This window comes from Mustelus asterias, chromosome 15 (assembly GCF_964213995.1).
Source record: "Mustelus asterias chromosome 15, sMusAst1.hap1.1, whole genome shotgun sequence".
NCBI lineage: Eukaryota > Metazoa > Chordata > Chondrichthyes > Carcharhiniformes > Triakidae > Mustelus > Mustelus asterias.
The window spans coordinates 100,132,239-100,204,327 of record NC_135815.1 but is presented as its reverse complement, the minus strand read 5'-3'; the positions used below and the strand labels follow the sequence as shown (position 1 = coordinate 100,204,327).

General features: G+C 44.9%; 1 protein-coding gene across 3 annotated transcripts; it reads left to right on the top strand.

Annotated features, from left to right (window-relative positions):
* The first annotated feature begins 22,604 nt into the window (after nt 1-22,604).
* On the top strand, nt 22,605-44,142 carry etaa1a (ETAA1 activator of ATR kinase a). 3 transcript variants are annotated; one of them, XM_078230395.1, is made up of 6 exons: nt 22,605-22,844; nt 29,738-29,875; nt 30,728-30,804; nt 32,381-32,481; nt 35,933-38,229; nt 42,366-44,142. In XM_078230395.1, exons 1-6 carry the CDS (start codon nt 22,679-22,681, stop codon nt 42,482-42,484), a joined length of 2,898 nt encoding a protein of 965 aa, XP_078086521.1. In that variant the 5' UTR covers nt 22,605-22,678; the 3' UTR covers nt 42,485-44,142. The 3 variants fall into 3 exon arrangements, with proteins under 3 accessions (XP_078086521.1, XP_078086522.1, XP_078086523.1); XM_078230396.1 differs by having other exon boundaries at nt 22,628-22,844; nt 29,741-29,875; XM_078230397.1 differs by lacking the exons at nt 22,605-22,844; nt 29,738-29,875; nt 32,381-32,481.
* Nucleotides 44,143-72,089: the final 27,947 nt, after the last annotated feature.

The window sequence follows — 72,089 nt, the reverse complement described above, 5'->3', positions numbered from 1 at the left end:
TACTGCGCTTTGTCTGCCGTCCTTACCTGGTCCGACCCGCATGTGACTCCAGATCCACAGCAATGTGGTTGACTCTCAAATGCCCTCTGAACAAGGGCAACTAGGGATGGGCAATAAATGCTGGCCAGCCAGTGGCGCCCATGTCCCACGAATGAGTTAAAAAAAAACGGACTCAATTTGAATCAATGTTATTTTATTGTTTCATTGACATTTCAATTTAAATAATTCCCCCCCCCCCCTTCACCTGTTGGACTATGGCAGTGTGCGGTTATGAGGGGGGACACAGTCACTCACAGGTGGTGGAGTCACAGATGAATTCTAATAGTCAGCCTCATCAGTGGAATAAAAGGAAGATCTGAATATTCATCATGGCTGTCACCTCTTCATGTGCTTTATCCTCAAGGTGTCGCTTGAGGGAGTGAGCAGTGGTGTTGAAAAGCAACCGCCGCAGACACATTTCAGCTGGTTACAGACAAAAAATAGATGAATGGAATAAATGTACTTCACAAGGAGTAATGCCATGCAATCCCCATTTTTTTAAAATTGATGGTGCATTCATATCTTACAAGATAGAAATATATTGTTTTCTCAAACGGTTTGCATCAGCCTCGCTGTAAGTGAATGATATATTTCCAACGTGAGACCCAATGACTAGATTGAGATTCATGTGCAATTATGGGAGTCAAAGCTAATAAGTAATACAAAACAGGTCCTGTTGTTTGAACTATTTATCTTACTAACCTTTAATGTTTTCCAGAATTATCTTTCCACAAACCATGCTTCTGTTGCTCTTGATTGTTCTCCAGCTACTGAACCAAATCACCCCACCAGTAACAGATGGGTAAATCATGTGAATATTAATAAGTCCCAAGTGTGTTCATCAATCATTTTTGATCTGTTAGTTGCTCTCAGCTACGTGTTTGAATAGTTTGGGGCTAAAATTGCTGGCATTATAATACTCGGCAAACTAGTTAAGGCTGTACATCAGGACATGTTGCTTTTCATTATCGTTGGAATCACCGGCCGACAGGACAATATCAAAATGTAGTTCACCACGGAGGGAATTAAAAAGGAGGTGACGGAAGGTTTCTTTTGCGCAATGTGCAATTCTCCGTCACAAATTGTCGTGCAGACAGAGTCTATCAACACATTGAAAGCAGAATCTGATTGCAATCGCAAAATAGAAATGGGGAGAGAGTCAGAGCCACCAGGTGATCTGCTTGTGTCGGCATCTTTTCATCCGCAAGTGATGATGGACATGCAGCAGGCAATTCGGTTAGGTGGGGCATCTATTCTGATGGCTGTAAAGACAAATCCTTCAGAGGCAAACGCTTCTTCATTATACAGAATATCTACAACAGTCTCCTATCCTGCTATTTTATTTTTATTCATTCGTGGGACATGGGCGTCACTGGCTGGGCCAGCATTTATTGCCCATTCCCTAGTTGCTTTTTTCAGAGGGCAGTTGAGAGTCAACCACATTGCTGTGGCTCTGGAGTCACATGTAGGCCAGACCAGGTAAGGACGGCAGATTTCCTTCCCTAAAGGACATGAGTGAATCAGATGGGTTTTTCCGACAATCGACAATGGTTTCATGGTCATCAGTAGATTCTTAATTCCAGATTTTTTTTATTGATTTCAAATTTCACCATCTGCCGTGGTGGGATTCGAACCCGGGTCTCCGGAGCATTAGCTGAGTTTCTGGATTAATAGTCTAGCGATAATACCACTAGGCCGTCACGTCTCCTCCCTTGCAGTTGTGCCCTAACCACCAAAACCGCCCCTTTTTGATTAGTGCCAACGCATTCTGCCTTTTCAGCACCTGACTGTATGGACAACTTACAGCTACCAGGAAAAGAATCTACCTTCTTTCCACATCCAGCCTGGACTTATGTATTAGAAATTATTTTTCTTAGTTACAAACAACGCAGTATTTTCATGATGCATCCTATTTTTTAAAAATTCATTTACGGGATATGGGCGTCGCTGGCCAACATTTATTGCCCATCCTTAGTTGCCCCTGAGAAGGTGGTGAGTTGCCTTCTTGAACCGCTGCAGTCCCTGTGGTGTAGGTACACCCACAGTGCTGTTGGGGAGGGAATTCCAGGATTTTGACCCAGCGACACTGAACGAATGGCTGACGTACTTCCAAATCAGGATGGTGAGTGTCTTGAAGGGGAATTTGCAGGTGGTGATGTTCCCATGTATCTGTTGCCCGTGTCCCCCGGGTAGTAGCGGTTGTGGGTTTGGAAGGTGCTGCCTAAGGAGCCTTGGTGAGTTCCTGCAGTGCAACTTGTAGATGGTACACACGGCTGCCACTGTACGTCGGTGGTGGAGGGAGTGAATGTTTGTGGTTAGCGTGTCAGCTGTGGGTTAGTGGGCACACTCCCAATGTGTTCATGGTCCCACTCCAGAGACTTGGATATGCAGTCTAGGCTGACACTCCAGTGCAGTACCGCAGGAGTGCCACAACAAGGTCCTGCCTGTCTTCACAAGTGCAAGGAGTTATTCCCTGAAGACCTGGGCAATATTTATTCCCCAACCAACATGTCTAAAACAGGTTATCTGGCGATTCTCACGTTACTATTTATTAGAGTATGCTGTGCACCAATTGACTGCCATATCTCCCATAATACAATGTGTAATGACTTCAGTCAGGCCATTGAGGTTGGCCTATTGGAGTATGAACTCCAATTGAGGATCCAATTGATGGGCCAATCAGGGGGTCTTTGCCTTGTATTTAACCGGGAGTGTCAGTTCCTCTGACGCCCCTGGAGGTAGACTGCTGACTGCGAGCACTCTGTGTACTGCTGTTAGAGTTTGTAAATAAAGGGAGTTTGGTGAAGGGATTTCTGCCTCCGAAGACTTATTACACAATGTTAACCACACTTTGAAACTCCACTTAATTGGCTATGATGAATGTTGGGATAACCACAGGTTGCGAAAGATTCTACATAAATATTTAAAGTTTATTTATTAGTCACAAATAAGGCTTACATTAACACTGCAATGAAGTTACTGTGAAAGTCCCCTAGTCGCCACACTTCGGCGCCTGTTCAGGTACACCGAGAGAGAATTTAGCACGGCCAATGCACCTAACCAGCACGTCTTTCGGAATGTTAAAGTTTATTTATTAGCCACAAGCAAGGCTTACATTAAAAATGAAGTTACTGTGAAATTCCCCTAATCGCCACATTCCAACGCCAGTTCGGGTCAATGCACCTAACCAGCACGTCTTTCAAACTCTGGGAGGAAACCAGAGCACCCGGGGGAAACCCACGGAGACACGGGGAGAACGTGCAAACTCCATACAGACAGTGACACAAACTGGGAATTGAACCTGGGTCCCTGGCGTTGTGAGACAGCAGTGCTAACCATTGTACCACCGTGTTGCCCATGAAATGTAATTCTTCCATGATGGTTGCGTAGTGATCTGTGCCCATTTCAGTTGGTTTATAAATAAACCTTTCAGATGCATGGAATCCAGGCTTTATGTGTTGTTCCAGCAGGCAGTTTTTGGAGTTCAGTGGGGAGCTGTGTGATTGCTTTTAATGTCATGTAGCATGTTTTGCCAATAGGGTTGGATTTTTCAACATATCCAAAATATTTGCATAATTGTACCTTCCCTACTTTAGTTCCTCCAGCGTCTTTCAGCAAGTGCCTCAGGGATACATGTAGGTGCACGAGAGATGCTGTGATCTATGCCATCATTTTTCTTTTTTTAAATTACTTTAGTTTTCACTGCATATTTCTTGAGTGTGCAAAAACAACAAAAGCTACACCAGAAAAAATGCATCTATACTGAAAAGCAAAGGCAAAGAACAAATAAATGGTTTTTCCTTAGGATTTTTCAAAAGGCAATTTGACGTGTATTAATTTGAAGGAGATGAATTTGCAGGAAATGGCAAAAAATCTGACATCTGAGTCTAAATTGTACAGCTCGTTCAAAGGGCTAGCACAGACCCAATGGGCTGAATGCCCTTCTCCTGCACTAAGATAATTGTAGCAAGATGCTACGATTCTTTGTTTCCCTCCTCTTATTACTCTGGCAACAAAAATGTGCAGAATTTGATTTGATTTATTATTGTCACATGCATTAGTATACAGTGAAAAGTATTGTTTCTTGTGCGCTATACGGACAAAGCATACCGTTCATAGAATACATAGGGGAGAAGGAAAGGGGAGGGTGCAGAATGTAGTGTTACAGTCATAGCTAGGGTGTAGAGAAAGGTCAACTTAATGCAAGGTTAAACTTAATGCATCAGGGAAGAAGATGTTCTTGAGTCGGTTGGTACGTGTCCTCAGACTTTTGTATCTTTTTCTCAATGGAAGAATGTGGAACAGAGTATGTCTGGGGTGCATGGAATTATTGATTATGCTGGCTGCTTTTCCAATGCAGTGGGAAGTGTAGACTGAGTCAATGGATGGGAGGCTGGTTTGTGTCATAGACTGGGCTACATTCACAACTCTTTGTAGTTTCTTGCGGTTTTGGACAGAGCAGAAGTAATACCCAAGCTGCGATATATCCAGAAAGGATGCTTTGCAAGGTTGTGCTCCCAGCATACTTAACAATAGCACAGATGGGAAGAATAAGCACAAAGATAAATGCTTTTGCTTCTGTAAGCTGTGCCCTCAATAAGTCAGATGCTACACTGGGAGTGAACCCTTCCATAATTTATCATAATCTTTGTGATCTGAGGATATGCCAGGTGACATTGGACTGCACAGGATTATTTCCTAACTTTAGTCATTGAAGTGAAGGGATTGCTGTTTAAAAAGACAACACATTTATCTTAAACCTTTCACAGGTCATTGCAAAGTGTTTTCTAACCAATGAAGTAGTGCTGGAGTTTAATCATTGTACTAAAGTAGAATATAGAATATAGCAATGTAATATTCAACTCAGTTAAACATGGCATTGGGTGAGAAAGATTGTGTTTGAAATAACTCCTTGATTTCTTTGAAGGCACACATTGAGCAGGGAATAATATCTCTTGCCATTTCAGCTATTGATAAAGTTTCCCATACTTCAATTGAGAGCCATAAGAATGAGAGATTGATCCAAAGTTTAGCCGATGATTAGGGAAGTAAAGGTAGTAATGACAGATGAAACAAAAACAGAGAATGCTAGAAAATCTCAGCTGCTCTGGCAGTATCTGTGATGAGAGAATAGAGCCAACGTTTCCAGTCTGGATGATCCGAAGAGTCAATGTTGGTTCTATTCCATTGGTTCAACCAGACTTGGAGTGCTGTGTACAATTCAAGTGATCATTTTGGAACTTGAGAGTTTCATCATCACTCCTACTGAGACTAGCTTTATATTTCAGTCTTATTTAATAAACTGAATTTAAATTCTCCATAGGACAATCCTAGGTACAAATGTGAACTGCAGGAAATGGAGAGAGTGCAATAATGATTTCAAGGTACAAGGCAATGGCGTACTTACCAAAGGCTGTGGTGCGTTGACAATAATCTCTCCCTCAATGTTAGTAAAACGAAGGAGATAATCATCGGCATCAGGAGGCGTAGTGGAGGACATGCCACTGTCTACATCAACCGGGATGAAGAAGAAATGGTCTACAGCTTCAGGTTTCTCGGTGTCCAGATCACCAACAACCTGTCCTGGTCCCTCCATGCTGATGCTATAGTTAAGAAAGCCCACCAACGCCTCTTCTTTCTCAGGAGGCTTAGGAAATTTGACATGTCCACTACGACTCTCACCAACCTTTACAGATGCACCATAGAGAGCATTCTTTCCGGGTGTATCACAGCTTGGTATGGCTCCTGCTCTGTCCAAGACCACAAGAAACTACAAAGGGTCATGAACAAAGCTCAGTCCATCACGCAAATCAGCCTCCCATCCATTGACTCTGTCTATACTTCGAGCTGCTTCGGCAAAGCAGCCAGCATAATTAAGGACTCCACGCACCCAGGACATGCTCACTTCCACCTTCTTCTGTCGGGAAAAAGATATAATAGTCTGAGGTCACATAGCAACCGACTCAAAAACAGTTTCTTCCCCACTGCTATCAGACTTTTGAATGGACCTACCTTATATTAAGTTGATCTTTCTCTGCACCCTAACTATGACTGTAACACTACATTCTGCACCCTCTCCTTTCCTTCTCCCCTATGTACTCTATGAATGGTATGCTTTGTATAGCGCACAAGAAACAATACTTTTTACTGTGTTCCTATACATGTGACAATAATAAATCAAATCAAGATGGTAAGTGGAAAATCATAACATATTTAATATTAAACATATTAAAAATATTAAATGGCTTAGAAATGATAAATCCTGAATATTTATTTAAATTAGCACGCAGGGCCATAGATATAAATTAGTGAATGTGAACTTGGAACAGATATAAAATGTAACTTCTCCACTTAACAGATTATAATTGTCTGCAATATTCAACTAGACCGGACAGTGATATCTACATTTAAATGATAGTCTGAAAAAGGTGGGATACCAGAGGATGAGCATTGATGGGACAAATGGCCTTTTCCTGCACTTTGCTTGAGTGAATTTCAGGGTGCAGCGAGAAACAATGACTGTCGCCACTCTCACTCCACTCGCTGTCGCGTGTTATGGGAAAATCAAAGAAACTGCAGCAAAGTGAAAACCAGAATTTGCCAGAGCTTTGCAAACAAGACAACAGTCCTGTTTATAAGGTCAAATTCAATAGCTAGATTCCTGAATACACAGGACAGCGTTCCAGGCAGTAATACTGCTTGCGACGGTTCTGTAGGCATTGTAAACAATGCTTGAAGCTTTGCTGCTGCTTCCCTCTGCAAACTGAAAGAAACTTATGGGGGATTTTGAGGTTGATCTCCAGCTTTGCCTAAATGCCAGACGTAAACATAAAGATTAGCCTGAGGTGACTTCTGGAGAGGATGCAATTTCTTTTGATTTGATTTGATTTGATTTATTATTGTCACAGGTATTATATGCAGTGAAAAGTATTGTTTCTTGCGCGCGATACAGACAAAGCATACCGTTCATAGAGAAGGAAAGGAGAGAGTGCAGAATGTAGTGTTACAGTCATAGCTGCACCCTGAAATTCACTTTGAGAAAGGTCAACTTAAGGCGGGGTAGGTTCATTCAATGGTCTGATGGGAACAGGAAAGAAGCTGTTCTTGAGTCAGTTCGTACATGTTCTCAGACTTTTGTATCTTTTTCCTGATGGAAGAAGGTGGAAACGAGTATGTCCAGGGTGTATGGAGTCCTTAATTGTGCTGGTTTTCCAAGGCAGTGGGAAGTATAGACAGAGTCAATGGATGGGAGTCCGGTTTGCGTGATGGATTGGGCTACATTCACGGCCTTTTGTATTTTCTTGCAATCTTGGACAGATCAGGAGCTATGCCAAGCTGTGATACAACTAGGAAGAATGCTTTCTATGGTGCATCTGTAAAAGATGGTGAGAGTCGTAGCTGGCATTCCAAATTTCTGAGTCTTTTGAGAAAGCAGAGACATTGGTGGGCTTTCTTAACTTTAGTGTTGGCATGGGGGGGAACCAGGACAGGTTATTGGTGATCTGTACACCATAAACCTGAAGCTCTTCAGCCAGAGGGTGGTGAATCTGTGGAACTCATTGCCACAGAAGGCTGTGGAGTCCAGGTCATTGAGTGCATTTAAGACAGAGACTGATAGGTTCTTGATTGGTAAGGGGATCAAATGGTTATGGGGAAAAGGCAGGAGAATGGAGTTGAGAAACTTATCAGCCATGATTGAATGGCAGAGCAGACTCGATGAGCCAAATTGTGCTCCTATATCTTGGGGTCTTATGGTCTCCTCCAACTAAATGGGTGTAACAGACTGACTACCCAACAAGTCACTGCAGATTGGTGTGTGCAATCCTTAGTATCGGATAGGACATTCCAACGAAGTTTACTGATAGAAGTTTATAAAATTTTGAGGAGCATAGATAAGGTGAACAGTTGGAAGCTTTTTCCCAGGGCAGAAATGACAATTACAAGGGGGCACAAGTTCAAGGTAAGGGGGGAAAGGTTCAGTGGAGATGTGCGGGGGAAGTGTTTTACACAGAGGGTGGTGGGGCCTGGAATGCACTGCCAAGTGAGGTGGTTGAGGCAGACACCTTAGCGACATTTAAGACTTATCTGGATAGACATATGAACAGGCGGGGAATAGAGGGACACTGGTGGGTGGTAGGACAACGTGATCGGCGCAGGGTTGGTGAGCTGAAGGGCCTGTTCTTGTGCTGTACTGTTCTTTGTTCTCTTCTGATCTCCCTGGCTTTGTGCTAAACCTCTCTTTGTTCTGATTTGATTAGGTTGACCTTGAAGTCTTTAGGTGGATTGGTATGTTTTCTGCTTCCCCCTCACCTGGGACAAGAGTTCACAGAGTCAGGTGAAATAGAGAAATATGAACGGTATGCTTAGTCCGTATGGCGCGCAAGAAACAATACTTTTCACTGTATTTAATAGCTGTGACAATAATAAATCAAATCAAATCAAATCCGTTCAAGGAAGTCCTCAAGCATCTGGACACCTTTAGATGAAGCACATCCCAAACTTGTGACCTCTAATGCCTGGAAGAACAAGAGCAACAGGTGCATGGAAACACGACCAACTGCGAGGTCCCCTCCAAGTCAGACACCAGCCTGAATTGGAAATAAACAATGCTTCTACTTTCTCTGAAGACTAAGGAAGTTCGGCATGGCCACTACAACTCTCACCAACTTTTATAGATGCACCATAGAAAGCATTCTTTCTGGGTGTATCACAGCTTGGTGTGGCTCCTGCTCTGCCCAAGACCGCAAGAAACTACAAAGGGTCATGAACGAAGCCCAGTCCATCACTCAAACCAGCCTCCCATCCATTGACTCTGTCTACACTTCCCGCTGCCTCAGAAAAGCAGCCAGTGTAATCAAGGACCCCACGCACCCCGGACATACTCTCTTCCACCGACCGACTCAAGAACAGCTTCTTCCCTGCTGCCATCAGACTTTTGAATGGACCTACCTCGTACTAAGTTGATCTTTCTCTACTCCCTAGCTATGATTGTAACACTACATTCTGCACGCTCTCCTTGCCTTCTCTATGTACAGAGTGCTTTATCTGTATTGCGTTCAAGAAACAATACTTTTCACTGCATACTAATACATGTGACAGTAATAAATCAAATCAAATCACTGTTCCTTCACTGTGTCTAACTCAGAAAACTGGAACTTCCTCTGCAACAGCCCTGAGGGTGAACCCAGACCACATGGACTGGAGCAATTCACAAAGGAAGCTCACCACCACTTTCTCAAGGGCAACAACAATGGACAATATGTGCTGATCTCACCAGCAATTCTGTGAATGAATAACTCAAACGCTCTGCTGGCGAAGCCAGTAGTTTCTTGGTTAGATGTTTGAAGGGGATGTCATATTTTCTCTGTTTGATCTTCAGTCGGATAGTTGGTTTGCTCCAATGGAATTTGCACTTCCTGACCTCCTATTGGAGTTTATGATGCAATCTTGCTTTCACTGTGGTAATAACCTGATCCTCTTTCTGTGCCATGATATTGTTTGAAGCCAGAGATTAAAAGCAGTTGTTTGCTATAAAATCCATAGACAGTTGGATGTTAATGATTGGATGTTGGAAACTATAGCTTTTTCAACACAGGTCTCCCATTACATCCAAAGAAAGGACAGAACAGGGAACTGTCACTTCAATTATGCTGAGCACTTTTTCTATTTCAACATCTTAGTTTTGATCTAACCACAATACAATGGGGTATTTGATGAAGGAATAGTTTTACTGCACGTCTAATAATATATACATTCAGCACAGAGGTTACACGGCCATTGTAAATACTGGATTCTGCAGAGACTAATCAAGTAGATGATTGCAGAACCTTTAAAAGGTTGCAGCAAGGTTTCACCTTTTTTTGGTCAACTTCTCTTTTCGAATTTAATGTTAAGATCCCTAAATGATGATAAATGTGTTCATTTTAAGTTAATATAACGACATGATATTGAACCTGTTGGACAGGATGGGGAAAGAAACCTTCCGAAAGCTGAATAATCTCCTGTGAATTATAATCAAGAGTTAGTTGCCCCCCTGCATTTTATTGCTTAGGACTTGGATAAAGCACCACCGAACATAGCTCTAAACATTATGGTGTGCTGTGGTTCAGAGTGCTCTTTATAAGGTAAGTGAGTACATTTCCCACTAAATGACACACTGTGAAATGTTTTAGCTCTGAAACACAGAATTGTTACAGTGCTGAAGGAGGCCATTCAGCCCATTGTGTCGGCACTGGCTCTCCAAATGAGCATCATGACTTAGTGCCATTCTCCTGCCTTTCGCCCCCACCCCCATAGCCCAGCATATTGTTTCTGTTCAAATCATCGTCTAATGCCCTCTTGAATGCCTCGATTGAACCTGCCTCCATTGCATCAAGACCACAAGAAACTACAAAAGTTTGTGAATGAAGCTCAGTCCATCACGCAAACTAGCCTCCAATCCATTGATTCTATCTACACTTCCCGCTCCCTCAAAAAAGCAGCCAGCATAATCAAAGACCCCACGCACCCCGGACATTCTCTCTTCCACCTTCTTCCATTGAGAAAAAGATATAAAAGTCTGAGGTCACGTATCAACCAACTCAAGAACAGCTTCTTTCCCGCTGCCATCAGACTTTTGAATAGACTTACCTTAAATTAAGTTGATCTTTCTCTACACCTTAGCTATGACTGTAACACTACATTCTACACTCTCTCCTTTCCTTCTCCCCTATGTACTTTATGAATGGTATGCATTGTCTGCACAGCGTGCAAGGAACAATACTTTTCACTGTATACCAATACATGTGGCAATAATAAATCAAATCAAATCAAAATGGTAAGTGGGAAATCACAACATATATATATATTAAAAACATTAAATGGCTTAGAAATGATAAATCCTGAATATTTCTTTAAATTAGCACTCTGGGCCATAGATATAAATTAGTGAATGTGAATTTGGAACAGATATAAAATGTAACTTCTCCATTTAACAGATTATAATTGTCTGTAATATTCAACTAGACCAGACAGTGATATCGACATTTGAATGATAGTCTGGAAAAGGTGGGATACCAGAGGATGAGCATTGATGGGACAAATGGCCTTTTCCTGCACTTTACTGGAGTTAATTTCAGGGTGCGGGAAAAGGTCATAATTAAGGACCCCACTCACCCCGGACATTCTCTCTTCCACCTTCTTCCGTCAGGAAAAAGATACAAAAGTCTGAGGTCACCTGCCAACCGACTCAAGAACAGCTTCTTCCTTGCTGCCATCAGACTTTTGAATGGACCTAACTTATATTAAGTTGATCTTTCTCCACACCTTAGCTGTGACTAAAACACTACATTCTGCACTCTCTACCTTCCTTCTCCCCTGTGTGCTCTATGAATGGTATGCTCTGTATGCGTGCAAGAAACAATACTTTTCACTGTATCCCAATACATGTGACAATAATAAATCAAATCAAATCACTTCTAGGCAGTGGAATTCAGACCCCAACCACCCGCTGTGTGAAAAAGCTTTTCCTCATGTTAAATTCTTTTGCAAATCACTTTATACCTGTGCCCTCTCGTTCTTGATCCTTTTACGAGTGGGAACAGTTTCTCCCGATCTATTCTGAAGTGTAAATAATTCTGTCACCTATCGTTTTCAGAATCTACTGAAATAAACATTAGTCTTATAGGTAAACAAAGACACTGAGAATGAAGCAACATTCGAATTGTGCCTCTATACAATCTTGTACAGTTTGGATAGTTCTTTCAATGGAGAAAGCTCTGGCTTACAGCAATCAGGAAAGTTGTGTAAGATTTTGGATTCAGGGGAGGGGAAGCAGATACCTAGGAAAGCCAGTTGACTATTTGTATCTAATTTTAAGGTAGCTTGTCAAGTTTGCTATGAAGCAACAGTTTAAGTATAATGGATTAATTAAATGTTTATGACCCATGACAGTTCGGAATGGTTCATCAATTTCGGAGAATGGACAAATGCTTGTGGCTAATCTCTGCAGCTCAAGGTGGTTGGGGTGAGACGGCCTTTCGCTGTCTGCTCACAGCAAGCCTCTTTCATTTGTCTATTCTCTTCTTTCTCGGGTCAGCTGAGATGATAGGAAGCTTTTGGTCTTCGTTCAGGCAGTGTCTTGGCTCCTTCTCCTCATCGACCACACATTGGGCCCGATTTTACCATTTCCATTCTAAGTGCTGAATCTGGGCACAATTCAGATCCGACTTGGAAACCTGTTCTCAGCCTGGAAAAAAAATCGTGAATCTGAATCGCGCTGTGGGCGGGGCTTATCACGCCCGAAACGCTGCAGCTCCGATTGGAGCTCTGAACTGCGCATGCGCAGTGAAAAACAAAATTGACAAACGTTCCCGTCACATGGTTCCCGGGCCGCAAAAAGCGGATAAAGCGGCTGGGAGCATCTGACCCGCCTCCCTCCTCCCCGCCCCACCAGAGAATGATCGGGCCTCCCTCCTCCCTCCCCCACCAGAGAATGACCTGGACCGCCTCCCCACCCCCCCACCACCGATCTGAGTCAGAGAGCAGTTGGAAGCTCTGAACTTACCTCTTCAGAAGCTGGAGCACCCAAAACACCCTTTGCTGAGCATGTCTGTTTTGCGCCGAATCTGGACGCGCGAACGCAATGGCAAAGGGGGAAATGCTGGTAAAGTTGGGCGGGCAGCCAATTAATTCATTTTAAATGCATGAAAATGTATTTAAATCGCCGTTGCGCCCATATCGGGCGCAGTTCGGATTGCAGCCATTTTTGGGCCTTGGTAAAGTGGGCATCTGCATGGACGCGGGCGCGGATCGCACTAATCGCCTCACAACCAATTTTACCAAGTTTTCGCGCCCATTTTCGGACGCGATGCAATGGTAAAATCGGGCCCATTGACATACTATTCCTGGGGACTGGAGGTTCGCCTTATGTCAATCATCCTTTCGAACCCTTCTATCCAATGAGTGTCGAACAGGTCCCCAAGATGTCAGGATAGTCACCTTCCTCTCTATCCATGTCCTAACCTGAGGTTCAGACTTTAGCTTCTGTCATGCTGAGGGTCATTTTTTTCCTGATCCTTTCCAGTTTATTTATCAGTGTCACAAGTAGGTTTACATTAACATTGCAATCCGAATCAGCAATAAGTGCTGGCCTTGCAAATAACGCCCACATCCAATGAGTGAATCAGTAAAACAGTGTTACGATTCTGTAGCAAATATTTGTTCCTCAGCGCGTGGATGTTTTAGGAACTGATATTCAAGACAAAATAACTCATGTTTCATGAGCACTCTCGCAATGGCTAAACCAAACAGCCTTTTCCCCCAAATAAACTTTATTTATTAGTGTCACAAGTAGGCTTACATTAACACTGCAATGAAGTTACTGTGAAAATCCCCTAGTCGCCACACTCCAGCGCCTGCTCGGGAACACTGAGGGAGAATTTAGCATGGCCAATGCACCCTAACCAGCAAGTCTTTTGGACTGTGAGAGGAAACCGGAGCACCTGGAGGAAACCCACACAGACATGGGGAGAAGGTGCAGACTCCGCACAGACAGTGACCCAAGCTGGGAATCGAACCCAAGTCCCTGGCGCTGTGCGGCAGCAGTGCTAACTACTGTGCTGCCATGCTGCCTTAAACACTTACATAGACAAGGTGCCATTCTACTAACTTAGAAATGTCAGCACGGAAGCCTGAACCAGGGATTGTTTAGAATTGATGCCTGTTTAGAAATTGTCTTTCCACAGAGAGAAGATCAATGCTATATTAGCTAATCTCAAAGGGGCGGCACGGTGATACAATGGTTAGCACTGCTCCATCACAGCGCCAGGAACCCGGGTTCAATTCCGGCCTCAGGTCACTGTGTGGAGTTTGCACATTCTCCCCGTGTCTGCGTGGGTTTCCTCCGGGTGCTCCAGTTTCCTCCCACACTCAAAAGATGTGCGGGTTAGGTCGATTGTCCACGCTAAGTTGTCTCCTTAGTGTCAGGGGATTAGCAGGGTAAATATGTTGGATTACGGGGATAGGGCCTGGGTGGGATTGTGATCGGTGCAGTCTCGTTGGGCCAAATGGGCTCCTTCTTGGGGCGAATGGGATCAAAGGTTATGGGGAGAAAGCAGGATTAGGCTATTGAGTTGGATGATCAGCCATGATCGTGATGAATGGCAGAGCAGGCTCGAAGGGCCGAATGGCCTTCTCCTGCTCCTATCTTCTATGTTTCTATAAGATTTCTATACTATGCAGAAAATACCAATTTATTAAGGGTCCTAATTTCTTACAGTTGTGCACTGAATGTCACTGGCATCCATGATGCATTGAAGTGCAGTCGTTAGCCAGGGGAAAAATATCAATTCCTAAGTGTCATGACTAAGATGCCAATGACAACATGCTCTGGTTTCCTGCACCTTGACTTGCTTTGGGTCGTATTTTGGATTCCAGCTGGTTAAAGCATTGATAAAGCAGTGAAATATGCAGGGTACTGGGAGACGTCAGAAACGCCACTCACATTGCTTTCTGTGATCGATTGACACATAGGCTGCACTAAGTTGACGATCTGGGTTTGTTAATATGTGACTGGTCCCACATAATTGCTGGATGAGTTCTACACAGTGGAAATTCTATTGCACAAGGGTTGATCCGAAGTCCCTGCTACATCTTCTATAACTTTATCCAAAGCATCAATAATAAGTGGGATGTGGGTGGGTGGGTGGGTGGGGGGGGAGGGAGGAACCAAAATAATGGGACCAGTATTTTCAAGACTACATTCAAACAAATGTCAGGGGCTAAATGCACCAAGAAAGATGTAGAAATGAGATCTGGTTTTTCTCATGTTTCATTTTACGTACTTGCAGAAGTTTGTACCTTGTTCTGATTGTATGCCAATCATAGTTTAAGTGAATAAATCCCTTAACCTCTCTACCGTCAGAATTAAAAGCATCACCTTCAACGTATTGCTTTTAAATCCCATCGGGATGGACTCAATTTTTAATATTTTTTTCCTTCAAACTTGCAGAGTGTAATGATGAGAGCTATGAGCTTTCGCATGTAGTTGATGTAATCACTGATCCAAGATAGATTCAAAATCATTCCTCATCTCCACAGTCTACAGGCATTATAATCTTCACACCTGAGGTAAGCTTGCTCTCTCCAGTGCTTCTCATCATCAAATCTTCATGTATGGCTTCAAAGTGCCGCAGACAAGGAAAAAACCCCGGGACACAATCAAGCCAATCACTTGTTTTTGCCCACTTGAAATGTATAGAAATGGCATATGTGATCTGATTTATTATTGTCACCTGTATTGGGATACAGCGAAAAGTATTGTTTCTTGCTCTATACAGACAAAGCATACCGTTCATAGACTACAGAGGGGAGAAGGAAAGGAGAGGGGAGAAGGAAAGGAGAGGGTGCAGAATATAACGTTATAGTCAAAGCTAGGGTGAAGAGAAAAAGATCATATATGGTATAAAAGATGATATGTGGTATAAATCACTAAGAGTTACTAATTCAATCCCCATTTGGTTAGCACTGGGTTCGATTCCCGGCTTGGATCACTGTCTGTGCAGAGTCTGCACATTCTCTCCGTGTCTGCGTGGGTTTCCTTCGAGTGCTCCGGTTTCCTCTCACAGTCTGAAAGATGTGCAGGTTAGGTGCATTGGCCATGATAAATTCTCCTTCAGTGTACCCGAACAGGCCCCAGAGTGTGGTGACTTGGGGATTTTCACAGTAACTTCATTGCAATGTTAATGTAAGCCTACTTGTGACAATAATAAATAAACTTATACTTTAATTTCAATTATGTGACCATTCTTGTCTTTCTCATGTCCTCCTTGATGTATTTTTTAAACTTTAATTTGTCCTACTTAATGCTTGAAATATCTCGTCTTACTATTCAAAGTATTTTTCCTCTAAGTGACTGGGGAAGTGTTCTTGCTGCTTCAGTGCAGGGGAGTTGTGTGAGCCGGAATCAGAGAGGAAAGACACAAAGCAACAAACATTGAATTTAATACTGCTTTTTGATGGAAATCACACCGAGTTCCATTCAGCCATCACCCCTGTGCTTACTGTCCTATACCGGATCCCCAACCTACACCGGATCCCCAACCTACACCGGATCCCCAACCAGCAGCACTCCATTTTAAAATTCTCGTGCTTGTTTGCAAATCCCTCCTTGCCCTATCTCTGGACCCTCCTCCAGACCCACAACTCTCTGAGGCTGCTGTGCTCCTTCAATTCTGGCCTCTTTTGCAAGGCCCCTATTTTAATGTCTGCACCATTGGGACACCTGTCTTCGGCTGCCTGAGCATTAAGCTCTGGCTCGATCACCTGCCCTAATATCTCCTTGTGTGGCACGTTATTGAATTTTAGATGTGTAGGTTGGGTGGATTGGCCATGCTAAATTGCTCCTTAATGTCCAACGATGTGTAGGTTGGGTGGATTGGCCATGCTAAATTGCTCCTTAATGTCCAACGATGTGTAGGTTGGGTGGATTGGCCATGCTAAATTGCCCTTTAATGTCCAAAAATGTGCAGGTTAGGTGGATTGGCCGTGCTAAATTGCCCTTTAGTGTCCAAAGATGTGCAGGTTAGGTGGATTGGCCAGTGTTACGATGCAGAGGTTGATCCCCTTTTGAGAAGCCACGCCGAATCCCCCAAAGAGGACTACCTCACTTCATAATCTGTTAAAAGTGTTGGGGAAGGTGTGTGAAGTATTCTTCATTAACGTTTAGAGGTTCATTAACAGAAAGACCTGACACTCGCTTTAAGTGAACAATTAACAAGTGATCTATTTAACCAACCAGGAACTTTAACTAAACAAGGAACACATTGATTAAAGTAAGATACTACTGGAACGCTGTTCAAATAAATACAAGGACCATTCATTACCAAATAAAAACAGAATTTAGTCACTCAAAAAAAATGTACAACCAGATGTTTTGGAAAACCTATGGCGTTCATCTGTCCATTCTGCTGCCTGTAAGCTCTTTCTGATTTGGTACCCTTCATTAGATAAATGGAGATTTCTCTTAAGAGATTAAATCTTGTTGTGACCAACAGAAGGAGTTGAATAAGGAAATGGAGCCAGTTTGTGACAAACCTCAGGACTTACATGGGGAATCCCTGATTGACCTCTCAATAGAATACAAGTTTCCCGGGTGATTGGTAATTACCTTACAAGGTGGAACTTGTATCCTGAGCCCTTTATAAAGCAGGCCCCTGGGTGGGCCCATTGTTGTAACGTCTCGGTTAGGACCTGTATGTGTTCACCACAAGCTTGTTGTTTTCCTTTGCCTTACTTTACTTTGTGCAATAAAGCACTGTTCCTTTACTCCTGAATTATTACACAGTTCAACCCTCCTCATCTGCGATTGGAACAATTTGGGGGTTTCCCAGCCGGACGGTGACAAATAGAGGGGTCTTGCCCCGATCAACAACTCTCAGTGGCACAGTGGTTAGCACTGCTGCCTCACAGCACCAGGAACCTGGGTTCGATTCCCGGCTTGGGTCATTGTCTTTGCGGAGTTTGCATGTTCTCCCCGTGTCTGCATGGGTTTCCTCTGGCTACTCCGATTTCCTCTCACAGTCCGAAAGGCCTGCTGGTTAGGTGCATTGGCCATGTTAAATTCTCCCTCAGTGTACCCGAACAAGCGCTGGAGAGTGGCAACTAAGGGCTTTTCGCAGTAACTTCACTGCAGTGTTAATGTAAGCCTACTTGTGACACTAATAAATAAATAAAACTTTGGGGAACCTCACCTGTGGGTGGTCGTAACACTACTGTTTAACATACTGTAATTTCACTCCAATTAACAGGCCCCAGGCAAGAGAAGCAACTTACTGAGTCAGAAGGTTGTAGGTTCAAGCCCTACTGCAGAGATTAAAGCATAAAAATTTACACTGATTTTCTAATGCAGGACAGTAGGATTGTGGCCTCTTGACTAAGTTGTTAAGTCAAGGTTCTGTCTGCTGTCTCAACTGCATATAAAAGACTCCATGGCATTATTTCTCAAAAAGGGGCGTTCTACCTGGTGTCCTGGTCAATATTTATCCCTCAACTAAAAGAAAAATATTCATAGAATCCCTACAGTGCAGAAGGAAGCCATTTAGCCCATCGAATCTGCACCGACTGCAATCCCACCCAGGCCCCATCCTTGTAACCCCACGTATTTACCTTGCTAACCCCCTGACACTAAGCATCAATTTATTGTGGCCAAACCACCTAACCAGCACATCTTTGGACTGTGGGAGGAAACTGGAGTACCCAGAGAAAACCCACGCAGACATGGGGCGAATGTGCAAACGCCACGCAGATAGTGACCCAGGCCAGGAATCGAACTCAAGTCCCTGGCGCTGGGAGACCATGAGACCATAAGACATAGGTGCAGAATTAGGCCACTCTGCCCATCGAGTCTGATCATGGCTGATATTTTTCTCATTCCCATTCTCCTGCCTTTTCCCCATAACCCCTGATCCCCTTATTAATCATGAACCAATCTATCTCTGTCGTAAAGACACTCAATGACCTGATCTCCACAGCCTTCTGCGGCAAAGGGTTCCACAGATTCACTACTCTCTGACTGAAGAAATTCCTCCTCATCTCTGTTTTAAAGGATCGTCCCTTTAGCCTAGTTTTAGTTTTTCCTACTAATGGAAACATCCTCTCCACGTCCACTCTATCCAGGCCTCGCAGTATCCTGTAAGTTTCAGTAAGAGGCAGCAGTGCTAGCCACTGTGCCACCGTGCCGCCCAAATATGATCTGATCATTACTTGACCCATCTGACTTGCGGAGTTGGTGCACAAATTAACAGATGCATTTTGTACATCGCAACAGTGGCTACACTTCAAAATGTCCTTAGTCCAACATATTAAATATAGTCCTTGGGGCTACAGGGGTAAAGGGATATGGGAAGAAGGCGGGACCAGGATACTGAATTTGATGATCAGCCATGATCAAAATGAATGGCAAAGCAGGCTCGAAGGGCCGAATGGCCTCCTCCTGCTTCTATTTCTATGTTTCTTAAAGCACCTTGGGGCAACCTGAGTTTGTGAAGGTGACACAAAAATTCAAATTCTTTTTCTTCTTGTATCCATGCTGACATAACTGCCAACAAAAACAATTGACAATATGCAGATTAATTTCTTAGAAAAATAAGTCGGTTTTGTAGCTGTTGAGGATTGATTTGAAGGTAATGCGACTAAAACAAAACATGACCACATACCCTTTGGATGCAATGCTTTCTTGCTGGTGATAAATATACCATCTGTGCAATAAGTAGTATTGATTTTAGAGTTGAACGACATCCTGGAATTTTATTCCCTCAGGCTCTGAGAGAAGTTTCAGACATTACCCACGCAGAGACCCACGTGAAGAGAATATTGTGTTTGCGTAATGCAAGTGCCTAATTTGATAAATTAAGTCATCTTTTCCTGTTCAACCCAGTTGCAATGATGGACGCTACAGTCTTCGTCAGGAGGGTATTTATTGATTATTTGTCAGGAACACAAAGGGCGGCACGGTAGCACAGTGGTTAGCACTGCTGCTTCACAGCTCCAGGGTCCTGGGTTCGATTCCCGGCTCGGGTCACTGTCTGTGTGGAGTTTGCACATTCTCCTCGTGTCTGCGTGGGTTTCCTCCGGGTGCTCCGGTTTCCTCCCACAGTCCAAAGATGTGCGGGTTAGGTTGATTGACCAGGTTAAAAAAAAAATTGCCCCTTAGAGTCCTGGGATGCATAGGTTAGAGGGATTAGTGGGTAAATATGTGGGGGTAGGGCCTGGGTGGGATTGTGGTCGGTGCAGACTCGATGGGCCGAATGGCCTCCTTCTGCACTGTAGGGTTTCTATGAATTCTATGAATTCTCTGGGTACAGCACCCCTCCCCTCATCCCCATCGCTGTCCTGGAACTGGAACAGTCCACCAGCTGCCCAGATTCCTACATGTCTATTCCATCTGGGCCTTTTGGCTAAGATGCAAATGAGATCAAGCCTTGGAGGAGGAGCTATGCCTACTCCAATCAGCTTGGATCATGTAGATCAAGCCCAAGACAGGAGGTGAGAGCCCTGTCTTGTCAGCTTGGATTGGGAATGTCTCAACTTGTTGAGACTCTGAATTGGACTTGATTTGATTAAATTGGAATAAAAACAAAAAAAAACTACAAGCCTTCTAGATGTCTCCTGCCTCAGAGAGATCTCCACTCCCGTGGGTGATTACCCGTTCTCAGTCCCCATTGGTCGCTCAAGCGGATGACTCTCTACTGCAGTGTCACCCTTAAAGGAACAATCAACAAAATCACCACAGCAGGTGAGCCTTACAAATTGTTTAAATACAATTTGTATTAAAATATTGACCAGGACACCAGACAGATCTTGCCACTTTAAGTAGAACTATGGTATCATAGAATCATAGAATCCCTACAATGCAGAAGAGGCCATTTAGCCCCCATCGGGTCTGCACTGACTCCCTGACAAAGTGCCTTAGCCAGGCCCTCTCCGCCAGCCTAACTCTGTAATCCCAGACATTTACCATGGCTGATCCATCTAACCTACACATCTTGGGACACTAAGGGTTAATTTAGCATGGCCACTCCACCTAACCTACACATCTTTGGACTGCGGGAGAAAACCAGAGGAAACCCACGCAGACACGAGAAGAACGTGTAAACTCCTTATAGACAGTCACCCAAGTCCAGAATTGAATCCAGGTCCCTGGCATAGTGAGGCAGCAGTGCTAACCACTGTGCCGCCCCAACTGCCGCAGGCAGTGAATACATTTCAAAAGTACTTCAATTGGCTGCAAGGGGGCTTTGAGATGTCTGGTGGGAATGAAAGGTGCTATATAAATGCAACTTATTTCAATTTTTCTCTTTCTGAGTTACTTTGGAAAACTTTTCCCCAATTTCTCAAACTTTTCCCACAACTTCCCAAACTTTACTCCCAAACTTTTCAAGCTTGTCTCTGTTAACTCCTCTGCAGCTTTGATTGACACTGTAACTCGGGGGCGGGGCCAACACATAGTTGGACACAGTGTTCTGAGTCTCTCACTCCCTGGTGTTTTGGGAAGCTGATTCAAGCTTGCCTGTGTGTGTGTCAAGAAAACTGCAGAATCCAATAACAAAACGTGAACATAAGAGCTTCCTGTGCTCATCCCAAAAACGGTGTTTGTTTATGGGGCTTGTTTGGTTGGAACATTGCATTTAGTTGTTAAGGTTTATACAATATAAATAATATATAATACAATTTATACAATATCATGTTTTTTAAGTAATTGGTAAGAGTTATTGCTAGTTTTATTTCTATGTGTTAACTGTATTCTTAATTAAACATTCTTTGAGAAAGCTCCCCAGTGGGTCATTTGAATCATACCTGCAGTGAAACATCTAATGCTTACCCATGCCAAATTCAAAGCGCAAAACTTATGCTCGAGGCTGACTTCATAAAATATGTTGGAGTTTCTGACCTGGATTATAACTCCACCACTCACCCTATCCCAGTAACCTCTTGCATTTACCCTGCTAATCCCCCAAGCCTACAAATCTTGGAACAATAAGGGACAATTTAGCATGGCTAATCCACCTAACCTAATCTTTGGAGTGTAGGAGGAAACTGGAGCACCCAGAGGAAACCCAAGCAGACACGGAGAGAACATGCAAACTCCACACAGTGACCCGAGGCTTGAATTGAACTTGGCTCCATGGCTCTGTGAGGCAGCAATGTTAACTACTGTGCCGGCAGTGAATACACTTCAAAAGTAATTTAATTGGCAGTAAGGGGATTTTTGGATGTCTGGTAGACATGAAAGGTGCTATAGAAATGCAACATATTTCAATTTTTCTCCTTCTGGGTTACTTTGGAAAAGTTTTCCCCCAACTTCTTAAACTTTTCTCCCAACTTCTCAAACTTTCCCCCAACTTCTGAAACTTTCCCCCAACTTCTCAAACTTTTCACCAACTTCTCAAACATTTCCCCCAATTTCTCAAAACTTTTCACCAACCTCTCAAACTTTTCCCCCAACTTCTCCAATGTTTACCTAACTTCTCAAACTTGTCCCCAACTTCTCAAACTTTACCGCCAACGTCTCAAACTTTCCCTTGACTTCTCAAACTTTCCCCTGACTTCTCAAACTTTCCCCCGACTTCTCAAACTTTTCCCCGACTTCTCAAACTTTTCCCCCGACTTTTCAAACTTTTCCCCCAACTTCTCAAAACTTTCCCCCAACTTCTCCAATGTCCCCCCAACTTCTCAAACTTTTCCCCAACTTCTCAAACTTTTCCCCCAACTTCTCAAACTTTCCCCATTTTGTCAAACTTTCTCCAACTTCTCAAACTTTCCCTCCAACTTCTTAAACTTTTCTCTCAAACTTCTCAAACTTTTCCCCCAACTTCTCAAACTTTTCCCCAACTTCTCAAACTTTTCCCCAACTTCTCAAACTTTTCCCCAATTTCTCAGACTTGTCTGCCAACTCCTCTGCAGCTTTGATTGACACTGTAACTAGGGGGCGGGGCAGACACATAGCAACAAACGCAGCCAATCAAAGTGTGTAGCCGGGGTCCTCAGCCAATGGGTGAAGGGGAGAGCCCTTAAAGGGGAGGGGGTTTGTTGTCGGTGGGTTTTTATTCCCGGGAAGATGGCGGAGCGGCTCCGGAGCGTGGCGGCTGCGGCCGGCTGAGAGATGGAGGAAGAGGCGGCGCCCGGCGGCAGGAGGCGGCGAATCCGGCTCCACCCCAGCCCGGGGCCGCCCGGGGAGCGAGGCGGCGGCCGCGGGCTGACTCCCCCGGCCCGGACTGGCAGGCTGAGCCGAGGCTCCAGGTCGGCAGCTAGGCCCCAGGCGGCTGAAGGTGAAAAACTCGCCGGCAATCTGCCCCCAGCAGCTCCGCAAAGCCCCTCATTGCAGCTCAACACAGGGAGGGAGGGCAACAGCACTGTCTGGGGGCAAAATCACTGGGACTAACACTGTCTGGGGGCAAAATCACTGGGACTAACACTGTCTGGGGCAAAATAACTGGAACTAATACTGTCTGGGGCAAAATAACTGGAACTAATACTGTCTGGGGCAAAATAACTGGGACATAAACTGGGAGCAGAGAAACTCTGGGAGCACAGAACTGTCTGGGGACAAAAAACTGGGACATAAACTGTCTGGGGGCACAATACTGGAACTAACACTGGGGCAGAGAAACTGGGAGCAAAATACTGGGACAAATACTGTCCGGGGGCAAAAAAACTCTGGGGGCAGAGAACTGGGAATAAAACACTGGGAGCAGGGAACTGTCTGGTGACAAAAACTGGGACAAAATTGTCTGGGAGCAGAGAACTGGGGCAAAGCACTCTGATGGGCAAAACACTGGGAATAAATACTGTTTGGGGACAAAAAATTGGGACCATAAACTGGGAGCAAACACTGAACCAGAACCATCTGGGAACGAAAAACTAGGACAAATACTGTCTGGGGGCAAAAGACTGGGAACAAAACTCTGAAAGCAAACACTGGGAACCAGAACTGTCTGGGATCAAAAAAACTGGGAATGCAAAACTGTCTGCGGACGGCACAGTGGTTAACACTGCTGCCTCACAGCTCCAGGGACCTGGGTTTGATACCCGGCTTGGGTCACTATCTACGCGGAGTCTGCACGTTCTCCCCGTGTCTGCGTGGGTTTCTTCCGGATGCTGTGGTTTCCTCCCACAGTCCAGAGATGTGCGGGTTACATGCATTGGTCATGATAAATTGCTCCTTAGTGTCCCGGGATGCGTAGGTTATATTGATTAGCGGGGTAAATAGGGTTACGGGGTTAGGGCCTGGTGGGATTGTTGTCAGTGCAGACTCAATAGGCCTACTAGCTTCCTGCACTGTCGGGATTCTATGAAAAGACTGGGAATCAAAACTGTCAGAAAGCAAAAAAATAGACTGGGAATATGAAAGGGGAAAAAAAGCAGAGAAGCAGGGAGAGATCCAGGACAGAAATTGGGAAGCACTTCTTGCGAAGCATGATAGAAATGTAGAAACTCCCACAGAAATAATCAATGCTAGCTCAACTAACTACTCTTAAACCTTGAGGTAGCTAGTCAAGGGGCATGGAGGATAAATGGAGTTCATATACAGATTAGCTTTGTACTCAATGGTAAAACAGGCCTGAGGTGTCCAAAGTACTTTCAAAAGAAACTAATGGGAGGAAGGTGGAGAAGCAAATGGGTATGCCGTGGTCAGGAACATTTCAACTGTTGAGCAATGACGGAGCGGGACGGGGGAAAGAAGCAGGAATTCTGTACTGGGGGGTGGGGGAGAAAGGGCTGTGTGTGCACTTGGAGGAGATCATCTAAGATTGGAGGGAATGAGCCCATGGAAAGATTTGAAGGCAATGTATTGGGGATGGCCCTGGGGTTAGATTAAAAGTTAAAGTTTATTTATGAGTCACAAGTGGGCTTACATTAAAACTGCAATGAAGTTACTGTGAAATTCCCTCGTCGCCATATTCTGGCACCTGTTCGGGCCAATGCACCTAACCAGCACGTCTTTCAGACTGTGGGAGGAAACTGGAGCACCCGGAGGAAACCCACGCAGACACGGGGAGAACGTGCAAACTCCACACAGACAGTGACCCAAGCTGGGAATCGAACCTGGGTCCCTGGTGCTGTGAGGCAGCAGTGCTAACCACTGTGCCATCGTGGTGCTTGTTGCATGGATGAGGATAAGCGCAGTGGTACATTTTCAATGAGTTGAAGCTTGTGGAGGATTTGGGTAAGGGTAAGTGATGGTTTAGTGGTATTATCGCGAGACTTAATCCAGAAACTCAGCGAATGTTCTGGGGACCCGGGTTCGTATCCCACCACGGCAGATGGTGGAATTTGAATTCAATAGAAAATATCTGGAATTAAGAATCTACTGATGACCATGAAAGAGGGGTGGAGTTTAAAAACAGTGAGGTTATGTTGCAGCTGTAGAAGGTGCTGGTGAGGCTACACCTAAAGTACAGTTTTGGTCTCCTTACTTGAGAAAGGATATACTGGCACTGGAGGGAGTACAGAGGAGATTCACTAGGTTGATTCTGGAGTTGAGAGGGTTGGCTTATGAGGAGAGACTGAGTAGACTGGGACTATACTCATTGGAATTCAGAAGAATGAGGGGAGATCTTATAGAAACATATAAAATTATGAAGGAAATAGATAAGATCGAAGCAGGGAGCTTGTTTCCACTGGCGGGTGAAACTAGAACTAGGGAGCATGGCCTCAAAATAAGAGGAGCAGATTTAGGACTGAGTTGAGGAGGAACTTCTTCACACAAAGGGTTGTGAATCTGTGAAATTCCCTGCCCAGTGAAGCAGTTGAGGCTACCTCATTGAATGTTTTTAAGGCGAGGATCGATAGATTTTTAAACAGTAAAGGAATTAAGGGTTATGGTGAGCGGGCGGGTAAGTGAAGCTGAGTCCATGAAAAAATCAGCCATGATCTTATTGAATGGCGGAGCAGGTTCGAGGGGCCAGATGGCCTACTCCTGCTCCCAGTTCTTATGTTCTTATGAAGGCATTGTCGATTGTCGGGAAAACTCATCCAGCTCACTAATGTCCTTTAGGGAAGGAAATCTACCATCCTTACCTGGTCTGGCCTACGAGTGACTCCAGAGCCACAGAAATGTGATTGACCCTCAACCGCCCTTGGGCAACTTGGGATGGGCAATAAATGCTGGCCCAGCCAGTGACACCCATTTCCCATGAATTAACAAAAAACTGGGTGGGAAGGCTGGTTAACAGAGTGGCAGAAGTTGAACCTTGAGTTGGTAAAGTGTATAGAGTAAGAAGTCTCACAGCACCAGGTTAAAGTCCAACAGGTTTATTTGGTAGCAAATACCATAAGCTTTCGGAGCGCTGCTCCTTCGTCAGATGGAGTGGAAATGTGCTCTCAAACAGGGCACAGAGACACAACATCAAGTTACAGAATACTGATTAGAATGCGAATCTCTAAAGCCAGCCAGGTCTTAAAGGTACAGACAATGTGAGTGGAGGGAGCATTAAACACAGGTTAAAGAGATGTGTATTGTCTCCAGACAGAACAGCTAGTGAGATTCTGCAGGCCCAGGAGGCAAGCTGTGGGGGTTACTGATAATGTGACATAAATCCAACATCCCGGTTTAGGCCGTCCTCGTGTGTGCGGAACTTGGCTATCAGTTTCTGCTCAGCGACTCTGCGCTGTGGTGTGTCGTGAAGGCCGCCTTGGAGAACGCTTACCTGAAGATCCAAGGCTGAATGCCCGTGACTGCTGAAGTGCTCCCCCACAGGAAGAGAACAGTCTTGCGGTGATTGTCGAGCGGTGTTCATTCATCCGTTGTCGTAGCGTCTGCATAGTTTCCCCAATGTACCATGCCTCGGGACATCCTTTCCTGCAGCGTATCAGGTAGACCATGTTGACCAAGTTGCAAGAGTAGGTACCGTGTACCTAGTAGATGGTGTTCTCACGTGAGATGATGGCATCCGTGTCGATGATCCGGCACGTCTTGCAGAGGTTGCTGTGGCAGAGTTGTGTGGTGTCGTGGTCACTGTTCTCCTGAAGGCTGGGCAGTTTGCTGCGGACAACGGTCTGTTTGAGGTTGTGCGGTTGTTTGAAGGCAAGAAGTGGGGGTGTGGGGATGGCCTTGGCGAGATGTTCGTCTTCATCAATGACATGTTGAAGGCTCCGGAGGAGATGCCGTAGCTTCTCCGCTCCGGGGAAGTACTGGACGACGAAGGGCACTCTGTCCACCGTGTCCCGTGTTTGTCTTCTGAGGAGGTTGGTGCGGTTTTTCGCTGTGGCGCGTCGGAACTGTTGATCGATGAGTCGTGTTAAACCTGTTGGACTTTAACCTGGTGTTGTGAGACTTCTTACTGTGTTCACCCCAGTCCAACACCGGCATCTCCACATCAAAGTGTATAGACACAGGGTTCACTGTTGCAAAGATGGCATGGAGGCACATGCTGTTAAAGAGGTGAAAGGTGATACATTAAAGGTTATGTACCAGCCTTTGTATTCGGTTGTAAATAGTCACATTACTTGGTAAAGGAAGCTTTCTACCTTGCAAGCTCCTTCCTAATGTCAATAGCTCATCCATGTTAAACATCTGATAGGAGGGAGAAGCTCCAAATGATGAATATGCCTCAGCAGATAATCACATTAGCAGACAAAGTAAGGTCATATCTATATCTGCACTTTGGTTGTGCAAACGTGTCCTGTGTGAAGCCTCGGACCTATATGCGGTTTATCTTGCAGCTTAATTATCCTCATTAGCTCAAGCAAGGAAGACCAGGGTGGGAAAGGGGTGTGTGATTGTGTAGCAGTAATTGGCATTCAAGCATACTTTACATTATTTAAGCCTTACCCATATGCCATAGATATTACTGTAGCTGTCTGTGGTCTTTGGCTTGGTTATCTACGTGAGTCAGAAATCTGGGTTCAAGCTCCACTCCAAACTGGATAATCTGGGACAGGCAGTTACAAAGGGAGTGCTGTAAAGTTGTTATTATTTTGGTTGCAACCTTAAATAAAGGAACCATCGTTCATTTGAGGTGGACTTGCAGTCTCCCCGTCCTTGCTAAACCATTACCATTTTAATCAGGTTAACTCATCACTTAGGTTTGATTTATTATTGTCACATGTATTGGGATACAGTGAAAAATATTGTTTCTTGTGCACTATACAGACAGAACATACCGTTCATAGAGTACTCAGGGCAAAGGAAAGAAGAGGGGGTAGAATATAGTGTTGCAGTTACAGACAGTATGAAGAGAAAGATCAGCTTAATATATGATGGGACCATTCAACGGTCTGATGGCAGCAGGGAAGAAGCTGTTCTTGAGTCGGTTGGTACATGTTCTCAGACTTTTGTATCTTTTTCCCGATGGAAGAAGGTGGAAGAGAGAATGTCCGGGGTGTGTTGGGTCCTTAATTATGCTGGCAGCTTTCCCGAGGCAGCGGGAAGTGTAGACAGAGTCAATGGATGGGAGGCTGGTTTGTGTGATGGATTGGACTATGTTCATGATCCTTTGTAGCTTCTTGCAGTTGTGGTCAGAGCAGAAGCCATATCAAGCTGTGATACATCCAAATGGATGTTTCCTATGGTGCATCTGTGAAAATTGGTCAGAGTTGTAGTGGACATACCAAATTTCCTTAGCCTCCTGAGAAAGTAGAGGTGTTGGTTGTTGGTGATCTGAACACCTAGAAACTTGAAGCTCTTGACCATCTCCACTTCATGTCTATGGGATTTGCAGTGAGCAAGTTGGCTGCTGTTTTGGTCAACATTTATTAAAATGTAATTTATTGGATATACTAAACCTTTGGGTTTTCTGAAAGTGGTAAGGCACTCTTTAACGCGCTGGTTCTTTGTTTTCCCAAGCTGCCAGAACCAGTAATGAGGAGTAAGGTAGTTGAATTGGGTGCCTCTATCCAATTGAAAAAAAAGTAGGATGATGGTGTTCTATATCAGTGAAAGTGATAGCAGCGGCTCAGAGAATATTCTTGAGTTTCGCTGAACAATGAGACATACTGTCAAAGCTTTTTGTCTTGCACGCATCAGTACAGATTCACAAGAATATCAATTGTAAAGGGAACAACAATTTATATTGCATGAGAAGAGAGTGCTGATTAGTTGGCAAGTGGACTCTGAATGGTAGAGCCATTGCCATGGAGAATGTACCAGGGAATAGTTAACTGCCAAGCTTTTGTTTAAATTCAAGCCTGGCGGGTTGACTCTGGTCAAGGCACTGCCATGGGGAATGGCTGACCCCAAGCTTTTATTTAGTTGAAAATGGCGCAGTGTGTGGACAAGCTCCTTGTGTCTGCAAAAGACAGAACCCTGTGTGTGAATATATGTGACTTAGCATGCAGAAATGAGCCACACTGCGAGCTCGTCAGTGTAATTCTGAGCACATTCAGGATTGTTTTGCATGTACTGACCAATCACAGATTCTCAACTAATTTTGGACATTCTGGCTGGAACTCTACCACCTCGCCCACCCAGAATCGGAGTGGGTGAGGGTCCGACAACAGAAATCTCCATTGACCTCGGGTGGGAATGTTTGGGCAAGGCCGTAAAATCCCGGCCTCTGTCCTGAGTTTTACAGTATGGGCTGGTTGGGTGCAGTTAGTGCCTTATCTCTTGTGAACAGCCAATGGAATGTTCTGTCTGGTGCGATCTGCCAGTCATTGCTACATACAACCTACGTACCTGACATCACACCAGCACTGAAATCCATATACCACGTTTTGGCTTGATGGCAGCATCTTGTTAGTTCAGGATACAACTCCAGTTGCTCCTGCATTGGAGCAGTGTGCAACGGCTAGCTTCAACTGTGCTCTGATTATTGTTCCGTTTGCAGTTGGTATTCTTGCACATCAGTCCTGATGAGTGCAAGATGAAAAACTTCAACAGCATGTCTTTTTTTTCAGCATTACAATGATTGTGGTAAGTGAATTGGAACACTGGATTCTACTTAAATGGGATTTCTCTCTCCTGAAGCATTCCTCTAATTAATGCTTACCAAGTCGATCAATATAAGAGTTAAAGAGAACCGTGTGTTAGTGAGTGGTGGCGTATTTACTTCAGATGTTAAACGTTGTTATATTGTGGTTAAAGCACTTCTTTGTAGTCCATAGTTGCATTCTGTATAGCTGCTGCCCCATGTGAGTTGGAAACAGCCAGCCTGTTTTAAACGCGCTTATTTTTAGCTGTACTCTGCGCCATATTTAAACCTGTATTTTTATCTTCCAGAAGTATTGTCATATAAAACTCCAAAGAGGATATTGAGAAAGCAGCAACTCATTGCAAATCGCAATTCCCCTGTCAATGATTCCGAGTTACAGCAAGACATTTATTGGGACCAGCACTCTCCAACCGCATTTAAATTAGGTAATTGAATGCACGTTAGGAAGTGTATGAAGTGGGATTGTTGAGAAATCCGATGTGCACTTTTCTGCGTTTTGTTTTTTAATCAGCCCTGCATTCTTTCCTCTGTTATTTTCCTCACTGTCTTGCCTCTCCTCTCTTTGTTTTATCTGATTCCAATATCAGCATGTACAGTTCTTGTCAGTTGTTGCGCGAAAGTATGTACATGGTGTCTATTGTGTCTTTAATAGCTTAATTGTTGCCAAACTGTTTGACGTACATTTTAAGCATTGCTCTTTTAAGCATTACTATTGAACAGGTTGGTTCTGTAACCCAACGTGTAGATTTTAAAGGCTGGACACGTGTTATTTGAAGTTGTTTCATATTATGCCGAAAGAACAGGTTTTCTGGCAAAAGAATTATGTTAATATGGGATGCTTTTTCCAGGAGTGGCACGGTGGTGCAGTGGTTATCACTGCTGCCTTACAGCGCCAGGGACCCGGGTTCGAAACCCGGCTTGGGACACTGTCTGTGTGGAATCTGCACATTCTCCCCGTGTCTGCATGGAATTCTTCCGGATGCTCCCCTTTTCTCCCACAGTCCAAAGACGTGCTGGTTAGGGTGCATTGGCCGTGCTAAATTCTCCCTCAGTGTACCCGAACAGGTGCCGGAGTGTGGTGACTTGGGGATTTTCACAGTAACTTCATTGCAGTGTTAATATAAGCCTACTTGTGACAATAAATTAACTTTAACCTTAATCAGCTTGTTTGAACTGATGAGAAATTTAACCAATGATGGCTTTAACCAAAATGAAGTAATAGGTTTTGAAGGAAATACAATATACTCAAATTTAGCCCCTTGCCTTTCCTTACACAGACAATGGAAAGAAGTCGTCTGTGATTTTTCAGCATGTGGTGGAGATATCCGACGTTGTAAAGCGCATTGCCCCTCAGGTAACAAAACTATTTTGTACACACACTGAATTAGGCACGAGTGTTGAGGATGGCCCAGTGGTTAGCACTGCTGCCTCTCAGTGCCAGGGACCTGGGTTCCGTTCCAGCCTCGGGTCACTGTCTGTGCAGAGTTTGCACATTCTCCCCATGTCTGCGTGGGTTTCCTCCGGGTGCTCCGGTTTCCTCCCACAGTCCAAAGATGTGCTGGTTTGGTTGATTGGCCATGCCAAATTAACTCTAGTGTCAGGGGATTAGCAGGGTAAATACAAAGGATTACGGGAATAGGGCCTAGGTGGGATTGTGGTCGGTGCAGACTTGATGGGCCAAATGGCCTCCTTCTGCACCGTAGGGATTCCAAACGTTCCAAAAAAAAAGTTTAATGTTTGTTGATCCATATCCCGCATTTAGGGGAACTGGTCAAATATGATGCCTCACAGCTAATTGTTGTTCTCTGGAGAGTTACACGAAAGATGGAAGGTCGTTGACCTCAAATGTGCATTCTGTTTTTCACTGGGTATTTCCAGCCTTTTCTGATTATATTGCAGAGATAGCTGGCTGGAGGCTTTTTAGCCTTTTGGATTAAATACCTTACCCATGTGGCTCAGTTAGCCACCAAGTCATTACAATCCTGGGGATGGTGATGAGGCTGCAGTCTACTAACAGGGTTCGGGAATGCAATCTACTGTGTTGCCAGTGAATGGGCTGAGGTTTGGGTAAGATCAAAATTCATTCCATCCAAGTCATGACTACCCCTTGGGCAATTGTTCATTGCCTTTCACTTGAGTTATTTGCCATCATCCTGTGTTTTCACTGACGTGTGAGGGAAAGTCTTAAAGTCCTATCAAGTCATGATGTGGAGATTTGATTTTATTCATTTGTGGGACATGGGCATCGATGGCTGGCCAGCATTTATTGCCCATCCCCAGTTGCCTGAGGGCAGCTGGGAGTCAACCACATTGCTGTGGCTCTGGAGTCACATGTAGGCCAGACCAGGTAAGGATGGCAGATTTCCTTCCCTAAAGGATATTAGTGAACCAGATGAGTTTTTCCGAAAATCGGCGATGGTTTCATGGTCATCGGTTGACTCTTTAATTCCAGTTTTTTTTTAATTGAATCAAATTCCACCATCTGCTGTGGCGGGAGATGCCAGCGTTGGACTGGGGTGGGCACAGTAAGAAGTCTCGCAACACCAGGTTAAAGTCCAACAGGTTTATTTGGAATCGCGAGCTTTCGGAGCGCTGCTCCTTCATCGGGTGACTCACCAGATGAAGGAACAGCACTCCGAAAGCTCGTGATTCCTATCAAGTCAACCTGTTTGTGTCAATGTTGGCTAATGATCCTACAGTGTGTTTGAAAGATGAATATATGGGAAGCAAAGTTGGTTTACCTATTTCCATTCTGGTTTTGACTTTACTCCTAACTGCAATTTTTCTTTGGAAACTAAGCTCCCTATCAAGTAAAATTCTCCAGTTATGTACTGTCAGTATTTTCTTTCCGTTAATATATTTAAGCAAGGCGTAAGTATCGACAGTGTCACTCGATAATTAATAGCTATTTTTGTTTTTGGGGTAAGTAGCGATCTTCCGAGGTGCCTCTGAACGTATGGCTAGGTGAGGATGCAATCCAATGTAGCCCTACTGTGACTTTTCGAGAAAGGAACAAAGCAAGTAATTCAAGGTATGTGCCACAAAAAGATCATTTTATAGCATTTTAAGAGGTTAAGACAAAGCTGTAGCAGTATTTACTTGTGAGGCAAATTTTACACTGCTCTTTATAGAACATCTTATAGATTCCCTGCAGAAGGAGGCCATTTGGCCCATCGAATCTGCACCGACCACAATCCCACTCAGGTCCTATCCCTTAACCCCACATATTCATCCCTGCTAACCCCCCTGACATTAAACAGCAATTTAGCATAGCCAATCAACCTAACGTGCACATCTTTGGAATGTGGGAGGAAACCGGAGCACCCGGAGGAAACCCACACAGACACGGGGGGAATGTCCAAGAAGCCGGGAATCGAACCCAGGTCCCTGGTGCTAACCAGGGTGCCACCCCAAAATTGTCATAAGCATCAAATAAATAAATATGTAAGTTTGTATGTGTCAATTCATTCGGGAAATCAAATTTTGTGACAATGCTTGGCTGAATTTGAACATTTTGGCTTTTTTTGAACCGACTACATCGTGTATAAGATGAAAATAACTATCCTAATGTCTTGACAGCTCATGATTGAAGAACAGGTCAATGTATTCAAAAGGAAGAGTGTTCATATTTTACATTTCTTTAACATCCTAACAATATCATAGAGTCCTTACAGTGCAGAAGGAGGCCATTCGTCCCATCAAGTCTGCACCGACCACAATCCCACCCAGGCCCTATCCCCTTAATCCCACATATTTACCCTGCTAGTCCCCCTGACATTATGGGGCAATTTAGCATGCCCAATCAACCTAACCTGCACATCTTTGGACCGTGGGAGGAAACCAGAGAACCCGGAGGAAACCCACGCAGATTCGGGGAAAATGTGCAGACTCCACACACACACTGACCCAATCCGGGAATCAAACCCGGGTCCCTGGCGCTGTGTGGCAGCAGTGCTAACCACTGTGCCACCGTGCCGCCCAGAAAATATGTTTGGAATTTGTTACTAAGAGGTGTGAAATGCACCATTAAAATAGCCCCCACAGGTACTTGAGAACTGCTGATTGGGAATCAGTGGAAAACGTTTGATTGAGATCAGGGTGAACAGTGGGAAGCTTTTTCCCAGGTCGGAGGTGACGATCACGAGGGGTCACGGGCTCAAGGTGAGAGGGGCGAGGTATAACTCAGATATCAGAGGGACGTATTTTACACAGAGGGTGGTGGGGGCCTGGAATGCGCTGCCAAGTAGGATGGTGGAGGCAGACACGCTGGCATCGTTTAAGTCTTACCTGGATAGTCACATGAGCAGTTTGGGAATGGAGGGATACAAACGAATGGTCTAGTTGGACCAATGAGCGGCACAGGCTTGGAGGGCCGAAGGGCCTGTTTCCTGTGCTGTACTCTTCTTTGTTCATTTGGAAGAAGGTTGTGGGCTTTGGTGTCCCCATGCCTCAATGTTTATAATGCTCAATATTGATAACCGTTATTGATGAACCATTGCAGAGTCTTTGGGTGATGTTCTGAAATAGCCCATTCACAAAGCTGGACTAAAAATATTTCATCTCAGATGTGAACTTTAGTTTTTTTGTGCTAATCATTTTGTGTTTGCTGGGGGCACTGAGTTAGTAATATAAAGCCTTCACTGAGCCAAACTTAGAGACCCAAGAATTGGTTCAGTTTTGCAAACAAAACTCTGATCTGGTTTATTTGTAAGTTCACACTTTGACATGCACTTATTCAGCGTGTGAACAAATTTAACTTGGGTTCTAAGCAGATCGATATTCTCAATTTAATATCGCCACCAGCTCCATCCCTCCAGGCCGAGCCAGACTGTTTGCAGCCCCTGCATCTTATTTCGCCCTGTGATTCAACCACACATCCGTACCTTCGCTAAGACTCCCTATTTCCAGCTCCGTAGCATCGTTCACCTTAACCCCTACCTCCGTTCGTCTGAAAACCTCCAGGCGTGACTATTCCAAAATGCTGCTGGCTGAACTCTTGCGCTGAACCCTCCTTGAACTTGAATGTAACGTAGGAAATAGGAGCAGGGGAAGGCCATTTGGCCTCTTGAATTTTCTGTACCATTCGATAAGATCATGGCTGACCTGATTGTGGCTTTAACTCCATTTTCCTAACTGCTCCCTGCCCCCTCACACGTAACCCTTGAAGATCAAAAAATCTATCTCACTCAGTCTTGAATATGTTCAATGACCCAGCCTCCTGCTCTCTGGAGGAGAATTCCAAAGATTAACAAAGTAAAAAGTTTATTTATTAGTCACAAGTAAGGCTTACATTAACACTGCAATGAAGTTACTGTGAAATTCCCCTAGTCGCCGTACTCCGCACCTGTTCGGGTCAATGCGCCCTAACCTTTCAGACTGTGGAAAGAAACCGGAGCACCCGGAGGAAACCCACACAGACACGGGGAGAATGTGCAAGACTCCGCACAGACAGTGACCCCAGCCGGGAATCAATCCCAGGTCTCTGGCACTGTGAGGCAGCAGTGCTAACCACTGTGTCAGCCATCTGAGAGAAGAAATTCTTCCTCAGTTTCATCTAAAATGGGAGATCCCTTATTCTGAAATTGTTCCCACCCATTCTGAATGGGGGGTTTGGGGGGGTGGGGTGGGGGAGAGAAACGTCTTTTCACCGTCTACCCTGCAAAGCCCCCGATTATCTTGTCAAAGTTCTGCCACCCAGGCCCTGGCTCTCACCCATCATCCCCAAGGTTGTTGACCTACCCCAGTTCCCAGTTAAGCACCATCTTCGTTTTAACATTCACACCTTTGTTTTCAAATCCCTCCATGACTCACTACTCCTCGACCCCGCCACTCCTTATCCCTGTGATCACCTCCAGCCCTCAAAAGGTATCTTTGTTCCTCTAATTTTAACCTCTTCAGCATTGCCCAATTTAATCTGCTCCACTTTTGGTGGCTCTGCCTTTGTTTGCCTTGCCCTAAGTGCTAACCTTCCCCTGTGACCAAGCTATTGGTCATCTGTACATACAAATGGCCATGATGTGGAGATGGCGGCGTTGGACTGGGGTGGGCCCAGTAAGAAGTCTCACAACACCAAGTTAAAGTCCAACAGGTTTATTTGGAATCACGAGCTTTCGGAGCACTGCTCCTTCATCAGGTGAGTGTGTTTGAAAGACTCACCTGAGGAAGGAGCAGCGCTTCGAAAGCGCGTGATTCCAAGTAAACCTGTTGTACTCTAACCTGGTGTTGTGAGACTTCTTACCATACTAACGGCAATTGAAACCAGGCTGTTCAATATATTAAGAAATTTGTCGTCAATCTAGGCTTTATTAAATACTTTCCTGTTGCGTTATGTTGACTTTTGCTAATTATCAATGAAGTTCTGTGGTAAAATATCCTTAAAATAGGAACCAAAATGTCTGTACAACGAAATTCATTTTTTCATTCAGGGAAACTACATTGTAAAAGCAGCTTGTGAGAATTTATCGAATTTTTATTCATTTTAGATTTCAAAGGAGCACAGAGGAAGAGCTGATGAAGTTAGCGAAAGAGTTTGACCGGAACATGGTGGAACAAGATATCGGTTACAGTGAAGAAGCCGGTGAAGTAAACCAGACTTCAGATTGTGCCGATATGGAGCAGACACTACTGACAGAGCGACCAAATGCTGACCATTCAGCATTGGGGCAGGCATCCGTGACTGGAACCACAGGGCCAGTTAAAGATGGCACAGGCAGCGCCCTTCCTGTAATGGAGCGACACAGTCAGGATAGTAGTCTGATGTCACTGGACCTAGAAACTGAAGCTGCCGTTAATGCCTTGTTTGATGGACCCACCCAACACACTGGTCGACCTCTGAGTCAGGGCCTCTCGGCCGATGATTCAAGAAGTCCAACACCAGACGGATTTCAGGCTTCCAAAGTGGTTCCAACATTTGCACAAGATGCCATTGACCGTGACAAAGGCACGACTCGTAAACAAGCTGGTGAACTTCAAGCCTCAAAGTCAGTTGAATTAGATGTAGGTGAAGGCACTCTCGTTAACAATGCCGCAAGCTCTGAGCATGGCAAAGGCTTCGCTCTTGAAGCCATCACTACAGGTTGTGAATTAGAGCAGCGCAGCAACACTGGCCTTCAATCCACAGGTGGGACAGCACCACTTTGTCCATCTGAAACTGTTCCGGAGGATGATGGGTTTGATGACTGGGAGAATGATGACTGGATGGCAGAGGACTCTTTTGTAATGGAAGTTACAGAAAATCCAGAACTTGTTGCCATTGCCAAGCAATGCGCTAATTTCCCCAAACCTTCGTTTCATTCTCTGGATGCTGCCAACCTGAATGGTACAAAGAAATGTAATGATTCAACCAATCCAAAGGTTGCTTCTGGCGTGCTACCGGCTATATCATTTATGAAGCAGATGCAAAGTCCCCTTCGCAAAGCTGCTGACACTGAAATAGTGGCCAAAACCTTGCACTTTGAAAAGCGATCTGAGAGACCAAAGCCCAGGGCTACTTTTTCACTACAAACCAAATTGAGTAGTAAGGTGGCTGAACAGGAATCCCTCAGCAAATTCCAACAAAGCAAAGCGCTTGAACCTGTGGTTGACACATTAATAAAAAACGAACAGAGGAATCCTGAAGTTTCAAAGCCTCAGTGCAGTTCCCATCGGCTTAACGGGCCCCTCATGGAATCGACTCCCTTGCCTCGCGCAAGTCCTTTACAGACATTGCACAGCGGCAGCGCACAGGAGAATACAAAGGCTTCCCTCGCTCCCATCGACTATTCCACGCCTGCCAATTCGAACTCACCCCATGGGTTCAAATCTGGAAAGCTCTCCGGTGCTGGTTCACAGAGAAGGGTCGATGTTCTTGCGGAAAGTGCTCCACCCGAGGCGGTGGCTGATGACTGGAATGATGAAAATTTCTCCGCCGAAATTCAAAATCTGTTAACTGAATCGGACAACCTGTGGGAAACAGGCGACGACGATGCTGATTTGAACAGGATGTGCGATGATGTGGAAAAACTGATTCAAAGCCAGGACTCTGAGGTGGCCGCGACCAGTGAGCTGACAGGACTAAAACCAGCAAGCAGCGACCGGGGTTCAACAAACAGCACAGTTTCGACTTCAGACATGCAAAAAGCACAGTTCGCTGAACGGTCGGATGGGCTGCAGAATCATTTAAATTGCAACCAATCTTCTCTTGTGTCAGAAAGCAAATTCTTCTCCAAAGGACCGATAGCAGCAAAGCAAAATGCAGCTGCTTCCACGAGGATTCTGCCAAGGCCCGCAGGTTTGACCTGTATGGTGTGTTCTACAGTGACACTCCCCACGCAAAGCCATCATTTGAATTCCCTCAGCAATCTCGAGGGTAAATCTTTCTCAAGCACTACCCACGCCTGTGCAGTGAGCTTGAACAGATCCAGTTCCCTGCCTGGCTCCAGAAACGGTGCTGGCATTTCAAATTTGCTTCAGGCTTCAATTACTGCGAACTTTGGCCCGAGCCAGAAACTTTGTACGTCCACTGTAACCGTGGCTCGCGCAGCCCCCACACCGCAGCACGTTATTGGCATTCCCAGGACTCCACGGTTTACCTTCACTAAAATTACAGCTTCTTCTCTGATGAGTGTTCAGGGGAAGACCAGTAGTCATATAGCACAAAGTGCGAAGGGTTGTGACAACAGGGATCATGTAAAAAGCCCTATGGAAAGAAACGCTCAGTCAGATAAATTTTCCCCAGCCGCTCGATACCCAGCGGCGCCTCTAAAGAGACATTTTTCTGATTCTACTTTACAGACAAAAGGTAGGGAGATGTTTTTGTAATTTCACGCTGAATTCCAGTCGGACGTGATTAATGCCCTGTTGGATATTCTTGTGATAAATATATCTCGTTTTGAAGTTATAGACATCGCTAGAGCAGGAATAATGTTCTGTTATTGTGCTACCAATGGGGAGCCTTACCAGGGAGTTACATTTTAAAAATTTATTTCTTCATGGGACATGGGGCGTCGCTGGCTGGGCCCAGCATTTATTGCCCATCCTTAAGTTGTCCTTGGAGGGCAGTTGAGAGTCAACCACATTGCTGTGGCTCTGGAGTCACATGTAGGCCAGACCGGGGTAAGGACGGCAGATTTCCTTCCCTAAAGGACATTAGTGAACCAGATGTGTTTTTACGACAATCAACAATGGTTTCAAGGTCATCATTAGAATCATAGAATCCTACAGTGCAGAAGGAGGCCATTCGGCCCATTGAGTCTGCACCGACCACAATCCGACCCAGACCCTATCTCCATGCATTTACCCTGCTAATCCCCCGACACTAAGGGGCAATTTAGCATGGCCAATCCACCTAACCCGCACATCTTTGGAGTGTGGGAGGAAACCGGAGCCCTCGGAGGAAACCCACACAGACACGGGGAGAACATGCAGACTCCACACAGACAGTGACCCAAGCCGGGAATCGAACCCGGATCCCTGGCTCTGCAAGGCAGCAGTGCACGCCACCGATTAGATCCTTAATTCCAGATTTTATTTTTATTGAATTCAGATTCCACCATCTGCCGTGGCGGGATTCGAACCCGGGTCCCCAGAACATTAGCTGAGTTTCTGGATTAGTAGTCTAGCGATAATATCACTAGGCCATCGCCTCCCCATTCAGAGACTTAGGTGCACACCCAAATTTCTGATGTCTGCTCCCAGTCAACGAGGCTTCCTATCTGCTGTACCAAATGAGGAAAGTTACGTAATGAGTTACTTTTCATCCTGGTGGTTAGCATTTTAAAATTCCCCCGTTAATTAGCTCCCAGAGTTGGAGTTAATCCCTTCCTCGCGTGAGGTGCATAGATGTGATCTTGATATTGTGATTGCGGCACCAGGAATTCAATCTCCCCCGCCCACAATTAAAGTGATACTTTTCATGTTTTTAACGTCAGTGGGACACGTAATGAGTAAAGCGTACTTGATTTTCATAGAATCCCTACAGTGCAGTAGGAGGCCATTCAGCCCATCGAGTCTGCACCAACAACAATCCCACCCAGCTCCTATCCCCACAATCCCACATATTTGCCCTGCTAATCCCTCCAGCCTGGGACACTAAGGGGCAATTTAGAATGGTCAATCCACCTAACCAGCTTATCTTTGGAGTGTGGGAGGAAACCGGAGCACCCAGAGGAAACCCACGCAGACACAGGGAGAATGTGCAGACTCCTCACAGACAGTGACCCGAGGCAGGAATTGAACCTGGGTCCCTGGAGCAGTGAGACAGCAGTGCTAACCAATGTACTGCCCACATACATTTTAAAAAAGGAACATAACTAGCTGGGTTTGTTTTGAAAGTAGTTAGGGCAAAAGACCAGCATCTCTGAGATCTAGTGGATGTAAAGGAGATTGCAAGACTGGGAGGAGAATACTGAAGATTGGGGAGAGCACATGATGTGATTTGAAGGCATGATTTTAAATTGAACTGGAGGGATAGTGAGCTGATAGGGAGTGAATGCAAATCACAGGGTTGACGGTGCTGGACAAGTCGCTGGATCAAAATCCTGGAACACACTCCCTAACAGCACTGTGGGTGTACCTACACCATGGACTGCAGTGATCAAGAAGGCAGCTCGCCACCACCAAGGGCAATTGTGGATGAACAGCAAATACTGGCCCAGCCAGCGATGCCCACATCCTATAAACAAACGAATAAAAAGGAATCCTGATAAATTGTGGGGCGGGTTGCAGGTTGTTTTTGGAGTTTGCGGAAATGGCGGACTGGCTGAGGATATCGGATTGATCAACAGCTGACAGGAGACGACTTGATTGAAACATCTAAGATTCTGCGGGGTCTTGACAGGGTGGATGTGGAAAGGATGCTTCATGTTTGATTTATTATTGTCACATATATTAACATAGTGAAAAGTATTGTTTCTTGCGCACTATACAGACAAAGCATACCATTCATAGAGAAGGAGAGAAGAGAGTGCAGAATGTAGTGTTACAGTCATAGCTAGGGTGTAGAGAAAGATCAGCTTAATATGTGGTAGGTCCATTCAAAAGTCTGACAGCAGCAGACTGTTCTTGAGTCGGTTGGTACGTGACCTCAGACTTTTGTATCCTTTTTCCCAGTGGAAAAAGGTGAAAAAAAGTATGTCCGGGGTGCATGGGGTCCTTAATTATGCTGGCTGCTTTGCCGAGGCAGCGGGAAGTGTAGACAGAGTCAATGGATGGGGGGATGGATTGGGCTTCATTCACAACCCTTTGTAATTCCATGCGGTCTTGGGCAGAGCTGGAGCCATACTAAGCTGTGATACAACCAGAAAGAATGCTTTCTATGGTGCATCTGTAAAAGTTGGTGAGAGTTGTAGCTGACATGTCAAATTTTCTTTGTCTTCTGAGAAGACATGGGGGATCAGGACAGGTCGCTGGTGATCTGAACACCTAGAAAACTTGAAACTCTAGACCACTTCCACTTCATCCCTGTTGATGTAGACTTCTCCTTTATTTTACTGACATTGAGGGAGGCACGGTGGCACAGTGGGTAGCACTGCTGCCTCACAGTGCCAGGGACTTGGGTTTAATTCCCGGCTTGGGTCACTGTCTGTGTGGAGTCTGCACGTTCTCCCCGTGTCTACGTGGGTTTCCTCCCACAGTCTGAAAGACGTGTGGGTTAGGTGGATTGGCCATACTAAATTGCCCCTTAGTGTTAGGAGGACTAGCCTGGGTAAATGCATGGGTTACGGGGACAGGGCCTGGGTGGGATTGTGGTTGGTGCAGACTCGATGGGCTGAATGGCCTCCTCCTGCACTGTAGGGATTCTATGATTCTCTGATATAGCATTCTATGATTATTGTTGCTGCACCAGTTCACCAGATTCTCTATCTCATTCCTGTACTCTGTCTCATCATTGTTTGAGATCCGACCCACTACGGTTGGTGTCATCAGCAAACTTGAAAGTTGGAGGGGAATTTGGCCGCACAGTCATAGGTGTATAAGGAGTATAGTAAAGGGCTGAGAACACAGCCTTGTGGGGCACCGGCGTTGAGGATGATCGTGGCGGAGGTGTTGTTGCCTATCCTTACTGATTGTGGTCGGTGGGTTAGGAAGTTCTGTGGGAGCATCTAGAGCTGGGGGCAACTGTTCAAAAATAAGGGGTCACTCTTTTAAGGCAAAGATAAGGAAAAGGTTTTCAGAGGGTTGTGAGACTTTGGAACTCTTCCTCAATGACGACGAGGAGTGTTTGTGGAAACTGAGCTGTTGAACATTTTTAAGGCAGAGTTAGATGGATCCTTGAAAAGCTAGTGGATGAAACGTTATCGCGGTGGGTAGGAATGTGAAATTGAGATTAAAATTAGATAGTTATGTTCTTATTGAATGGCGGAGCAGGTGCGAGGGGCCGAGTGATCTACTCCACGTAATTAGTATGTTCTTAAAAGCAAGGATCGGTGCTTCGAGATGCAGGAAGGTAACAAGAGACAAGTTGAAATAATTCTTATCAAATTCTATACAGTGAATGTCCACTTTAAGAAGTCTCACAACACCAGGTTAAAGTCCAACAGGTTTATTTGGAATCACCAACTTTCAGAGCGCTGCTCCTTCATCAGGTGAGTGAAGAGGTAGGTTCGCAAACACTGCACAACCTACCTCCCCACTCACCTGAGGAAGGAGCAGCGCTCCAAAAGCTTGTGATTCCAAATAGCCCTGTTGGAATTTGACCTGGTTATTGTGTCCATCCCAGTCCAACGCCGGCAACTCCACACCATCAGCTGATTGTTTTCAGTTGAGTTTTATGGTTTAAAAAAAATAATCCTGGCTTGGGATCTGTCAGCTGACCATTCTTCAAAGCTCTGTTAGCTAAATTTGGAACTTTATAAATGTTATATGAAATTCAAATTATCCATCTAAGCTGCTATTTGTCTCTAAGGCTATTGCTTTCTGTGCTTCCCATTTGTGCAGTTGTGGAGGAGCCAGCAGCAAAATGTTCATTGCAGGAGATTGAACAGAAGAAGCTGGCAGCGCTGGCTCGCAGGAAGATGAAAATGCAAGGCAGCTATGCTCATCCATCACCTACGTGACTTCACAGACTCGAAGCATGACTGATTATTATCGGAATGTAATGAAGAAAGGAGCACTTGGCTGAAAAGAGTGCACATTTTCTTTCCAGATAATCTGCCTCTGCATCTTATTTTCTGTCTGCAATGTGGCTGGGCAAATGGACAGAGACTTGAGCCTACCAGTAAGAGAATAAATGTGTATACATCATAATTAAGTTATTAAAAAAAGTACGTTGCACTATTTATCACACTGGTGTGTTTCCAACATTATGACTTCAAAGTCTTTGCTTCTCCCCCGCTCCCCCCACCCTCCTTGCCTCCGCTTGAAGACACTGACTCCTTGCTGTGTACTGTCTGACTATTGGACTGTGGGAAGCATCGCGTCTGAGAGCAGCACATGCAGTTTCAGCAGCACAGGCCGTGGGGTCACTATCGAGCATAGGGAAAGAACCCCCGGATTCCACCCCCTCTCCCCCTTCTAAGAGAAGGATTTCGAGGTTTGATGAGGTTTGCCCTGTTGAGTTGAGCTACTTTTGCCAAGACTGGGGATCAAAGCTGGAGCTATCCTGACATTCTGGCCGGGTCACCAAAGAGTCAAACCTGGAATGCTTTCCAGGAACGTTTCAAGTCGTTTTGCCGGAAGTGCTAATGAAAATCCAAGCTGAGTGGGTAACTGGCCGCTGTCACCCTCTCGCCGATCACTCTCAGTTTAACTTCACAATTATGAGCTGCCCGCCAACATTATTTAAATAGTTTTCGAAGATGAATTTCTGTTTTAAGGGACTGTCATGACTGATCATTGTTACAGTGCGAGGGATTCCCCTTGTAAAAGTTTTGCTAATGCTTGTGCACTGGTTTGAATTTCTTCTTCCTGTTAAATGTGCCGTACAAGCTTTTTGTTGCTGTTTAAACTAATCTGGGGCTCAGGTTCCTCTGACGGTGCTCTGTGTGAGGCATCCACCTAAACATTTCATTGCACTCAATCTGAATTGTCCCCATTAACCACTGCTCCCAAACAAAAACCCTTGGAGGAATCATGCTATTGGACTTTTATGCTTGGAAGTTTAAACTCACTTTTTGTGTTTCTTAATTTGCAACTGAACTTAAATGCAGACTTGACAAATGTCTAATGTGGGTTCAGCTGAATGAAGCTCTTGCGACGTTTTAATTCTGTCCTTGTTGTCACACTGTGCTTTCGAGTATTGTAAATTGGCCCAATCAAAATTTTACTGTATAAACATTTTCTATTGTTTTTGTAACTTTTTGTAACCTACCTCAGAACGTCAAGTATTTATTGAAAATATTCTAGATCCTGGCTAATTGCTTGCCGGTGTAGTTGTTAATTACTGTTTTCTGAGGAACTATTAGTTAAACGATTAGCTATTAAATATTAGGCCTTTTTTAGTGAAATTTAGTAAAAGTCTAATTTTATGTTGTCGTTTGCACTACACTCAGTGTTAGAAGACAGGATCTTAAAGTACTGCAGCAGAATAATGGTCCAAATCTATCCTGATTGTTTTTAGTTTGTTTCTACTGCTCTGTGTACATAATATTTTGGCAACTGTACATATGTAAGTGTTTATGTATACCTGGTGCTTTTTAACCAGTGTCTAGACTTCTAATTAAAACAAAATGAAGGAGTCATTTGGCATTATAAAATGACAAACTAATGTACCTTGAATTTTTCTCGTATGCAGTCCCATTTACTATTCCTAAGGGAATAATCTCGTTAAGTTTCAATATTTGGTTGAGTGCATGATAAAATTGTAGCAAAAGCGCACATTGCGTAGCAGTGTTGAGGTTATGCTCAGGGTGCAGTGCCTTTTAGCCACTGCTGTTGCCTAGAGGCAGAATTTGATTTTCAGAAAAAGGTTAAGTTGAACTGAAATCTGAGAAATACTGTGTAGTTTTATCATGAAATCTATCGAATCGCTACATTGTAGAAGGTTGCCATTCGCCCCATCGAGTCTGCACAGACTCTTCGAAGCGTATTTTACCCAGGCCCACTCCCCCACCCCCACCATATCCCTATAACCTCACACATTGGCCAATCCTCCTAAGCGACACACCTTGGGACACTGAGGGAGAATTTATCATGGCTAATCAACTTAACCTGCACATCTTTGACTCTGGGAGGAAACAGGAGCACCCGGGGGAAACCCATGCAGACACGGGGAGAATGTGCATACTCCACGCACACACCGACCCAAGGCCAGTATCAAACCCGGCTCCCTGGCGCTGTGAGGCAGCAGTTAACCACTGCAATTCAGATATCAGGAATCTGCAAGAGAGTGTTTAGTCTCATCCACATGTCCCATCAAATATTCCCTTTAAAATTTAGTTATTTGCCATCCATTTTTATCAGAGACAGGTTACTATAAATTTCTTTGCACATGTTATTTATCAGAGGCAAGCCTTTGCAAAGCTCGTCAGAATGCATTGTGATCACACGCGTGCTCCATTTCGCATGAACATTGGCCCCACCTCCTGTTCCTTTGAACCTATCGCTCCCGATAACTACCACCACCCAATTTCCTTTTCTGACCCCAATGCTAGCTTCATGTTCTTAAGGTACTGTGCTTCACACTTGCAGTTCACATCCTTTGCCTTAACACAAAATCCATCCCTTGGACATCCCTGCCATGGCAAAGTGTTGCCCCACCTCCATCCTGAACATTCTTTTGGGTTCCTTGAACAAATTGTCATTTCCCAAATCCCTGGCTGTCTTTCTTACCGCCCATGAGGGTGGTGGAAACAGAGATGGTTGATGATTTTAAGAAGGATGTGGATGGGTACTTGACAGAAATGAAACACAGGTCTACAGGAATTGGGAAGGGGAGGAGAAAGGGGCTAACTACACAGAGAGCAGTAAGAAGTCTCACAACACCAGGTTAAAAGTCCAACAGGTTTATTTGGAATCACGAGCTTTTGGAGTGCTGCTCCTTTATCGGTTGAGTGGCAGAGAGCTGGCATAGACCCTGTGCCATTATGACTATATAAAAATTGTGATGTTTGTATTTTGATATAAACAATCTGTCCATCACCACAGAAGTGCCTTTTTTCAATTTTCACCACCAATTCCATTGTCAGGTTCAACCCAACTTCATGATCTCAGTGTCCAATTCAAACAGTTTCTTAACCTACACAACATCACTTGTTTCTACCTCTCTCAGCTCAGCTGTTGAGGAAATTCTCCTCCATGCTTTTCTTCCTCTAGATTTGACAATGCCAGTGCAAACTTTGCTGCTCTCCCATCCTTTATTCTCCATTAGCCTGAATTCATTCAGAAGTTGGCTGCCCACATTCTAACATGCACCACGTCCCACTCATCAATCACTCCCTCTCCAGGTCCAACAGCGCCTCGCTTCAAAAATGAACATTCTTGTTTGACAATCCACGGTCTCACTCCCTCCTGATTGCTGTAACTTCTAGCCCTGCAACCCTCTGAACTCTGCACTTCTGCAACTCTGGCTCATGCATTCATCACTCCCTCTGTCGTAACGTTGGCAGCTGTCTCTTGAACCATCAAGGCCATAACTCTGGAATTTCCTTCCTGGACTCTCCAACTCTCTATTAAGGTGATTCTTTTTAAGAAAAATATACTTTTTTGACCAAGTTTTTGGTTATCATTCCGAATGTCTCCTTTAGATTGATGTCAGCTTTTATTTGACTTGTTCTTATGACCTTCCTCAGGACATTATGTGAAAGGTGTTATATAAATGTGCATTGTGTGAGATCAGAGAGGGTTTATGGCAGTGCAATGGCTTGTCGTGCTTTGTGATATTGGCAGTTTTTCAATTTGCTGCAAGGGAGGTGGGCATCTGGGGAATGTGCAGTAAAATTCACAAAGTCATTATCGGTGGCACAGTGGTTAGCACTGCTGCCTCACAGCGTCAGGGACCTGGGTTCGATTCCCAGCTTGGGTCACTGTCTGTGTGGAGTCTGCACGCTCTCCTCGTGTCTGCGTGGATTTCCTCCGGGTGCTCCGGTTTCCTCCCACAGTTTGAAAGACATGCTGGTTAGGTGCATTGGCCGTGCTAAATTCTCCCTCAGTGTACCCGAACAGGTGCCGGAGTGTGGCGACTGGGGGATTTTCACAGTAACTTCATTACAGTGTTAATGTAAACTGACTTGTGGCACTAATAAATAAAATTTGAACTATTCAAGGACATATTCCTTGCTCTGGTACCATGCCCTCAGAGGGTGTGGCATTGGTGCCCATCGACGTCCATTGGATTGGTCCAGGATAAAGTATTGCGACGGTTTGCAGTTGCATTCTGCAGTGTCGTTGACCAGGAAACTCGCTGTCAGTATTTGTCACAGACATACTGGAACGATTTACAGGTTGATCATTTTTTGATTTGATTTATTATTGTCACATGTGTTAGTATACAGTGAAAAGTACTGTTTCTTGTGCGCTATACGGACAAAGCATACCATTCACAGAGAAGGAAAGGGGAGGGTGCAGAATGTAGGGTTACAGTCATAGCTAGGGTGTAGAGAAAAATCAACTTAATGAGAGGTAGGTCCATTCAAAAGTCTGACGGCAGCAGGGAAGAAGCTGTTCTTGAGTCGGTTGGTACGTGATCTCAGACTTTTGTATCTTCTTCCATTCAGCTGTTCAACCACGTTATGAACGTAGTCCTGAAGAGAGACTTATAGAATCATAGAATACCTATAGTTCAAAAGGAGGCCATTTGGCCCCTCAAACCTGCACCAACCACAATCCCACCCAGGCCCTATTCCCGTAACCCCTCACATTTACTTGCTAGTCCCCCTGACACTAAGGGACAATTTAGCATAGCCAATCCACCTAACCCACACATGTTTGGACTGTGGGAGCAAACCGGAGCACCCGGAGGAAACCCACGCAGACACGGGCAAAATGTGCAAACCCCACGCTAGACATTTACCTGAGGCCGGAATCGAACCCGGGTCCCTGGCGCCGTGAGGCAGCAGTACTAAACACTGTGCCACCGTGCCACCCAAAACATACTCATTCCTCACAATATAAATGTTGTTCCCCCGGAATTGAGGTTCAGGGCAGACAATGTCCTTTGAAGGAGGTCTTGTGGCGCAGTGTGCAGCATCCCTACCTCTGGGCCAGAGGCTGGACTTAGACCCAGAGCCTCTGGCCCAGAGGTAGGGATGCTGAACACTGCCGCAAGACCTCCTTTAAAGGACATTGTCTGCCCTGAACCTCAATGCAGGGGAAGCAACATTTATATTGTGAGGAATGAGTATGTTTTGTACAATTATGGTCAATCAGACTTGCAGCTCTCTTATTTACTGTTTAACGATTCATCCTGCAATTCATCACCCAGCCAAGGTCTGCTGGAATGTTGATTCAACAGCTTTCCAACATCTCGGAGGTTTGTGATGCATGAAATAAGTTGAAGACAGGCTTTCTGTTTGATCCCTAACATGTAACTTCACCAGATGCTGCGTAATGAAGGCTGCCTGTTAGTTTCACTTGGCGTAATAGGCTGTTTCAAAGCACATTCGCCAGAACTAAATTGAGAGTTAAAGGTTGCACGGCCTGAGCTTGGAATCCCTCGAGTATAGAAGATTGAGGTGATCTAATTGAGGTATTTAAAGTGATTAAAGGAGGCAATGGGGGTAGACAAAGACTATTGCCACTTGGGGGAAAGGGGTAGAGGGGTGCGGGGGGAAGAGTCCAGAACAACTGAACAAGCTGATTATCTCAGCTGCTCGAATGAGGTGAGGACGCGCTCTCCCGCCCACACACAGGGCAGCGGAAACCTGAAACATTCATAGAATCCCTACAGTGCAGAAGGAGGTCATTCGGCCCATTGAGCCTGCAACGACCACAATCCCACCCCCAATCCCCGTAACCCCACAAATTTACCCTGCTAATCCCCCCTGACACGAAGGGGCAATATATCATGGCCAATCCACCTAACCTGCACATCTTTGGAGAGTGGGAGGAAACCCACACTGACACGGGGAGAATGTGCAGACTCTGCACAGACAGTGACCCGAGGCCGGAATTGAACCCGGGTCCCTGGCGCTGTGAGACAGCAGTGCTAACCACTGCGCCATTGTGCTGCCCCAATTCCAAAAGCTCTTGATGTTGAGGATCAACTAAAAGATTCGCACTGACGTTGATGAGACTTTGTTGGCTAAGGGTATTGAAAATACCAAGTACAGATCAGCCCTTGATCTAATTGCATAGTGGAACTGGTCCAAGGGATGGCATAATCATCTAGACGACACAGTAGCACAGTGGTTAGCACTGCTGCCTCATAGCGCCAGGGACCCGGGTTCGATTCCTGGCTTGGGTCACTGTCTGTGCGAAGTCTGCACATTCTCCCCGTGTCTACGTGGGTTTCCTCTGGGCGCTCTGGTTTCCTCCCACACTCCAAAAGACGTGCTGGCATTGGCCGTGCTAAATTTTTCCTTAGTATACCCGAATAGACGCCGGAGCGTGACGACGAGGGGATTTTCACAGTAACTTCATTGCAGTGTTAATGTAAGCCTACTTGTGACACAAACAAATAAACATTATCTGTTCCTATAAAGTTGACTTTTGCCAACAGGTACACAGAAAACATGTCTGAAGATTCAGAAACATACCTGCTTTTGGTCTGTTGAATAAATGAGTTTAGAAATGGTGAATGGTCTACATTCTGCAATTTCAAACATAATTTCCGGCTAGACCTAGATTTCCGGCTAGACCTAATTTCCTAGACCCGGCGCCCTCTCAAGTTTTATCTCAAATCCATCAAGTGTCCATTTCCTCCCATTATCACTACCTGTATTTATCTGATTTTACATTCGATAAAGTTGTGTATACTTTGGTTCAGATTCTGAAATCAGAACGGATTCGTTAATCTCTCCTGCCTTCCACCCTATCACGGACCTTCCTTTGCTCCCCTTTCCCCCTGCCCTGCCTCTGATTTGATTTATTATTGTCACATGTATTGGGATACAATGAATGGTATTGTTTCTCGCACGCAATGCAGACAAAGCACACCGTTCATAGAGTACATTAGGGGAGAAGGAAAGGAGAGGGTGCAGAATTGTAGCATTACAGTCCATAGCTGGGGCGTAGAGAAAGATCAAATTAATGCGGGGTAGGTCCATTCAAAAGTCTGAACAAACTTGTTACATCTCCCAACATTTTCCAATGCTGATAAAAGGTCATTGTGATTCCCTCTCACCAACGCTGTGTGATCCATTGAATATTTCCAGCATTTTCAGATTCACACTTGTTTCAGTTCTCGAGTCAAGGTTCTTTTAAAATTTGAAGTTAAAGTTTATTTATTAGTGTCACAAGTAGACTTACATTAACACTGCAATGAAGTTACTGTGAAAATCCCCTAGTTGCCACACTCCGGCGCCTGTTTGGGTACACTGAGGGAGAATTTAGCATAGCCAATGCGCCCTAACCAGCACGTCTTTCGGACTGTGGGGGGAAACCAGAGTGCCCGGAGGGAACCCACGCAGACACGGGGAGAACGTGCAGATTCCACACAGACAGTGACCCAAGCCAGGAATCAAACCCGATCCCTGGCACTGTGAGGCAGCAGTGCTAACCACTGTGCCACCGCCCTGCCCATGTCAGACCTATTGTAAATTATTCAGTATGGATAATAATTTGAGTTTGGTCTCGAAAAGGATTTTAAAAAATTCATCTTTCTAATTTCAAACGAGACGGATAATCAGGTAGGAGATTGAGAACAACTTGCTCAATTGTAAAATATTAAACTTGAGCCAGGCATCTGACAAGGAAGAGCTACAGAAAAATGAAGAACGGTTCTTTGAGTTGGAAGCACATTAGAGAGGGTCCCTGGTGCTGTGAGGCAAGAGTGCTAACCACTGTGCCACCATACCACCCCCTTGGTTGTTTGTCGAGTTCCTACAATCAAGAAGGGTAGTTAAGCAACTACTCCGTCAAGCAAGATGACTTAACCCACAATTTGGTCCAAATGGATCCCTGGAGCGCAACTTCCAAAACCTTTCACTTCTGAAGCAAGATATTCACCTGAAAATTAACCTGTGTTTTCCCTGTGATTTTACATTTAATTCCTATTGCTGAGCTTCAGACAAATACAAGTATTATTTTCCTCTCGGAAGCCCAAACAGCATTAAGAGAATCCAGGTTTTAGTCAACCGCTGAAATAAAAAAAAGCATTGGGCTCCGGTTTAAGAGATGATTAATTAGTGTTTCGTCACATGGAGACATTTCTTTGGCCTCATTTCCCTCTCTTGAATCTGGGTTTTCATTTTGGCTGGTTATCCAGTGGAAAGTATTTAAATCCTTTCAGATTGGTTTCGATGTACAAGCCTATCTGAGTGAGTGAATAACCCCGTGTGGCTGAGGTGTGGATTTCCTGGAACCCAAGGGTCCTGTTCTCTTATACAATCCTTCAGAGCTTCTCAGAATCACTTAAGTGAATGATATTTCTTTGCCGATGTATAATTTTTTAAAAAGGCAAACAAAAAATACAAAAAGAGACTTATTTTCAACCGGAAAACCTTGAATCGCACCTTTGCAAATGTTTCCTCGTCATGGCATGAGCATTATGACGGTTTTAGCCTTCAACATGTTCCCCTCCAAACCACACACCATTTTGACTTGGAACTCACTCTTCCTTCATTGTCGCTGGAACAAAATCCTGGAACTCCCTTTCAAACAGCCGTGCTGGGGTACCTACACCACATGGTTCAGGAAGATGGCTCCCCATCAGCTTCTCAAAGCACAATTATTGATATCATAGAATCCCTACACTGCAGAAGGAGGCCATTCAGCCCACCAGGTTTGCACTGATCACAATCCAACCCAGGTCCTATCCCCATAACCCCAAGCATTTACCCTAGCTCGTCCCCCTGGCACTAAGAGGCAATTTATCACGGCCAATCAATCTAACCTGCACATCTTTGGACTGTGGGAAGAAACCGGAGCACCCGGAGGAAACCCTTGTTCAGAAGAGACCGACTTGGAGGAACCTCCGGATTGAAGGGACACAATCTTCGAGGACACTTATGGCAAGAGGAGGCCAGACACAGGCAAACTCCGCACAGACAGTGACCCAAGCTGGGAATTGAATCCGGGTCCCTGGCGCTGTGAGGCAGCAGTGTTAACCACTGTGCCACTGTACCACCCTGTGCTGGCCTTCCTCCCCAGATTTAAAGTAAAGCATTTTTTATAAGCTTAAGTTGATGCTGTTTATTTCTAGTTTGCTTCTATTCCGCACAGCGACTGTTGGAGGTAAGATTAACAAAACTCTGGTGCTAAATCTCTCAAAAGATAATATTTGTTGCTGAGATCCGTGAGGCGACATGGTGGCACAGTGGTCAGCACTGCTGCCTCACAGCACCAGGGACCTGGGTTCAATTCCCGGCTTGGGTCACTGTCTGTGTGGAGTTTGCACATTCTCCCCGTGTCTACGTGGGTTTCCTCCGGGTGCTCCGGTTTCCTCCCACAGTCTGAAAGATGTGCTGGTTAGGGTGCATTGGCCATGCTAACTTCTCCCAATGTACCCGAACAGACACCGGAGTGTGGCGACTAGGGGATTTTCACAATAACTTCATTGCTGTGTCAATGTAAGCCTTACTTATGACACTAATAAATAAACTTTAACTTAAAAAACTTAAAACCTTTATATTCCACCTCTACTGCAGCAAGCCGAACTGTATTTCCTTCTTTAGCGATCACTCGCGAACGCGTGTGATTGTCCACCTAGGAAACTCCGTATCACTGGTCGTGGATTCTGTAGGTTATTGCATGGCTAATGAGTCTGAGCCTAGAGTCGCATCTTTGACCACACACAAGGTTCATAGAATCATAGAAACCCTACAGTGCAGAAGGAGGCCATTCGGCCCATCGAGTCTGCACCGACCACAATCCCATCCAGGCCCTACCCCCACATATTTTTATCCGCTAATCCCTCTAACCTACGCATCACAGGACTCTAAGGGGCAATTTTTAACCTGGCCAATCAACCTAACCTGCACATCTTTGGACTGTGGGAGGAAACCGGAGCACCCGGAGGAAACCCATGCAGACACGAGGAGAATGTGCAAACTCCACACAGACAGTGACCCGAGCCGGGAATCGAACCCGGGACCCTGGAGCTGTGAAGCAGCAGTGCTAACCACTGTGCTACCGTGCCGCCTCGGTAGGTGTTTCCATGAGGTGGATTCGATCCTTGACTCTCGATCGCTGGAGTTCCTTTCTCAGGCTCCTTTTCCAGGCCTCCTCTTGCCATAAGTGTCCTCGAAGAATTGTGTCCCTTCAATCCGGAGGTTCCTCCAAGTCGGTCTCTTCTGAACAAGAGTTTCCCAAGAGTTGATGTCTATGTTGCATTTCTTGAGGTGAGCCTTCTTTAAAGCTCTTCCTTTGTCCTCCTCTTGTTCGGGTGCCTTTCTTCATCGAATCATAGAATCCCTATAGTGCAGAAGGAGGCCATTCGGCCCATCGAGTCTGCACCAACCGCAATCCCACTCAGGCCTTATTCCTGTAGCCCCACATCTTTACCCTGCTAATCCCCTGACACTCGGGTCAATTTAGCATGCCAACGCACCTAACCCACACATGTGTGGGAGCACCCAGAGGAAACCCATGCAGACACGGGAAGAATGTGCAAACTCCACACGGGCAGTGACCGAAGCTGGGAATCGAACCCAGGTCCCTGGTGCGGTGAGGCAGCCGTGCTAACCGCCGTGCCGCCCCGAGCTTTCTTGAGCTGGGCGAAGAAGTTTTGCTTTGCAAGTTCATCTGATAAACCCCAAAAGTTTTGAAAACAGAGACTAGAGCCGTGGGATGGTTAAATCCAGCCAGTTACAACAAGCAACAATTCAAGCATTCATGATGGGGGCGGGCAGTGGGCGAGGGGGGAAGAAATGACCGATGATGGTCAGCTGGGACCCAGACATGTGCATCGGAGAAACATTCCGTGCTCTTAAAAAAAATCGAACTTTGTATTCAGATCTGCAATCACTTTCAGGTGGCTGGAGTTGTAGAACTATTCAGGCAAGTTTTGAACAGGAAACTATGCTGCTGGAGAGGCTCCAGGCCAGATATTTCTGTAACTGAAGCACCTGCAGACGATTTCATTTCCAGATGGCCAGAATTCTTGTCGAATCAAACTGTAAAATTTGTTTTAGGAGACATTTATCCGCGGATCCAACCACGCGGAGGCTCCTTCCAGCTGGAGTTTGAAAGATGAACTACACATTTTCAAAGTGTGTCCTGAGTGATAACCAGGAGTGGAATGAATGTGATCCAGTGCAGAAACACCATCAACCCCAAGTCGAAAGGGAATTTTACCAGCTTCCCTCCTGCTAAAGGAAGCGAAGGCCAGACCACACTTCTGTTCAACATGCAGTGCTAATGTTAAGGCAGTGTCTGTTAAGAATTATTGAGGGGGAGCGGGGGAGGTGTTAGAGTTTTCACTCAAGCCTGAATCAAACATTCCGACACAAATTGAGCCCAAAATTGCATCCATTTTGAAACCTGCCCCCGTGTGGCCTCTCAACCTCACTTGCACATCGTCGAATACAAAACCCACCAACGCAATGGCATGTCTCCCAACCTATTGAGGAATATTTTTCAAAGCAAAATCTTAATACATTTTTGAAAGTTTATTTATTAGTCACAAGTAAGGCTTACATTAATATTGCAATAAAGTTACTGTGAAAATCGCCTAGTCGCCACACTCCGGTGCCTGTTCGGGTACACTGAGGGAGAATTTAGCACGGCCAATGCACCTAACCAGCACGTCTTTCGGACTGTGGGAGGAAACCGGAGCACCTGAAGTAAACCCACACAGACACGGGGAGAACGTACAAACTCCGCACAGACAGTGATGCAAGCCGGGAATTGAACCCGGATCCCTGACACTGTAGGGCAGCCGCACTAACCACTGTGCCACCGTGCTGCCACCACATTTAAGAGCGGTAACTTGATTAAGTTTCAATAATGTGGTTGAAACTCAAAAGTTACACTTTTAAGAAAAAGATCCCTGTTAACCACTGCACCAGATTTTAAATCTGATTTCAAATGACTTTTCAATTTAAAAAAACGAACTATTTTCTAGCTATAAGGGATAGATTCCTTAGTATTGTTTGTTTTAAAATATAAATCAAAATCTTTGAAGAAAAGGATTTCCCTTGTTCCCAGAAGATACAGCTTAATTTTTGGAACCTCCTCAAAGACTTGGGAAAAAGTGCATAGTTAGGGGAAACTTGGAATTGTAGAATCCTACAGTGCAGAAGGAGGCCATTCAGCCCTTCGAGCCTGCACCAACCACAATCCCACCCGGCCCTATCCCCACAATCCCATGCATTTATCCTGGCTAGTGCCCCTGACAGGGGCAATTTATTGCTTCCTGGTAGCTGAGGGAGAAATAATGGGATAGGAAACTGGGGAGATCTCTCCTCTGCTCTTCAAAAACTTCCATGAGATTCCCTGAGAGAGCAGGCAGTTAATTGATTCAATGTCTCGCCTGAAAGACAGCTCCTCCAACAGTGCAGCACTCCACCCCCTCGGTACGGTTTTACCATTTTGAATTGTTGATTTATTTGTTATAGTTACAAATATTTTAATTGATTTGTTAAATATTTAAAAAATAGCAAAAGTCCACTTGGGAATTTGAAATGTGCTACACCCAGACTGGAATATTACGGGTTCTACAAGAGATTGCAGGATCCATGTACAAAGCTGCTAAAATAAGGGCTATTTGCAATGAGAAGTGTGGCAGGGTAGGAGCCACTTGACGACACTCGGTGTTTTATTGCTTGTAATATTATTTACTGACATTAACCAAGCAACAGAAACAACTTGCCGATTTTTCTGCAAACAATTGGAAGTATGTGAGATTTGGTGAACTAATAAAGTAGGAAATATAGTTAATATCCCTGCCACTTGTTTTGTAATTTTCCATAATTTACTGTGTTAGAAACAGGGCAAGATGTGGGATAATTTCCCCCCTTTTGACCACCTCTCAACTGACCGCAACCAGATGTTTTTTTGAGAAGGAGTGTTTTAACTCCTTAACTGCTGTAACTTTGAAGAACAGACATCAAAACCATCTTTCTTGTAAGTTCAAAGCAAAGAGTATTTTTCGCAAAGCCCGAAATGGAAACACTCTCTCCCCAGTCACGCATATATATATATATGAACACGTACACTCACTCACAAGAAAAGATACTCGGCTAAAGTCCAACAGGTTTATTTGGAATCACGAATCTTCAGAGCACTGCTCCTTCCTCAGGTGAGTAGGGAAGATGGAGGAGGAAACTGCAGTGTTCCGAAAGCTCGTGATACCAAATAAACCTGTTGGACTTTTACCTGATGTTGTGAGACTTCTTACTGCATCCACCCCAGTCCAACGCCGGCATCTCCACATCACAAGAAAAGATGATTTCTAAATATGATTACTAAAAGGGTGAAAAGAAACAGGCCTCTCCTTTAAGCAGTCTTTAAGATGATGGTTGAAGCGTTGCAAGCCTGAAAGATTCTTTCTTGGTTCACTGCAGACAAAGGACGTTGTAAGTGTTTGACTTTTTTAATTGAAAGTGAAAGCCAAAATTCTGCAGGTAAGACAAATCAGCCCCTCTATGCCGCCTGAGATGACTTCTTTTTAAGATGAGGTTTTTCCATTAGCTAGACAAGATCTCACCCTCTGAGATATTACTTCCAGACTGTGCTAGCTTGTCTTGTGGACTAAAAATGTATTTCTGGGCATTTCGATCGTGTGACAGCAGTATCGGTGTTGCCGCTGTCCACACAATTGGTTGATGACAGGTGTAATTTGCCACACAATGGAAGGTGTTTGCTATCTCATCAGTATTCCAGCTATGATTAGCCTCCGAAATGCATTTGTTTGAAATTCTATCTTCAAGGGTTCAAGATTCTTACTCTAAATATCTTCAATGTAAGATTCTCCAAGGCTATTTACATTTTAATGCCTTTCCCAGGGCATGTCCCTATCTGTACAGAAACTACAAATTGGATACAGAGATGCATACATAGAATCAAACAGGGCAGAAGGAGGCCATTCGGCCCATCGAGTCTGCACCGACTACAATCCCACCCAGGCCCTATCCCCTTAACCCCATGCATTTACTCTGCTAGTCCGCCTGACACTAAGGGGCATTTTATCATGGCCAATCCACCTAATCCACACATCTTTGGACTGTGGGAGGAAACCGGGGCAGCCGGAGGAAATCCACGCAGACACGTGACTCAAGCCGGGGATCGAACCCAGGACTCTGGAACTATGAGGCAGCAGTACTAACCACTGTGCCACCGTGCTGCCTCTCTGGGGTCCATTTTCTTCAGGTAAATTGTCCATTGTTTATGGCTCTTTAAATACATAAAGTGGGCCATCTTCTTAATAAGTTCCACAGGCGTATACATTGTGTTCTTTCATGGGATGTGGGTGTCACTGGCAAGGTCAGCATTTGTTGCCCATCCCTAATTGTCCTTGGGTTGAGTGGCTTGCTGGGCCATTTTTCAGAGGGGCAGTTTAGACCCAACCACATTCCTGCGGGTTTGGAGTCACATGTAGGCCAGACCAGGCAAGGACGGCAGATTTCCTTCCCTAAAGGACATTAGTGAATCAGGTGAGTTTTTATGATGCTCCCCATTGTTGAGATTATCTTTATATTCCAGATTTTATGAATTGGATTTTAATGCCACGAGTTGGGTTGGTGGGATTTGAACCTGGGTCCCCAGAGCATTAGCCTGGGCCTTTGTGTTACTAATCCAGTGACGTTACCACAACATTTCCCATAGGATATGGCTGCAACAACCGTAATTATTATTTAACGCCAATTTGCTCTGCTGTGTTTGATTTCAGTAGACTGTCGTGAATATGTATGAATATAGTCCTCATTTGGTTGCACTGATTAAGTTTGGATATGCTGCAATTGATTGGAACAGAAAACCTTCATATAACGGGCGGGATTTTACGGCCTTGCTCCCGAAACCATAAGATCCCGCCCAAGGTCAATGGACTTTTCCATAATCCGCCCCTCGCCTGCTCCGATTCCCGTGGGACCAGCCTCCCATCCATTGACTCTGTCTACACTTCCCGCTGCCTTGGGAAAAGCAGTCAGCATAATTAAGGACCTCATGCACCCCGGACATTCTCTCTTCCACCTTCTTCCGTCTGGAAAAAGATACAAAAGTCTGAGGACACGTACCAACCGACTCAAGAACAGTTTCTTCCCTGCTGCCGTCAGATTTTTGAATGGACCTACCTTGCACTAAGTTGATCTTTCTCTACACCCTAGCTATGACTGTAACACTACATTCTGCACTCTCTCCTTTCCTTTTCTATGAACAATATGCTTTGTCTGTATAATGCGCAAGAAGCAATATTTTTCACTGTATGTTAATACATGTGACAATAAATCAAATCAAATCAGGCGGTAAAATTCCAGCCAACATGTTGCATCTATGTGTTATGACGCGGAGGTGATTTTTCCTTTGTTCGATTTTGGAACCACCCAAAGGGATATACCTCACCTCATAATCTTGTACGAGTGTGTGTGAGGTAGTAGTAAGTTACTGGTTTTGGTAAATTAAAGCAGGATCTGACACTTTCTATCATGAACAATTAATAGGTCTTTATTTTAAACTGGTGACAACCTTATTAAAACAATTAACAAACTGAGTAAGATCCCAGTAGAATGCTGTTCAAATATTACAAGACTCCTTTAGGAATAACGAAATGAATCATTACAGAATTAGTCACTCTCAACTCATATACAAACAAGCATCTTTTGGAAGAATGAACTTTCTCCAGTGATGCTCTCATCTGGAACACTTTCTGAGTTGGTATCTCTCTCTGTTTAGATGGTGATTTTATGGAGCCATACATGAAACTGCAGGATTTACATGAGAGCCTTGCCTTCGCACCTTCAGACTCAAGAGGTGGCAAGCATACTCTGACAGTTACCCCGCCTTGTCCAGGTTTATATACCTGGAACTACCTCACAGTATTCCTGCGATCTGATCTTGGCTTGAGGCTGTTAGCAGCACTCACATTTGAATTCCATTGGGTCTGTGTCTCTGCGTGCTTGCTTTAAAATCATTGGTCCAATTCAAAAGCCTGTTTTGTACGGATGGCACACTGACCTCTCAGCTTTGTTACAAATGATGTGAAAACCTGCTTCTGCAGCCTGTTCTCTGCAATTTACAATCCACACAAAAAGACATCTTCCTTTTTAAGAGACAATGTTATATGATTTCTTCTTTTGGTTTTAGCATTTCTTTTCACCATTTACATTTGTCAAATATCACATTTTTAACCTTACATATGCAACTTCACAACACATGGAAACCATATCGTGTTTCATAATGCACAGAGTCCCATGCTGAAACTTAGAATTTCTAACAACATCGTAGCATAATGTAAGGATTTGATCATTTGTTCTATTAAATTATTTGCGATTGTTTACTTTTGTTAATGTGATTTCCTACTAAATCACATTTATTAGTACCAGACCTATGATCTGGTAATTTTGGAAATAGTTTCCATGTTGTCATTCTTTTGAGGTCATGGATATCAGCTGGCAACTTACTCTCCTATTCCTGCTCTGAGTAAAGCCTGCGCTCCCACTGCTGCGTTGGATGGATGGCCTTCTGAACTCCCAAAGCAACTCGGTTTAATAACTATTTCACACCACCGTGGCTGAGTGCCATGGTTTCTGTCTCAAGGCACAGAGACAGGATTGCTGTGGCTGGAAATCGAGTGGCATCGAAGGGTTAAACCTAGCCTCACTTATTTCAGTTTTTCCACACTGGGGGCAGCGTGGTGGCACAGTGGCACAGCGGGTTAGCACTGCTGCCTCACAGCGCCAGGGACCCGGGTTCAATTCCCGGCTTGGGTCATTATCTGTGTGGAGTTTGCACATTCTCCCCGTTACTGCGTGGGTTTCCTCTGGGTGCTCCAGTTTCCTCCCACAGTCCGAAAGACGTGCTGGTTAGGTGGATTGGCCATGCTAATTTCTCCCTCATTGTACCCAAACAGGCACCAGAGTGTGGGGATTTTCACACTAACTTCATTGCAGTGTTAATGTAAGCCTACTTGTAACACTAATAAATAAACTTTAACTTTAAAGAAAATTCCTTGGGTGGCAGGTTGGTGAAAGTGAGGTTTTAGTGGAGTCACAGAGAAAGAAAGCGAGAATTTGGGGATCCAGATGAATGAGACCAATCAAATGTATTTCATTCAACTGCGAAGGATTTAACATCAAAACTAACATCACCAGGACTGAGAAAGAAGTGTAAATTAGTTTGAGTAAATTCCAGTGCAAAAAGAGAAATGAAGTTTTATAGTTCACTAGTAGGCTTACATTAACACTGCAATGAAGTTACTGTGAAAATCTCCTAGTCGCCACACTCCGGCACCTGTTCGGGTACACTGAGGGAGAATTTAGCATGGCCAATGCACCCTAACCAGCACATCTTTTGGTGCAGTACCAAATCCTGGGAGTCGATAACAATGAAATCCCCTCGTCATCTGGACCAGATCCTCATGTCTTAAGCAAGTGATTTTCTCTATTTTCTCTGAAGGTAAACCATAGAATCCATAGAATCATAGAATCTTACAGCGCAGAAGGAAGCCATTCGGCCCATCAAATCTGCACTGGCCACAATCCCACCTACCCCATAACCCTACCCATTTACCCCGCTAATCCCCCTCTCACTAAAGGACAATTTAGCATGGCAAATCCACCTAACTGTCCACCATCTCTACAAGGCACAAATCAGGAATGTGATGGATTACTCTCCACTTGCCTGGATGGGTGCAGCTCCAACAAGAAGCTCGATACCATCCAGGACAAAGCAGCCCTGCTTGATTGGCGTCACATCCACAAACATCCACTCCCTCTACCACCTGAACTGTGGGAGGAAACTGGAGCACCCGGAGGAAACCCACGCAGACACGGGGAGAATGTGCAGACTCTGCACAGACAGTGACCCAAGCCAGGAATTGAACCCGGGTTCTTGGCACTGTGAGGCAACTAACCACTGTGCCATTGTGCTGCCCAAATTGGATCACAAGTGAAATAAGATAGGTAAGTTGAAAGATAAATTTACTCTTTAAAATCTCCAACAACAATTACTACCCGAAGGAATGATACCCCACACTGACTAAAGTTCATTTTCAGTGCCAGGGCACTTATTGACAGTTAATAACAGTTATTCTGTTATTAAAATGACAAGACTCATTGTGGCGAGTTTTGTTCCTGCCAACTGCACATCAATTTCATGCCATTCGACAAGCATTCTTTCTGGTTGTATCACAGCTTGGCATGACTCCTGCTCTGCCCAGGACCGCAAGGAACTAGGAAAGGTCGCGAATGTAGCCCAATCTATCACACAAAGCAGCCTCCCATCCATTGACTCTGTCTACACTTCCCGCTGCCTCGGCAAAGCAGCCAGCATTATCAAGGACCCCCTACGCACCCCAGACATTCTCTTTTCCATCTTCTTCCATCGGGAAAAAGACACAAAAGTCTGAGATCACGTACCAACCGACTTAAGAACAGCTTCTTTCCTGCTGCTGTCAGGCTTTTGAATGGACCTACCTCGCACTAAGTTGATCTTTCTCTACACCCTAGCTATGACTGTAACACTACATTCTGCTTCTCTCCTTTCCTCCTCTATGAATGGTATGTTTTGTCTGTATAGCACGCAAGAAACAATACTTTTCACTGTATGTTAATACATGTGACAATAATAAATCAAATCAAATCAAAATGTTAATTGTGAAATGGACAACGTGAAGTTGTTTGCACAAAACCTTCAGCGAAAGCCTGGAGAACATCTTCTGGATTTCCACGTTTAATCGAGCATTTCTTTGAGTGTTTTCAAGCCCACAGTAACACTGAGGACAAAGTCCGCACCATGAAATCTCAACAAATTTCCTGGGGCCGTTGCCAGTGGTTAGAGCCGGTGCAGCAAACCTGCGCACAATCAGAGAACAACGAGCTGCAGCGTTGAAGGGAGACGATGGATCAATCAGAAGACTATACTTGTTAAATTATAAAAAGATGTCTGTGAGTAAAGACAGAGCAGACAGCACGTTCCCCGGATAAGCTTTTACCCTGTGGGTTATACATTAAGGCAGTAAAGATGGCAAGCTGTAAAACACAAGGCAGTGGGCCAATCAACATTTTTCTCCTTATTATCATAAATCCTAAGTGAATATTTTATGAATATCAACAGAACCCGGAGATTAATCTGCTGCAAACGTGCCAGTTATTTATTACATTTTAAAATTGCGTCCATTTCTATTTTATGACCATTATGATGTGCTTGGTGTGAAGCTTAAATGCTTCGGCTGAATGGGTAATAAAAGTTACAATGGAACATCACACTGCTATCGTTTTTGGTTGTATATTACTGGTTTCTTCAAGGTGCACGCTGCAATCTTATAACAGATCCCAAGTCATCTGTTGTTCTCTGTAACTCACTGCTATTTATCTATTATTCTCTCCTGGGTGCATTTTCCTCTTTTACTGAAGAAGAGTTAACTACTGTATTGATTTCAGGGTCTGCCACTTTGGTTCAATGGTGTTGGTCTCTGCCTGGAACAGCCTTGCTTGCTTTTCCCTCGCTTTCCTGTATCTGCTGGTGCAGTAGCAAGAACTGGGAGTTGATAACAATGAAGTCCTCTTGTGATCTGGACCAGGTCCTATGTCTGAAGCAAGTGATTTTCTGTACTTTCTCTGAAGGTAAGTCGCCAATGTATTTTTTTTCTATTCATTCGTGGGACTTGAGCGTCGCTCGCTGGCCAGCGTTTATTGTCCATCCCAAGTTACCCTGGGAATGAGCTATTAGGAATTAGTCAGCCAGCGACGCCCATGTCCCACAAATTAATTAAAGGAAAGGATGTTACTGGACTCTAATCCATTGGCCCGGACAAAATATCCAGAGATGCAAGTTCAAATCCCACCACAACAGCTGGGGCAACTTCAATGCAGTTAATCTGATAAATCTATCGTAAAAAGCTAGTATCAGTCATCACAAAATCCCTACAGTGCAGAAGAAGGCCATTCGGCCCATCGAGCCTGCACTGAAACAAATTCCACCTCGGCCCTATCCCCACGTATTTACCCCCCTGACACTCAAGGGAAATTTAGCATGACAAATCCACCTAACCTGCACATCTTTGGACTGTGGGAGGAAACCGGAGCACCCGGAGGAAATCCATGCAGGCACAGGGAGAACGCACAAATCCCACACAGGCAGTAACCCAAAGGCTGGAATTGAACCCGGGTCCCTGGCGCTGTGAGGCAGCAGCGCTAACCACTGTGCCGCTGTGTCACCTTGTGCCACCATGCCATAATGGTGACCATGAAACTATCAGATTCTCATAAAAACCCACCTATTTCACCATAGTCCTTCCATTACTAGCTGGTCTGGCCTACATGTGACTCCAGACCAAGAGCAATGTGGTTGATTCTTAACTGCCCTCTGGAATAGCCCAGCCAGCTGCACATTTGTATTCAGGAAGGTGGCTCGACCACAGCTTCTCAATTAGGAAAGAACAATAAATGCTGGCCTTCCCAATAATGCGCTTACCCCATGAAGGAACAAACATAACACCAAGCGAGGTATCATTTGGTTTATGCGCAGTTTCATCCCCCTATAGACAAAGCTACAGAACACCAAGTAGAAATTCACCCTGGGTCAAACTGTACAATTTCTCATTATGTCAGATACAGGACATGAAACCCATAAACAAAACAGTTTGGCTATTTCTCCATTATAGCTCTCCCACTCGTTTACTGAGAGACTCTGGTCCAGAGATGTGTAGGTTAGGTAGATGTGCCAAGGTAAATTGCCCCTTAGTGTCCAAAGATGTGCAGGTAAGGTGGATTGGCCATGCTAAATTGCCCCTTAGTGTCCAAAGAAGTGCAGGTTAGGGGGAATTAGCCATGGAAAATGTGTGGGGTTATGTGCATAGGTTGGGCGGGGGGGAGAGGGCCTGGGTAAGTTGCTCTGTCAGAGTCAGTGCAGACTTGATGGGCTGAATGGCATCTACTGCACTGTAGGGATTCAATGACTATGACACGTTAATTCCTTGCTGGTTCTTTGTGAAGATGTTAGCAGAGATCAAAGGAATTTCTCAATACCGACAGATAACTGGTAAATGACTGGACATTATTGGGCACGTATGGAATTTCTTACAAACAGAAGCCCACCCTCATTTAAAATATCTGTAACTGAATTGTGGTTTGTCCTGTGATTTGCTCCAACGCTGTTCACTTGGTTTCTGCTCAATGCACAGAGTTCAGGTCCTATCAGAAGTCACGGCCACACAATCCTCAGTCATGACAATTGTTCCTTTTTCTAGTGGTTTGGGATGGCCAATAAAAATGGTGGGTGGTCTTGAACATAAAAACGGGGAAGGTTTTGACTTGATTGGAACATCTTAGATATATTTGTTAAAGGTTATACATTATTGTGGTTGTTTTGTTTTTATTTGCAATTGAAAAATGCTAATTTTCTTACTATACATGTTAACTATATTCTTAAATAAACTTTATTTGATAAAAGCTCCCTAGTGGGTCTTTTGAATCATACCTGAAGTGAAACATCGCAAGCTTATCCTAGCCAAATTCAAAGTGCAAAACTTATGATCTAGTTGGGCTTTGTGAAACACTTCGGAGTTTCTGACCTGAACCAGAACGCCCTCCAAGCCACTCACCATCCTGATTTGGAAATATATCGCCGTTCCTTCACAGTCGCTGAGTCAAAATCCTGGAATTTCCTCCCTAACGGCATTGTGGGTCATCCCACAGCACGTGGACTGCAGCATTTTCCGGTACCCCAGTCCAACGCCGGCTTCTCCACAGCATTTCCAGAAGGCAGCTCACCACCACCTTCTCAAGGGCAACTAGGGATGGGCAATAAATGCTGGCCTATCCAGCAACGCCTGTGTCCCACAAATGAACATTTTCATCAGGGATTTTCACAGCAGCTTCATTGCAGTGTTAATGCAAGCCTACTTGTGACATTAATAAACAAACAGTTACATTTATCTAGCACTGTTCACAATCAGCCCTACTTCTGAAGAGCAGTCACTGTGGTGTAGAAGCCATAGCAACCAATTTAGTAAACCACAGTGTGATAGCGACCGAATAATATGACTTTGTGATGTTAATTGAGGAATAAATATTGGCCGGGACACCAGTGAGAACTCTCCTGCTCTTCTTCAAGACAGAGCAATGGGATCTCCTTAGACAACCTGAGGTGGAAATGGTTGAGTGCATCAAGTTTCTAGGTGTACAGATCACCAACAACCTGTCCAGATCCCTCCACGCCGATGCTATAGTTAAGAAAGCCCACCAACGCTTCTACTTTCTCAGGAGGCTAAGGAAATTTGGCATGTCAGCTACGACTCGCACCAATGTTTACAGATGCACCATAGAAAGCATTCTTTCTGGTTGTATCACAGCTTGGTATGGCTCCTGCTCTGCCCAAGACCGCAAGGAACGACAAAAGGTCATGAATGTAGCCCAAGCCACCACACAAACCAGCCTCCCATCCATTGACTCTGTCTACACTTCCCGCTGCCGCAGCAAAGCAGCCAGCATAATTAAGGACCCCATTCTCTCTTTCACCTACTTCCGTCGGGAAAAAGATGCAAAAGTCTGAAAATATGTATACCAACCGACTCAAGAACAGTTTCCTCCCTGCTGCCATCAGACTTTTCAATGGACCTACCTTATAGAGTCATAGAGTCATAGAGGTTTACAGCATGGAAACAGGCCCTTCGGCCCAACTTGTCCATGCCGCCCTTTTTTTTTAGAACCCCTAAGCTAATCCCAATTACCCACATTTGGCCCATATCCGTCTATACCCATCTTACCCATGTAACTGTTTAAATGCTTTTTAAAAGATAAAATTGTACCCGCCCCTACTACTACCTCTGGCAGCTTGTTCCAGACACTCACCACCCTGTGTGAAAAAATTGCCCCTCTGGACACTTTTGTATCTCTCCCCTCTCACCTTAAACCTATGCCCTCTAGTTTTAGACTCCCCTACCTTTGGGAAAAGATATTGACTATCTACCTTGTCTATGCCCCTCATTATTTTATAGACGTCTATAAGATCACCCCTCAGCCTCCTACGCTCCAGACAAAAACGTCCCTGTCTATTCAGCCTCTCCTTATAACTCAATCCAACTAGTCCCGGTAGCATCCTAGTAAATCTTTTCTGCACTCTTTTTAGTTTAATAATATCCTTTCTATAATAGGGTGACCAGAATTGCACACAGTATTCCAAGTGTGGCCTTACCAATGTCTTGTATAACTTCAACAAGGTGTCTCAACTCCTGTATTCAATGTTCTGACCGATGAAACCAAGCATGCCGAATGCCTTCTTCACCACTCTGTCCACCTATGACTCCACTTTCAAGGAGCTTGCGTGGATAACCAGTGAAATTGTGGATCTAATCAAAAAGAAAAAAGAGGCATACATGAGGTCCAGGCAGCTAAAAACAGATGGAGCACTGCAGGAATACAGAGAAAGTCGAAAAGAACTCAAACAGGGAGTTAGAAGGGCAAAAAGGGGTCACGAAATGTCCTTGGCAGACAGGATTAAGAAGAATCCTAAGGCATTTTATACATATGTTAGGAACAAGAGGGTTGTTAGGGAAAGAATCGGACTCTCAGGGACAAAGGAGGGGAATTATGCTGAGAACCAAAGGAAGTAGGGGAGATCCTAAACGAATACTTTGCATCAGTATTCACAAAGGAGAGGGACATGTTGACTGGTAGTGTCTCAGAGAGATGTGTTGACCCGTTAGAAAAAATCTCAATTCCAAGGGAGCAAGTGTTAGGTTTTTTAGGAAACATTAAGACAGACAAATCCCCAGGGCCAGATGGCATCTATCCTCGACTGCTCAGGGAGGCAAGAGATGAAATTGCTGGGCCTCTAACAGAAATCGTTGTCTCTTCATTGGACACAGGTGAGGTCCCAGAGGATTGGAGGATTGCAAATGCGGTCCCGTTATTTAAGAAGGGTAGCAAGAATAACCCGGGTAATTATAGGCCGGTGAGCTTCACATCCATGGTAGGGAAATTGTTGGAGAAGATTCTTAGAGATAGGATATATGCACATTTAGAACTGAATAATCACATTAGCGATAGACAGCATGGTTTTGTATGAGGGAGATCACGCCTCACAAATTTGGTTGAGTTTTTTGAGGAGGTGACAAAAACGATTGACGAGGGAAGGGCCGTGGATATCGTCTATATGGATTTTAGTAAAGCGTTTGACAAGGTCCCTCATGGCAGGCTGGTGCAAAAGGTTAAATCTCACAGGATAAAAGGTGAGCTAGCTAGATGGGTGGAGAACTGGCTTAGCCATAGAAGACAGAGGGTAACAGTGGAGGGGTCTTTTTCCGGTTGGAGGTCTGTAACTAGTGGTGTTCCGCAGGGCTCTGTACTGGATACTCTGCTGTTTATGATATATATAAATGATTTGGAGGAAGATGTAGCTAGTGTGATCAGTAAGTTTGCGGACGACACACAGATTGCTGGAGTTGCGGATAGTGATGAACATTGTCAGAGAATACAGCAGGATATAGATAGGCTGGAACATTGGGCGGAGAAATGGCAGATGGAATTTAATCCAAATAAATGCAAAGTGATGCATTTCGGTAGATCTAATGTAAGGGGGAGCTATACAATAAATGGCAGAACCATCAGGAGTATAGACACACAGAGGGACCTGAGTGTACAAGTCCACAGATCCTTAAAGGTGGCAGCACAGGTGGAGAGGGTGGTCAAAAAGGCATATGGCATGCTTGCCTTTATTGGACGGGGCATAGAATATAAAAGTTGGCATGTGATGTTGCAGCTGTATAGAACGTTGGTTAGGCCACATTTGGAATACTGCGTCCAGTTCTGGTCGCCACACTACCAGAAGGACGTGGAGGCTTTGGAGAGAGTGCAGAAAAGGTTTACCAGGATGTTGCCTGGTATGGAGGGTCTTAGCTATGAGGAGAGATTGGGTAACCTGGGGTTGTTCTCCCTGGAAAGACGGAGGATGAGGGGCGACCTAATAGAGGTGTATAAAATTATGAAGGGCATAGATAGGGTGAACAGTGGGAAGCTTTTTCCCAGGTCGGAGGTGACGAACACAAGGGGTCACGGGTTCAAGGTGAGGGGGGCAAGGTTCAACACAGATGTCAGGGGGACGTATTTTACACTGAGGGTGGTGGGGGCCTGGAATGCACTGCCAAGCAAGGTGATTGTGGCTAGATAGCCACATGAACAGACTGGGAATGGAGGGATACAAACGAATGGTCTAGTTGGACACATGAGCGGCGCAGGCTTGGAGGGCCGAAGGGCCTGTTCCTGTGCTGTATTGTTCTTTGTTCTTTGAGCTATGAACATGCACCGCTCGATCTCTTTGTTCTGTAACTCTCCCCAACACCCTACCATTAACTGAGTAAGTCCTGCCCTGGTTCAATCTACCAAAATGCATCACCTCACATTTGTCTAAATTAAACTCCACCTGCCATTCGTCAGCCCACTGGCCCAATTGATCAAGATCCCGTTGCAATTGGAGATAACTTTCTTCACTGTCCACTATGCCACCAATCTTGGTGTCATCTGCAAACTTACTAACCATGCCCCCTATATTCTCATCCAAATCATTAATATAAATGACAAATAACAGTGGGCCCAGCACTGATCCCTGAGGCACACCGCTGGTTACAGGCCTCCAGTTTGAAAAACAACTCTCTACAACAGAAGCCAATTTTGTATCCATTTAGATACCGTGAGATTTTACTTTAAGCAACAACCTACCATGCGGTACCTTGTCAAAAGCCTTGCTAAAGTCCATGTAGACAACATCAACTGCACTGCCCTCATCTATCTTCTTGGTTACCCCTTCAAAAAACTCAATTAAATTTATGAGACATGATTTTCCACTCACAAAGCCATGCTGACTGTCCCTAATCAGTACTTGCATCTCTAAATGCCTGTAGATCCTGTCTCTCAAAACACCTTCCAACAATTTACCCACCACAGATGTGAGGCTCACTGGCCTGTAGTTCCCAGGCTTTTCCCTGCAGCCCTTTTTAAACAAAGGCACAACATTTGCCACTCTCCAATCTTCAGGCACCTCACCCGTGACTATCAATGATTCAAATATCTCGGTTAGGGGACCCGCAATTTCCTCCCTAGCCTCCCACAACGTCCTGGGATATACTTCATCAGGTCCCGGGGATTTATCTACCTTGATGCGCTTTAAGACTTCCAGCACCTCCTTCTCTGTAATATGTACACTCCTCAAGCCATCACTATTTGTTTCCCCAAGTTCCCTGACATCCATGCTTTTCTCAACAGTAAATACGGATGAGAAATATTAATTTAGGATCTCACCCATCTCTTGTGGATCTGCACATAGATGACCTTGTTGATCCTTATGAGGCCCTACTCTTTCCCTTGTTACTCTTTTGCCCTTTATGTATTTGTAGAAGCTCTTTGGATTCTCCTTTGCCTTATCTGCCAAAACAATTTCATGTCCCCTTTTTGCCTTCCTGATTTCTCTCTCAACTCTACTCCTGCACCCCCTATACTCTTCAAGAGATTCATTTGATCCCAGCTGCCTATGCATGTCATGTGCCTCTTTCTTCTTCTTGACCAGGGCCTCAATATCCCGAGTCATCCAGGGTTCCCGACTTCTGCCAGCCTTGCCCTTCACTCTAAGAGGCATGTGTTTACCCTGAACCCTGGTTAACACACTTTTGAAAGCATGCCACTTAGCTGACATCCCTTTGCCTTCCCACAGACTCACCCAATTAACTTTTGAAAGTTCCTGCCTGATACCATCAAAATTGTCCTTGCCCCAATTTAGAATTTTAACTTTTGGGACAGACCTATCATTCTCCATAGCTATCTTAAAACTAATAGAATTATGGTCACTGGTCCCAAAGTGATCCCTCACTAACACTTCTGTCACCTGCCCTTCCTTATTTCCCAAGAGGAGGTCAAGTTTTGCTCCCTCTCTAGTCGGGCCATCCACACACTGAATGAGAAACTCCTCCTGAATGCACTCAACAAATTTCTCTCCATCCAACCCTCTAATACTACGGCTGTCCCAGTCAATGTTGGGAAAATTAAAATCTCCGACTATTACCACCCTATTTTTCTTGGAGCTATCTGTAATCTCTTACATATTTGCTCCTCAATTTCCCGCTGACTATTTGGGGGCCTATAGTACAACCCTATCAAAGTGATTTCCCCCTTCTTATTTCTCAGTTCTACCCATATAGAGTCAGCGGCCGAACCCTCGGATATATCCCCTCTCAGTGCGGCCGTGATGCTTTCCCGAATCAAAAGTGCAACTCCCCCTCCTCTCTTACCTCCTGTTCTATCTTTCCTATAGCATCTGTACCCTGGAACATTAAGCTGCCAGTCCTGTCCCTCCCTTAGCCATGTTTCAGTAATTGCGATAATATCCCAGATCCATGTACCCATCAATGCCCTGAGTTCATCTGTCTTGCCCGTCAGGCCTCTTACGTTGAAATAAATGCAGTTTAATCTGGACTTCCCTTGCTCTCTGTCTTGCTTTTGCCTGATCTGTCTGGTACTAGGATTACTGGTGGCCATGATGTGGAGATGCCAGCGTTGGACTGGGGTAAACACAGTAAGAAGTCTCACAACACCAGGTTAAAGTCCAACAGGTTTATTTGGTAGCAAAAGCCACTAGCTTTCGGAGCGCTTGCGGCTCCTTCGTCAGGTGAGTGGGATTTCAGTTCACAAACAGGGCATATAAAGACACAAACTCAATTTACAAAATAATGGCTGGAATGCGAGTCTTTACAGGTAATCAAGTCTCTACAGACAATGTGAGTGGAGAGAGGGTTAAGCACAGGTTAAAGAGATGTGTATTGTATCCAGCTGGGACATCCATGTACCACGTACTCCACGCGTTGGAGATCTCTACTGCCTCCCGAAGATACACAAGGCAAACAGACCCGGCCATCCCATCATATCGGACAATGGGACCCTGTGCGAGAACCTCTCCGGCTACGTCGAGGGCATCCTGAAACCCATTGTACAAAGAACCCCCAGCTTTTGTCGCGACACTACGGACTTCCTACAGAAACTCAGCACACATGGAACAGTTGAACCAGGAGCGCTCCTCCTCACAATGGATGTCTCGGCACTCTACACCAGCATCCCCCACGACGATGACATTGCTGCAACTGCCTCAGTACTCATCACCGACAACTGCCAATCTCCAGATGCAATTTTACAACTCATCCGCTTCATCCTGGACCACAATGTCTTCACCTTCAACAACCAGTTCTTCATCCGGACACACGGAACAGCCATGGGGACCAAATTCCCACCTCAATATTGGCAACATCTTCATGCACAGGTTCGAACAAGACCCCTTCACCACACAGGACCTTCAACCGATACTATACACTAGATACATCGATGACATTTTCTTCCTTTGGACTCATGGTGAACAATCACTGAAACAACTCTATGATGACATCAACAAGTTCCATCCCACCATCAGACTCACCATGGACTACTCTCCGGAATTGGTTGCATTCTTGGACACATGCATCTCCATCAAAGACGGTCACTTCAGCACTTTACTGTACCGCAAGCCCACGGATAACCTCACCATGCTCCACTTCTCCAGCTTCCACCCGAAACACGTTAAAGAATCCATCCCCTACGGACAAGCCCTCCGTATACACAGGATCTGCTCAGATGAAGAGGATCGCAACAGACACCTCCAGAAGCTGAAAGATGCCCTCATAAGAACAGGATATGGCGCTCGACTCATCAATCGACAGTTCCGATGCGCCACAGCACCGACCTCCTCAGAAGACAAACACGGGAACGACGGACAGAGTACCCTTCATTGTCCAGTACTTCCCCGGAGAGGAGAAGCTACGACATCTTCTCTGGAGCCTTCAACATGTCATTGATGAAGACGAACATCTTGCCAAGGCTATCCCCACACCCCCACTTCTTGCCTTCAAACAACCGCACAACCTCAAACAGACCATTGTCCGCAGCAAACTACCCAGACTTCAGGAGAACAGTGACTACGACACCACACAACCCTGCCACAGCAAGCTCTGCAAGACGTGCCGGATCATCGACATGGATGCCATCATCTCACGTGAGAACATCATCCACCAGGTACACGGTACATGCACTTGCAACTCGGCCAACGTTGTCTACCTGATACTCTGCAGGAAAGGATGTCCCGAGGCATGGTACATTGGGGAGACCATGCAACGGATGAATGAACACCGCTCGACAATCACCAGGCAAGAGTGTTCTCTTCCTGTTGGGGAACACTTCAGCAGTCACGGGCATTCGGCCTCTGATCTTCAGGTAAGCGTTCTCCAAGGCGGCCTTCACGACACACATCAGCGCAGAGTCGCTGAGCAGAGACTGATAGCCAAATTCCGCACACATGAGGACGGCCTCAACCGGGATCTTGGGTTCATGTCACACTATCTGCAAACCCCACGACTTGCCTGGGCTTGCAAAATCTCACTAACTGTCCCAGCTGGAGAGAATACATATCTCTTTAACCTGTGCTTAACCCTCTCTCCACTCATATTGTCTGTACCTT

What these genes read in the sequence shown, in the direction of transcription:
- etaa1a (XM_078230395.1), top strand. Translation starts at nt 22,679, where the DNA reads ATGGAGGAAGAGGCGGCGCCCGGCGGCAGGAGGCGGCGAATCCGGCTC. An exon ending in TAAAGCGCATTGCCCCTCAG is followed by an intron (nt 30,805 to 32,380) that starts GTAACAAAACTA and finishes TGGGGTAAGTAG; the next exon opens with CGATCTTCCGAGGTGCCTCT. An exon ending in AACAAAGCAAGTAATTCAAG is followed by an intron (nt 32,482 to 35,932) that starts GTATGTGCCACA and finishes TATTCATTTTAG; the next exon opens with ATTTCAAAGGAGCACAGAGG.